The sequence below is a fragment of the Xyrauchen texanus genome, chromosome 26 (genome assembly GCF_025860055.1).
Source record: "Xyrauchen texanus isolate HMW12.3.18 chromosome 26, RBS_HiC_50CHRs, whole genome shotgun sequence".
NCBI lineage: Eukaryota > Metazoa > Chordata > Actinopteri > Cypriniformes > Catostomidae > Xyrauchen > Xyrauchen texanus.
Genome location: NC_068301.1, coordinates 38,853,120 through 38,925,208, shown reverse-complemented (window position 1 = coordinate 38,925,208; position 72,089 = coordinate 38,853,120).

Genomic DNA, 72,089 nt, shown 5'->3' with positions numbered 1-72,089 from the left:
ATTTGTGACATAATGTTGTTTACCACATAAAATCACTTTGACTCTTCCCTCAATTGTTAAAAAGGTGTTAAAATATAGCCCAGGATGTAAACATTAGACATGTTAAAATGGTTCATGGCAACAAAGTTGGATTATTGGATATAACTTTACACAGATAAGGTTAGTAAGCCATTTTACCACACTAAATTCATTTGAACATATACAATGTTTACCTTGTGAGTAGGCCTGTCACCTTTTCCAGTGTTATTGCATTATGTGAGCAATAACACTAATCTGCACCACAGACCGCACCCAGAGCGGCTCTTGAAGAGTGCATGAAGATTAACCACTTTTTGACAGGACGTTCCTGTCAAACTCCTGTGAAAATATAAGCAAGTGTTTTGATATTGAAAGCAATTTGCTGACGTTTTAAATCTCAGAACAATTATTTTCTCTAGCTGCCGTTCAGTCTCTGTCGCGCACAAGCTCGGTCTCTGTCGTGCAGTTTCTTTTTGACACTGGTTCAGATGACCATGAGTGAGAGTTTTTGAGCGATGCGAAGAGAAATAGCAGCTTGCCCATATATTCATATCTCTCCCACACCTAGCTCACCACTTGTGGTTGAAGTCTCCGTTCTCAGTTCTGTAAACCACTCCCATGTTTATTATGCTCAGGACATGCATCGTGCATGATGAATAAAGGTGCGGTCACATATACCTTTGCACTGCGAAATTTTGCAAAATGCAGTCATCACTATTGGAATCCACGAGATCATGGAAAAGTATGAAGTGCAGCATTAAAATGAGGCTGCTTGGCAGTTATTTTTTGTGGTGATTTAACACACGCTCAGCATCCACCTATGCGATTTTTACATGTGGAACTGTGTCATGCATAGCTACGTATGACCCCACCTTAAACATGCATTGCTCCACACAATCAGTTAATGTGCTACGATTTGCATATACCCTACTAGAAATGTATACATGGCAATTTTAGCCACAGGAAGTAGAGAAAAACACAAGTGAATTTTCAGGAAGTAAAAACAACAACAAAAACAGATATTGCATTAATTTCATAAATATTTGTACGCATGAAACCATCAACAAGTTATCACAGAAATTAATGCATTAAATTTCCCAGCTCTCAATATAATATATAATATAATTTAAATCTAATATAATATAAATATACTATAATATATAATAAATACAATATAATCTAAAATATAATAAATACAATATAATATCATATATAATAAATACAATATAATATAATATTATTATAATATAGTATAAATATAATCTAAAATAAAACATAATAAATACAATATAATCTAATATATAATAAATACAATAAAATAAAATAAAATATAATATAGTGTAATATAATATAAATATAATATAATATAATATAATAAATATAATATAATAAAATATAATATAATATAAAAAATATAATATAATATAATAGCTATTCAGGTTAGCTGGGTTCCAAAACAATGTAAATGTAATTTGGACCAAGACCAAAGTTGACCAAAAAGAGAGACATATTTATAAATCATTTTTGATATTCAAAATATTATTTTTCATGCCATTATATAAAGTTTTTAAAGCCATAAAGGAAATAATATATCCCTATTTTATTATATGACTCCCAAGTTAAATATGAATAAATTACTTCCTCAGGGGTAAAAAGCACACATACACCTTCAGAAGTATGATAATTAATCATCATTATCGTGAAAGCAATAAAACAGACAATTAATTGTTATAATCGCAATCATTTGTCAACAAACACTTTAAGGTCGATTGGGCCTGACGGTGGGGTCCATAAGATAGCCCCCCATGATGCAGACTCAATGATGCAGACTCATGATCGATGAAGACTCATGATGCAGAATCATGATGTAGATTCAACGATGCAGACTCAACGATGCAGACTCAATGATGCAGACTCAATGATGCAGAATCATGATGCAGACTCAACGATGCAGACTCAATGATGCAGACTCATGATGCAGACTCAATGATGCAGACTCAACGATGCAGACTCAATGATGCAGACTCAATGATGCAGACTCAATGATACAGAATCATGATGCAGACTCAATGATGCAGACTCAATGATGCAGAATCATGATGCAGACTCAACGATGTAGACTCAATGATGCAGACTCATGATGCAGAATCACGATGCCGACTCAATGATGCAGACTCATGATGCAGAATCACGATGCAGACTCAATGACGCAGAATCATGATGCAGACTCAATGATGCAGACTCATGATGCAGAATCACGATGCAGACTCAATGATGTAGAATCATGATGCACACTCAACGATGCAGACTCAATGACGCAGACTCAATGATGCAGACTCAATGATGCAGAATCATGATGCAGACTCAACGATGTAGAATCAATGATGCAGACTCATGATGCAGAATCACGATGCCGATTCAGTGATGCAGAATCATGATGCAGACTCAATAATGCAGAATCATGATGCAGACTCAATGATGCAGACTCACGATGCAGAATCACGATGCCGAATCAATGATGCAGAATTATGATGCAAACTCAACGATGCAGACTCAATGATGCAGACTCATGATGCAGACTCAATGATGCAGACACATGATGCAGACTCAGTGATGCAGACTCAATGATGCAGAATCATGATGCAGACTCAATGATGCAGAATAATGATGCAGACTCAATGATGCAGACTCAATGATGCAGAATCATGATGCAGACTCAACGATGCAGACTCAATGATGCAGACTCATGATGCAGAATCACGATGCAGACTCATGATGCAGACTCAATGATGCAGACTCTACGATGCAGACTGATGATGCAGAATCACGATGCCGACTCAATGATGCAGAATCATGATGCAGACTCAACGATGCAGACTCAATGATGCAGAATCACGATGCAGACTCAATGATGCAGAAACATGATGCAGACTCAACGATGCAGACTCTACGATGCAGACTCATGATGCAGACTCAATGATGCAGAATCATGATGCAGACTCAACGATGCAGAATCATGATGCAGAATCACGATGCAGAATCATGATGCTGACTCAATGATGCTGACTCAATGACGCAGAATCATGATGCAGACTCAATGATGCAGACTCAATGATGCAGAATCATGATGCTGACTCAATGACGCAGAATCATGATGCAGACTCAACGATGCAGACTCAATGCTGCAGAATCACGATGCAGACTCAATGATGCAGACTCTACGATGCAGACTCAACGATGCAGAATCATGATGCCGACTCAACGATGCAGACTCATGATGCAGACTCTACGATGCAGACTCATGATGCAGACTCAATGATGCAGACTCATGATGCAGATTCAACGATGCAGAATCATGATGGAGACTCAACGATGCAGACTCTACGATGCAGATTCATGATGCAGACTCAACGATGCAGACTCATGATGCAGACTCAACGATGCAGACTCAACGATGCAGACTCAATGATGCAGACTCATGATGCAGACTCAACGATGCAGACTCAATGATGCAAACTCAACGATGCAGACTCATGATGCAGACTAAACGATGCAGACTCAACGATGCAGACTCAATGATGCAGAATCATGATGCAGACTCAACGATGCAGAATCGTGATGCAGACTCAATGATGCAGACTCAACGATGGAGACTCATGATGCAGACTCAACAATGCAGACTCAATGATGCAGACTCATGATGCAGACTCAATGATGCAGACTCAACGATGCAGACTCAATGATGCAGACTCAATGATGCAGACTCAATGATGCAGAATCATGATGCAGACTCAATGATGCAGAATCATGATGCAGACTCAACGATGTAGACTCAATGATGCAGACTCATGATTCAGAATCACGATGCCGACTCAATGATGCAGACTCATGATGCAGAATCACGATGCAGACTCAATGACGCAGAATCATGATGCAGACTCAATGATGCAGACTCATGATGCAGAATCACGATGCAGACTCAATGATGCAGACTCATGATGCAGACTCAACGATGCAGACTCATGATGCAGACTCAATGATGCAGACTCAATGATGCAGAATCATGATGCAGACTCAACGATGTAGAATCAATGATGCAGACTCATGATGCAGACTCAACGATGCAGACTCATGATGCAGATTCAACGATGCAGAATCATGATGGAGACTCAACGATGCAGACTCTACGATGCAGACTCATGATGCAGACTCAACGATGCAGACTCATGATGCAGACTCAACGATGCAGACTCAACGATGCAGACTCAATGATGCAGACTCATGATGCAGACTCAACGATGCAGACTCAATGATGCAAACTCAACGATGCAGACTCATGATGCAGACTAAGCGATGCAGACTCAACGATGCAGACTCAGCGATGCAGAATCATGATGCAGACTCAGCGATGCAGAATCATGATGCAGACTCAATGATGCAGACTCAACGATGGAGACTCATGATGCAGACTCAACGATGCAGACTCAATGATGCAGACTCATGATGCAGACTCAATGATGCAGACTCAACGATGCAGACTCAATGATGCAGACTCAATGATGCAGACTCAATGATGCAGACTCAATGATACAGAATCATGATGCAGACTCAATGATGCAGACTCAATGATGCAGAATCATGATGCAGACTCAACGATGTAGACTCAATGATGCAGACTCATGATGCAGAATCACGATGCCGACTCAATGATGCAGACTCATGATGCAGAATCACGATGCAGACTCAATGGCCGAGAATCATGATGCAGACTCAATGATGCAGACTCATGATGCAGAATCACGATGCAGACTCAATGATGCAGAATCATGATGCACACTCAACGATGCAGACTCAATGGCGCAGACTCAATGATGCAGACTCAATGATCCAGAATCATGATGCAGGCTCAACGATGTAGAATCAATGATGCAGAATTATGATGCAAACTCAACGATGCAGACTCAATGATGCAGACTCATGATGCAGACTCAATGATGCAGACACAGTGATGCAGACTCAATGATGCAGAATCATGATGCAGACTCAATGATGCAGAATCATGATGCAGACTCAATGATGCAGACTCAATGATGCAGAATCATGATGCAGACTCAACGATGCAGACTCAATGATGCAGACTCATGATGCAGAATCACGATGCAGACTCATGATGCAGACTCAATGATGCAGACTCTACGATGCAGACTCATGATGCAGAATCACAATGCCGACTCAATGATGCAGAATCATGATGCAGACTCAACGATGCAGACTCAATGATGCAGAATCACGATGCAGACTCAATGATGCAGAAACATGATGCAGACTCAACGATGCAGACTCTACGATGCAGACTAATGATGCAGACTCAATGATGCAGAATCATGATGCAGAATCACGATGCAGAATCATGATGCTGACTCAATGATGCTGACTCAATGGCCGTAGAATCATGATGCAGACTCAACGATGCAGACTCAATGATGCAGAATCATGATGCTGACTCAATGGCGCTTAGAATCATGATGCAGACTCAACGATGCAGACTCAATGATGCAGAATCACGATGCAGACTCAATGATGCAGACTCTACGATGCAGACTCAACGATGCAGAATCATGATGGAGACTCTACGATGCAGACTCATGATGCAGACTCAGCGATGCAGACTCATGATGCAGACTCATGATGCAGACTCTACGATGCAGACTCATGATGCCGACTCAGCGATGCAGACTCATGATGCAGACTCTACGATGCAGACTCATGATGCAGACTCAGCGATGCAGACTCATGATGCAGATTCAACGATGCAGAATCATGATGGAGACTCAACGATGCAGATTCTACGATGCAGACTCATGATGCAGACTCAGCGATGCAGACTCATGATGCAGACTCAGCGATGCAGACTCAGCGATGCAGACTCAATGATGCAGACTCATGATGCAGACTCAGCGATGCAGACTCAATGATGCAAACTCAGCGATGCAGACTCATGATGCAGACTAAGCGATGCAGACTCAGCGATGCAGACTCAACGATGCAGAATCATGATGCAGACTCAGCGATGCAGAATCGTGATGCAGACTCAATGATGCAGACTCAGCGATGGAGACTCATGATGCAGACTCAGCGATGCAGACTGAATGATGCAGACTCATGATGCAGACTCAATGATGCAGACTCAGCGATGCAGACTCAATGATGCAGACTCAATGATGCAGACTCAATGATACAGAATCATGATGCAGACTCAATGATGCAGACTCAATGATGCAGAATCATGATGCAGACTCAACGATGTAGACTCAATGATGCAGACTCATGATGCAGAATCACGATGCCGACTCAATGATGCAGACTCATGATGCAGAATCACGATGCAGACTCAATGGCCTTAGAATCATGATGCAGACTCAATGATGCAGACTCATGATGCAGAATCACGATGCAGACTCAATGATGCAGACTCATGATGCAGACTCAACGATGCAGACTCATGATGCAGACTCAATGATGCAGACTCAATGATGCAGAATCATGATGCAGACTCAACGATGTAGAATCAATGATGCAGACTCATGATGCAGACTCAACGATGCAGACTCATGATGCAGATTCAACGATGCAGAATCATGATGGAGACTCAACGATGCAGACTCTACGATGCAGACTCATGATGCAGACTCAACGATGCAGACTCATGATGCAGACTCAGCGATGCAGACTCAGCGATGCAGACTCAATGATGCAGACTCATGATGCAGACTCAATGATGCAAACTCAACGATGCAGACTCATGATGCAGACTAAACAATGCAGACTCAATGATGCAGAATCATGATGCAGACTCAACGATGCAGAATCATGATGCAGACTCAATGATGCAGACTCAACGATGGAGACTCATGATGCAGACTCAGCGATGCAGACTCAATGATGCAGACTCATGATGCAGACTCAATGATGCAGACTCAGCGATGCAGACTCAATGATGCAGACTCAATGATGCAGACTCAATGATGCAGACTCAATGATACAGAATCATGATGCAGACTCTATGATGCAGACTCAATGATGCAGAATCATGATGCAGACTCAACGATGTAGACTCAATGATGCAGACTCATGATGCAGAATCACGATGCCGACTCAATGATGCAGACTCATGATGCAGAATCACGATGCAGACTCAATGGCGCTTAGAATCATGATGCAGACTCAATGATGCAGACTCATGATGCAGAATCACGATGCAGACTCAATGATGCAGAATCATGATGCACACTCAGCGATGCAGACTCAATGGCCTAGACTCAATGATGCAGACTCAATGATCCAGAATCATGATGCAGGCTCAACGATGTAGAATCAATGATGCAGACTCATGATGCAGAATCACGATGCCGACTCAGTGATGCAGAATCATGATGCAGACTCAATGATGCAGAATCATGATGCAGACTCAATGATGCAGACTCACGATGCAGAATCACGATGCCGACTCAACGATGCAGAATTATGATGCAAACTCAACGATGCAGACTCAATGATGCAGACTCATGATGCAGACTCAATGATGCAGACACATGATGCAGACTCAATGATGCAGACTCAATGATGGAGAATCATGATGCAGACTCAATGATGCAGAATCATGATGCAGACTCAATGATGCAGACTCAATGATGCAGAATCATGATACAGACTCAACGATGCAGACTCAATGATGCAGACTCATGATGCAGAATCACGATGCAGACTCATGCTGCAGACTCAATGATGTAGACTCTACGATGCAGACTCATGATGCAGAATCACGATGCCGACTCAATGATGCAGAATCATGATGCAGACTCAACGATGCAGACTCAATGATGCAGAATCACGATGCAGACTCAATGATGCAGAATCATGATGCAGACTCAATGATGCAGACTCTACGATGCAGACTCAACGATGCAGAATCATGATGCAGACTCAACGATGCAGACTCAATGATGCAGACTCAACGATGCAGACTCTATGATGCAGACTCTACGATGCAGAATCACGATGCAGAATCATGATGCAGAATCACGATGCAGAATCATGATGCTGACTCAATGATGCTGACTCAATGACGCAGAATCATGATGCAGACTCAACGATGCAGACTCAGTAATTTAGAATTGATGCTGACTCAATGACGCAGAATCATGATGCACACTCAACGATGCAGACTCAATGATGCAGAATCATGATGCAGACTCAATGATGCAGACTCTACGATGCAGACTCAACGATGCAGAATCATGATGGAGACTCTACGATGCAGACTCATGATGCAGACTCAACGATGCAGATTCTACGATGCAGACTCATGATGCAGACTCTACGATGCAGACTCATGATGCAGACTCAACGATGCAGACTCATGATGCAGACTCTACGATGCAGACTCATGATGCAGACTCAATGATTCAGACTCATGATGCAGACTCAACGATGCAGAATCATGATGGAGACTCAACGATGCAGACTCATGATGCAGACTCAACGATGCAGACTCAATGATGCAGACTCAATGATGCAGACTCATGATGCAGACTCAACGATGCAGACTCGATGCAAACTCAACGATGCAGACTCATGATGCAGACACAACGATGCAGACTCAACGATGCAGAATCATGATGCAGACTCAACGATGCAGACTCAATGATGGAGACTCATGATGCAGACTCAACGATGCAGACTCAATGATGCAGAATCATGATGCTGACTCAAATGCAGAATCATGATGCAGACTCAACGATGCAGACTCAATGATGCAGAATCACGATGCAGAATCACGATGCAGACTCAATGATGCAGACTCAATGATACAGAATCATGATGCAGACTCAATGATGCAGACTCAACGATGCAGACTCAATGATGCAGAATCATGGTTCAGACTCAACGATGCAGACTCAATGATGCAGACTCATGATGCAGACTCAACGATGCAGACTCAAAGATGCAGAATCAACGATGCAGACTCTACGATGCAGAATCATGATGCAGACTCAACGATGCAGAATCATGATGCAGACTCAGTGATGCAGAATCATGATGCTGACTCAAATGCAGAATCATGATGCAGACTCAACGATGCAGACTCAATGATGCAGAATCACGATGCAGACTCAATGATGCAGACTCAACGATACAGAATCATGATGGAGACTCTACGATGCAGACTCATGATGCAGACTCAACGATGCAGGCTCATGATGCAGACTCTACGATGCAGAATCATGATGCAGACTCTATGATGCAGACTCAATGATGCAGAATCATGATGCAGACTCAACGATGTAGACTCAATGATGCAGACTCATGATGCAGAAACACGATGCCGACTCAATGATGCAGACTCATGATGCAGAATCACGATGCAGACTCAATGACGCAGAATCATGATGCAGACTCAATGATGCAGACTCATGATGCAGAATCACGATGCAGACTCAATGATGCAGAATCATGATGCACACTCAACGATGCAGACTCAATGACGCAGACTCAATGATGCAGACTCAATGATCCAGAATCATGATGCAGGCTCAACGATGTAGAATCAATGATGCAGACTCATGATGCAGAATCACGATGCCGACTCAGTGATGCAGAATCATGATGCAGACTCAATGATGCAGAATCATGATGCAGACTCAATGATGCAGACTCACGATGCAGAATCACGATGCCGACTCAATGATGCAGAATTATGATGCAAACTCAACGATGCAGACTCAATGATGCAGACTCATGATGCAGACTCAATGATGCAGACACATGATGCAGACTCAATGATGCAGACTCAATGATGGAGAATCATGATGCAGACTCAATGATGCAGAATCATGATGCAGACTCAATGATGCAGACTCAATGATGCAGAATCATGATACAGACTCAACGATGCAGACTCAATGATGCAGACTCATGATGCAGAATCACGATGCAGACTCATGCTGCAGACTCAATGATGTAGACTCTACGATGCAGACTCAAAGATGCAGAATCAACGATGCAGACTCTACGATGCAGAATCATGATGCAGACTCAACGATGCAGAATCATGATGCAGACTCAGTGATGCAGAATCATGATGCTGACTCAAATGCAGAATCATGATGCAGACTCAACGATGCAGACTCAATGATGCAGAATCACGATGCAGACTCAATGATGCAGACTCAACTGATGCAGACTCAATGATGCAGACTCAACGATGCAGACTCATGATGCAGACTCTACGATGCAGAATCATGATGCAGACTCTATGATGCAGACTCAATGATGCAGAATCATGATGCAGACTCAACGATGTAGACTCAATGATGCAGACTCATGATGCAGAATCACGATGCCGACTCAATGATGCAGACTCATGATGCAGAATCATGATGCAGACTCAATGACGCAGAATCATGATGCAGACTCAATGATGCAGACTCATGATGCAGAATCACGATGCAGACTCAATGATGCAGAATCATGATGCAGACTCAACGATGCAGACTCAATGACGCAGACTCAATGATGCAGACTCAATGATCCAGAATCATGATGCAGGCTCAACGATGTAGAATCAATGATGCAGACTCATGATGCAGAATCACGATGCCGACTCAGTGATGCAGAATCATGATGCAGACTCAATGATGCAGAATCATGATGCAGACTCAATGATGCAGACTCACGATGCAGAATCACGATGCCGACTCAATGATGCAGAATTATGATGCAAACTCAACGATGCAGACTCAATGATGCAGACTCATGATGCAGACTCAATGATGCAGACTCATGATGCAGACTCAATGATGCAGACTCAATGATGGAGAATCATGATGCAGACTCAATGATGCAGAATCATGATGCAGACTCAATGATGCAGACTCAATGATGCAGAATCATGATACAGACTCAACGATGCAGACTCAATGATGCAGACTCATGATGCAGAATCACGATGCAGACTCATGCTGCAGACTCAATGATGTAGACTCTACGATGCAGACTCATGATGCAGAATCACGATGCCGACTCAATGATGCAGAATCATGATGCAGACTCAACGATGCAGACTCATGATGCAGACTAAACGATGCAGACTCAACGATGCAGACTCAATGATGCAGAATCATGATGCAGACTCAACGATGCAGAATCGTGATGCAGACTCAATGATGCAGACTCAACGATGGAGACTCATGATGCAGACTCAACAATGCAGACTCAATGATGCAGACTCATGATGCAGACTCAATGATGCAGACTCAACGATGCAGACTCAATGATGCAGACTCAATGATGCAGACTCAATGATGCAGAATCATGATGCAGACTCAATGATGCAGAATCATGATGCAGACTCAACGATGTAGACTCAATGATGCAGACTCATGATTCAGAATCACGATGCCGACTCAATGATGCAGACTCATGATGCAGAATCACGATGCAGACTCAATGACGCAGAATCATGATGCAGACTCAATGATGCAGACTCATGATGCAGAATCACGATGCAGACTCAATGATGCAGACTCATGATGCAGACTCAACGATGCAGACTCATGATGCAGACTCAATGATGCAGACTCAATGATGCAGACTCATGATGCAGATTCAACGATGCAGAATCATGATGGAGACTCAACGATGCAGACTCTACGATGCAGACTCATGATGCAGACTCAACGATGCAGACTCATGATGCAGACTCAACGATGCAGACTCAACGATGCAGACTCAATGATGCAGACTCATGATGCAGACTCAACGATGCAGACTCAATGATGCAAACTCAACGATGCAGACTCATGATGCAGACTAAACGATGCAGACTCAACGATGCAGACTCAACGATGCAGAATCATGATGCAGACTCAACGATGCAGAATCATGATGCAGACTCAATGATGCAGACTCAACGATGGAGACTCATGATGCAGACTCAACGATGCAGACTCAATGATGCAGACTCATGATGCAGACTCAATGATGCAGACTCAACGATGCAGACTCAATGATGCAGACTCAATGATGCAGACTCAATGATACAGAATCATGATGCAGACTCAATGATGCAGACTCAATGATGCAGAATCATGATGCAGACTCAACGATGTAGACTCAATGATGCAGACTCATGATGCAGAATCACGATGCCGACTCAATGATGCAGACTCATGATGCAGAATCACGATGCAGACTCAATGACGCAGAATCATGATGCAGACTCAATGATGCAGACTCATGATGCAGAATCACGATGCAGACTCAATGATGCAGAATCATGATGCACACTCAACGATGCAGACTCAATGACGCAGACTCAATGATGCAGACTCAATGATCCAGAATCATGATGCAGGCTCAACGATGTAGAATCAATGATGCAGAATTATGATGCAAACTCAACGATGCAGACTCAATGATGCAGACTCATGATGCAGACTCAATGATGCAGACTCAGTGATGCAGACTCAATGATGCAGAATCATGATGCAGACTCAATGATGCAGAATCATGATGCAGACTCAATGATGCAGACTCAATGATGCAGAATCATGATGCAGACTCAACGATGCAGACTCAATGATGCAGACTCATGATGCAGAATCACGATGCAGACTCATGATGCAGACTCAATGATGCAGACTCTACGATGCAGACTCATGATGCAGAATCACGATGCAGACTCAATGATGCAGAATCATGATGCAGACTCAACGATGCAGACTCAATGATGCAGAATCACGATGCAGACTCAATGATGCAGAAACATGATGCAGACTCAACGATGCAGACTCAATGATGCAGACTCAATGATGCAGAATCATGATGCAGAATCACGATGCAGAATCATGATGCTGACTCAATGATGCTGACTCAATGACGCAGAATCATGATGCAGACTCAACGATGCAGACTCAATGATGCAGAATCATGATGCTGACTCAATGACGCAGAATCATGATGCAGACTCAACGATGCAGACTCAATGATGCAGAATCACGATGCAGACTCAATGATGCAGACTCTACGATGCAGACTCAACGATGCAGAATCATGATGGAGACTCTACGATGCAGACTCATGATGCAGACTCAACGATGCAGACTCATGATGCAGACTCATGATGCAGACTCTACGATGCAGACTCATGATGCCGACTCAACGATGCAGACTCATGATGCAGACTCTACGATGCAGACTCATGATGCAGACTCAACGATGCAGACTCATGATGCAGATTCAACGATGCAGAATCATGATGGAGACTCAACGATGCAGATTCTACGATGCAGACTCATGATGCAGACTCAACGATGCAGACTCATGATGCAGACTCAACGATGCAGACTCAACGATGCAGACTCAATGATGCAGACTCATGATGCAGACTCAACGATGCAGACTCAATGATGCAAATTCAACGATGCAGACTCATGATGTAGACTAAACGATGCAGACGTAACGATGCAGACTCAACGATGCAGAATCATGATGCAGACTCAACGATGCAGAATCGTGATGCAGACACAATGATGCAGACTCAACGATGGAGACTCATGATGCAGACTCAACGATGCAGACTCAATGATGCAGACTCATGATGTAGACTCAATGATGCAGACTCAACGATGCAGACTCAATGATGCAGACTCAATGATGCAGACTCAATGATACAGAATTATGATGCAGACTCAATGATGCAGACTCAATGATGCAGAATCATGATGCAGACTCAACGATGTAGACTCAATGATGCAGACTCATGATGCAGAATCACGATGCCGACTCAATGATGCAGACTCATGATGCAGAATCACGATGCAGACTCAATGACGCAGAATCATGATGCAGACTCAATGATGCAGACTCATGATGCAGAATCACGATGCAGACTCAATGATGCAGACTCATGATGCAGACTCAACGATGCAGACTCATGATGCAGACTCAATGATGCAGACTCAATGATGCAGAATCATGATGCAGACTCAACGATGTAGAATCAATGATGCAGACTCATGATGCAGACTCAACGATGCAGACTCATGATGCAGATTCAACGATGCAGAATCATGATGGAGACTCAACGATGCAGACTCTACGATGCAGACTCATGATGCAGACTCAACGATGCAGACTCAACGATGCAGACTCAATGATGCAGACTCATGATGCAGACTCAATGATGCAAACTCAACGATGCAGACTCATGATGCAGACTAAACAATGCAGACTCAACGATGCAGAATCATGATGCAGACTCAACGATGCAGAATCATGATGCAGACTCAATGATGCAGACTCAACGATGGAGACTCATGATGCAGACTCAACAATGCAGACTCAATGATGCAGACTCATGATGCAGACTCAATGATGCAGACTCAACGATGCAGACTCAATGATGCAGACTCAATGATGCAGACTCAATGATGCAGAATCATGATGCAGGCTCAATGATGCAGAATCATGATGCAGACTCAACGATGTAGACTCAATGATGCAGACTCATGATTCAGAATCACGATGCCGACTCAATGATGCAGACTCATGATGCAGAATCACGATGCAGACTCAATGACGCAGAATCAAGATGCAGACTCAATGATGCAGACTCATGATGCAGAATCACGATGCAGACTCAATGATGCAGACTCATGATGCAGACTCAACGATGCAGACTCATGATGCAGACTCAATGATGCAGACTCAATGATGCAGAATCATGATGCAGACTCAACGATGTAGAATCAATGATGCAGACTCATGATGCAGACTCAACGATGCAGACTCATGATGCAGATTCAACGATGCAGAATCATGATGGAGACTCAACGATGCAGACTCTACGATGCAGACTCATGATGCAGACTCAACGATGCAGACTCATGATGCAGACTCAACGATGCAGACTCAACGATGCAGACTCAATGATGCAGACTCATGATGCAGACTCAACGATGCAGACTCAATGATGCAAACTCAACGATGCAGACTCATGATGCAGACTAAACGATGCAGACTCAACGATGCAGACTCAACGATGCAGAATCATGATGCAGACTCAACGATGCAGAATCATGATGCAGACTCAATGATGCAGACTCAACGATGGAGACTCATGATGCAGACTCAACGATGCAGACTCAATGATGCAGACTCATGATGCAGACTCAATGATGCAGACTCAACGATGCAGACTCAATGATGCAGACTCAATGATGCAGACTCAATGATACAGAATCATGATGCAGACTCAATGATGCAGACTCAATGATGCAGAATCATGATGCAGACTCAACGATGTAGACTCAATGATGCAGACTCATGATGCAGAATCACGATGCCGACTCAATGATGCAGACTCATGATGCAGAATCACGATGCAGACTCAATGGCGCAGAATCATGATGCAGACTCAATGATGCAGACTCATGATGCAGAATCACGATGCAGACTCAATGATGCAGAATCATGATGCACACTCAACGATGCAGACTCAATGATGCAGACTCAATGATGCAGACTCAATGATCCAGAATCATGATGCAGGCTCAACGATGTAGAATCAATGATGCAGAATTATGATGCAAACTCAACGATGCAGACTCAATGATGCAGACTCATGATGCAGACTCAATGATGCAGACACAGTGATGCAGACTCAATGATGCAGAATCATGATGCAGACTCAATGATGCAGAATCATGATGCAGACTCAATGATGCAGACTCAATGATGCAGAATCATGATGCAGACTCAACGATGCAGACTCAATGATGCAGACTCATGATGCAGAATCACGATGCAGACTCATGATGCAGACTCAATGATGCAGACTCTACGATGCAGACTCATGATGCAGAATCACGATGCCGACTCAATGATGCAGAATCATGATGCAGACTCAACGATGCAGACTCAATGATGCAGAATCACGATGCAGACTCAATGATGCAGAAACATGATGCAGACTCAACGATGCAGACTCGACGATGCAGACTAATGATGCAGACTCAATGATGCAGAATCATGATGCAGAATCACGATGCAGAATCATGATGCTGACTCAATGATGCTGACTCAATGACGCAGAATCATGATGCAGACTCAACGATGCAGACTCAATGATGCAGAATCATGATGCTGACTCAATGACGCAGAATCATGATGCAGACTCAACGATGCAGACTCAATGATGCAGAATCACGATGCAGACTCAATGATGCAGACTCTACGATGCAGACTCAACGATGCAGAATCATGATGGAGACTCTACGATGCAGACTCATGATGCAGACTCAACGATGCAGACTCATGATGCAGACTCATGATGCAGACTCTATGATGCAGACTCATGATGCCGACTCAACGATGCAGACTCATGATGCAGACTCTACGATGCAGACTCATGATGCAGACTCAACGATGCAGACTCATGATGCAGATTCAACGATGCAGAATCATGATGGAGACTCAACGATGCAGATTCTACGATGCAGACTCATGATGCAGACTCAACGATGCAGACTCATGATGCAGACTCAACGATGCAGACTCAACGATGCAGACTCAATGATGCAGACTCATGATGCAGACTCAACGATGCAGACTCAATGATGCAAACTCAACGATGCAGACTCATGATGCAGACTAAACGATGCAGACTCAACGATGCAGACTCAACGATGCAGAATCATGATGCAGACTCAACGATGCAGAATCGTGATGCAGACTCAATGATGCAGACTCAACGATGGAGACTCATGATGCAGACTCAACGATGCAGACTCGAATGATGCAGACTCATGATGCAGACTCAATGATGCAGACTCAACGATGCAGACTCAATGATGCAGACTCAATGATGCAGACTCAATGATACAGAATCATGATGCAGACTCAATGATGCAGACTCAATGATGCAGAATCATGATGCAGACTCAACGATGTAGACTCAATGATGCAGACTCATGATGCAGAATCACGATGCCGACTCAATGATGCAGACTCATGATGCAGAATCACGATGCAGACTCAATGACGCAGAATCATGATGCAGACTCAATGATGCAGACTCATGATGCAGAATCACGATGCAGACTCAATGATGCAGACTCATGATGCAGACTCAACGATGCAGACTCATGATGCAGACTCAATGATGCAGACTCAATGATGCAGAATCATGATGCAGACTCAACGATGTAGAATCAATGATGCAGACTCATGATGCAGACTCAACGATGCAGACTCATGATGCAGATTCAACGATGCAGAATCATGATGGAGACTCAACGATGCAGACTCTACGATGCAGACTCATGATGCAGACTCAACGATGCAGACTCAACGATGCAGACTCAATGATGCAGACTCATGATGCAGACTCAATGATGCAAACTCAACGATGCAGACTCATGATGCAGACTAAACAATGCAGACTCAACGATGCAGAATCATGATGCAGACTCAACGATGCAGAATCATGATGCAGACTCAATGATGCAGACTCAACGATGGAGACTCATGATGCAGACTCAACGATGCAGACTCAATGATGCAGACTCATGATGCAGACTCAATGATGCAGACTCAACGATGCAGACTCAATGATGCAGACTCAATGATGCAGACTCAATGATGCAGACTCAATGATACAGAATCATGATGCAGACTCTATGATGCAGACTCAATGATGCAGAATCATGATGCAGACTCAACGATGTAGACTCAATGATGCAGACTCATGATGCAGAATCACGATGCCGACTCAATGATGCAGACTCATGATGCAGAATCACGATGCAGACTCAATGACGCAGAATCATGATGCAGACTCAATGATGCAGACTCATGATGCAGAATCACGATGCAGACTCAATGATGCAGAATCATGATGCACACTCAACGATGCAGACTCAATGACGCAGACTCAATGATGCAGACTCAATGATCCAGAATCATGATGCAGGCTCAACGATGTAGAATCAATGATGCAGACTCATGATGCAGAATCACGATGCCGACTCAGTGATGCAGAATCATGATGCAGACTCAATGATGCAGAATCATGATGCAGACTCAATGATGCAGACTCACGATGCAGAATCACGATGCCGACTCAACGATGCAGAATTATGATGCAAACTCAACGATGCAGACTCAATGATGCAGACTCATGATGCAGACTCAATGATGCAGACACATGATGCAGACTCAATGATGCAGACTCAATGATGGAGAATCATGATGCAGACTCAATGATGCAGAATCATGATGCAGACTCAACGATGCAGACTCAATGATGCAGACTCATGATGCAGAATCACGATGCAGACTCATGATGCAGACTCAATGATGCAGACTCTACGATGCAGACTCATGATGCAGAATCACGATGCCGACTCAATGATGCAGAATCATGATGCAGACTCAACGATGCAGACTCAATGATGCAGAATTACGATGCAGACTCAATGATGCAGAAACATGATGCAGACTCAACGATGCAGACTCTACGATGCAGACTAATGATGCAGACTCAATGATGCAGAATCATGATGCAGAATCACGATGCAGAATCATGATGCTGACTCAATGATGCTGACTCAATGACGCAGAATCATGATGCAGACTCAACGATGCAGACTCAATGATGCAGAATCATGATGCTGACTCAATGACGCAGAATCATGATGCAGACTCAACGATGCAGACTCAATGATGCAGAATCACGATGCAGACTCAATGATGCAGACTCTACGATGCAGACTCAACGATGCAGAATCATGATGGAGACTCTACGATGCAGACTCATGATGCAGACTCAACGATGCAGACTCATGATGCAGACTCATGATGCAGACTCTACGATGCAGACTCATGATGCCGACTCAACGATGCAGACTCATGATGCAGACTCTACGATGCAGACTCATGATGCAGACTCAACGATGCAGACTCATGATGCAGATTCAACGATGCAGAATCATGATGGAGACTCAACGATGCAGATTCTACGATGCAGACTCATGATGCAGACTCAACGATGCAGACTCATGATGCAGACTCAACGATGCAGACTCAACGATGCAGACTCAATGATGCAGACTCATGATGCAGACTCAACGATGCAGACTCAATGATGCAAACTCAACGATGCAGACTCATGATGCAGACTAAACGATGCAGACTCAACGATGCAGACTCAACGATGCAGAATCATGATGCAGACTCAACGATGCAGAATCGTGATGCAGACTCAATGATGCAGACTCAACGATGGAGACTCATGATGCAGACTCAACGATGCAGACTGAATGATGCAGACTCATGATGCAGACTCAATGATGCAGACTCAACGATGCAGACTCAATGATGCAGACTCAATGATGCAGACTCAATGATACAGAATCATGATGCAGACTCAATGATGCAGACTCAATGATGCAGAATCATGATGCAGACTCAACGATGTAGACTCAATGATGCAGACTCATGATGCAGAATCACGATGCCGACTCAATGATGCAGACTCATGATGCAGAATCACGATGCAGACTCAATGACGAGAATCATGATGCAGACTCAATGATGCAGACTCATGATGCAGAATCACGATGCAGACTCAATGATGCAGACTCATGATGCAGACTCAACGATGCAGACTCATGATGCAGACTCAATGATGCAGACTCAATGATGCAGAATCATGATGCAGACTCAACGATGTAGAATCAATGATGCAGACTCATGATGCAGACTCAACGATGCAGACTCATGATGCAGATTCAACGATGCAGAATCATGATGGAGACTCAACGATGCAGACTCTACGATGCAGACTCATGATGCAGACTCAACGATGCAGACTCATGATGCAGACTCAACGATGCAGACTCAACGATGCAGACTCAATGATGCAGACTCATGATGCAGACTCAATGATGCAAACTCAACGATGCAGACTCATGATGCAGACTAAACAATGCAGACTCAACGATGCAGAATCATGATGCAGACTCAACGATGCAGAATCATGATGCAGACTCAATGATGCAGACTCAACGATGGAGACTCATGATGCAGACTCAACGATGCAGACTCAATGATGCAGACTCATGATGCAGACTCAATGATGCAGACTCAACGATGCAGACTCAACGATGCAGACTCAATGATGCAGACTCAATGATGCAGACTCAATGATACAGAATCATGATGCAGACTCTATGATGCAGACTCAATGATGCAGAATCATGATGCAGACTCAACGATGTAGACTCAATGATGCAGACTCAATGATGCAGAATCACGATGCCGACTCAATGATGCAGACTCATGATGCAGAATCACGATGCAGACTCAATGACGCAGAATCATGATGCAGACTCAATGATGCAGACTCATGATGCAGAATCACGATGCAGACTCAATGATGCAGAATCATGATGCACACTCAACGATGCAGACTCAATGACGCAGACTCAATGATGCAGACTCAATGATCCAGAATCATGATGCAGGCTCAACGATGTAGAATCAATGATGCAGACTCATGATGCAGAATCACGATGCCGACTCAGTGATGCAGAATCATGATGCAGACTCAATGATGCAGAATCATGATGCAGACTCAATGATGCAGACTCACGATGCAGAATCACGATGCCGACTCAACGATGCAGAATTATGATGCAAACTCAACGATGCAGACTCAATGATGCAGACTCATGATGCAGACTCAATGATGCAGACACATGATGCAGACTCAATGATGCAGACTCAATGATGGAGAATCATGATGCAGACTCAATGATGCAGAATCATGATGCAGACTCAATGATGCAGACTCAATGATGCAGAATCATGATACAGACTCAACGATGCAGACTCAATGATGCAGACTCATGATGCAGAATCACGATGCAGACTCATGCTGCAGACTCAATGATGTAGACTCTACGATGCAGACTCATGATGCAGAATCACGATGCCGACTCAATGATGCAGAATCATGATGCAGACTCAACGATGCAGACTCAATGATGCAGAATCACGATGCAGACTCAATGATGCAGAATCATGATGCAGACTCAATGATGCAGACTCTACGATGCAGACTCAACGATGCAGAATCATGATGCAGACTCAACGATGCAGACTCAATGATGCAGACTCAACGATGCAGACTCTATGATGCAGACTCTACGATGCAGAATCACGATGCAGAATCATGATGCAGAATCACGATGCAGAATCATGATGCTGACTCAATGATGCTGACTCAATGACGCAGAATCATGATGTAGACTCAACGATGCAGACTCAGTAATTTAGAATTGATGCTGACTCAATGACGTAGAATCATGATGCACACTCAACGATGCAGACTCAATGATGCAGAATCATGATGCAGACTCAATGATGCAGACTCTACGATGCAGACTCAACGATGCAGAATCATGATGGAGACTCTACGATGCAGACTCATGATGCAGACTCAACGATGCAGATTCTATGATGCAGACTCATGATGCAGACTCTACGATGCAGACTCATGATGCAGACTCAACGATGCAGACTCATGATGCAGACTCTACGATGCAGACTCATGATGCAGACTCAATGATTCAGACTCATGATGCAGACTCAACGATGCAGAATCATGATGGAGACTCAACGATGCAGACTCATGATGCAGATTCAACGATGCAGACTCAATGATGCAGACTCAATGATGCAGACTCATGATGCAGACTCAACGATGCAGACTCGATGCAAACTCAACGATGCAGACTCATGATGCAGACACAACGATGCAGACTCAACGATGCAGAATCATGATGCAGACTCAACGATGCAGACTCAATGATGGAGACTCATGATGCAGACTCAACGATGCAGACTCAATGATGCAGAATCATGATGCTGACTCAAATGCAGAATCATGATGCAGACTCAACGATGCATACTCAATGATGCAGAATCACGATGCAGAATCACGATGCAGACTCAATGATGCAGACTCAATGATACAGAATCATGATGCAGACTCAATGATGCAGACTCAACGGTGCAGACTCAACGATGCAGAATCATGGTGCAGACTCAACGATGCAGACTCAATGATGCAGACTCATGATGCAGACTCAACGATGCAGACTCAAAGATGCAGAATCAACGATGCAGACTCTACGATGCAGAATCATGATGCAGACTCAACGATGCAGAATCATGATGCAGACTCAGTGATGCAGAATCATGATGCTGACTCAAATGCAGAATCATGATGCAGACTCAACGATGCAGACTCAATGATGCAGAATCACGATGCAGACTCAATGATGCAGACTCAACAATACAGAATCATGATGGAGACTCTACGATGCAGACTCATGATGCAGACTCAACGATGCAGGCTCATGATGCAGACTCTACGATGCAGAATCATGATGCAGACTCTATGATGCAGACTCAATGATGCAGAATCATGATGCAGACTCAACGATGTAGACTCAATGATGCAGACTCATGATGCAGAATCACGATGCCGACTCAATGATGCAGACTCATGATGCAGAATCACGATGCAGACTCAATGACGCAGAATCATGATGCAGACTCAATGATGCAGACTCATGATGCAGAATCACGATGCAGACTCAATGATGCAGAATCATGATGCACACTCAACGATGCAGACTCAATGACGCAGACTCAATGATGCAGACTCAATGATCCAGAATCATGATGCAGGCTCAACGATGTAGAATCAATGATGCAGACTCATGATGCAGAATCACGATGCCGACTCAGTGATGCAGAATCATGATGCAGACTCAATGATGCAGAATCATGATGCAGACTCAATGATGCAGACTCACGATGCAGAATCACGATGCCGACTCAATGATGCAGAATTATGATGCAAACTCAACGATGCAGACTCAATGATGCAGACTCATGATGCAGACTCAATGATGCAGACACATGATGCAGACTCAATGATGCAGACTCAATGATGGAGAATCATGATGCAGACTCAATGATGCAGAATCATGATGCAGACTCAATGATGCAGACTCAATGATGCAGAATCATGATACAGACTCAACGATGCAGACTCAATGATGCAGACTCATGATGCAGAATCACGATGCAGACTCATGCTGCAGACTCAATGATGTAGACTCTACGATGCAGACTCATGATGCAGAATCACGATGCCGACTCAATGATGCAGAATCATGATGCAGACTCAACGATGCAGACTCAATGATGCAGAATCACGATGCAGACTCAATGATGCAGAATCATGATGCAGACTCAACGATGCAGACTCTACGATGCAGACTCAACGATGCAGAATCATGATGCAGACTCAACGATGCAGACTCAATGATGCAGACTCAACAATGCAGACTCTATGATGCAGACTCTACGATGCAGAATCACGATGCAGAATCATGATGCAGAATCACGATGCAGAATCATGATGCTGACTCAATGATGCTGACTCAATGATGCAGAATCATGATGCAGACTCAACGATGCAGACTCAGTAATTTAGAATTGATGCTGACTCAATGACGCAGAATCATGATGCACACTCAACGATGCAGACTCAATGATGCAGAATCATGATGCAGACTCAATGATGCAGACTCTACGATGCAGACTCAACGATGCAGAATCATGATGGAGACTCTACGATGCAGACTCATGATGCAGACTCGACGATGCAGACTCTACGATGCAGACTCATGATGCAGACTCTACGATGCAGACTCATGATGCAGACTCAACGATGCAGACTCATGATGCAGACTCTACGATGCAGACTCATGATGCAGACTCAATGATTCAGACTCATGATGCAGACTCAACGATGCAGAATCATGATGGAGACTCAACGATGCAGACTCATGATGCAGACTCAACGATGCAGACTCAATGATGCAGACTCAATGATGCAGACTCATGATGCAGACTCAACGATGCAGACTCGATGCAAACTCAACGATGCAGACTCATGATGCAGACACAACGATGCAGACTCAACGATGCAGAATCATGATGCAGACTCAACGATGCAGACTCAATGATGGAGACTCATGATGCAGACTCAACGATGCAGACTCAATGATGCAGAATCATGATGCTGACTCAAATGCAGAATCATGATGCAGACTCAACGATGCATACTCAATGATGCAGAATCACGATGCAGAATCAAGATGCAGACTCAATGATGCAGACTCAATGATACAGAATCATGATGCAGACTCAATGATGCAGACTCAACGGTGCAGACTCAACGATGCAGAATCATGGTGCAGACTCAACGATGCAGACTCAACGATGCAGACTCATGATGCAGACTCAACGATGCAGACTCAAAGATGCAGAATCAACGATGCAGACTCTACGATGCAGAATCATGATGCAGACTCAACGATGCAGAATCTTGATGCAGACTCAGTGATGCAGAATCATGATGCTGACTCAAATGCAGAATCATGATGCAGACTCAACGATGCAGACTCAATGATGCAGAATCACGATGCAGACTCAATGATGCAGACTCAACGATACAGAATCATGATGGAGACTCTACGATGCAGACTCATGATGCAGACTCAACGATGCAGGCTCATGATGCAGACTCTACGATGCAGAATCATGATGCAGACTCAATGATGCAGAATCATGATGCAGACTCAATGATGCTGACTCAATGATGCAGACTCAACGATGGAGACTCATGATGCAGACTCAACGATGCAGACTCAACGATGCAGAATCATGATGCAGACTCAACGATGCTGACTCAATGATGCAGACTCAACGATGCTGACTAAATGATGCAGACTCAACGATGCAGACTCTACAATACAGAATCATGATGCAGACTCTACAATGCAGAATCATGATGCAGAATCACGATGCAGACTCATGATGCAGAATCATGATGCTGACTCAATGACGCAGAATCATGATGCAGACTCAAAGATGCAGACTCAGTGATGCAGAATCATGATGCTGACTCAATGATGCAGAATCATGATGCAGACTCAACGATGCAGACTCAATGATGCAGAATCACGATGCAGACTCAATGATGCAGACTCTACGATGCAGACTCAACAATGCAGAATCATGATGGAGACTCAACGATGCAGACTCAATGATGCAGAATCACGATGCAGACTCAATGATGCAGACTCTACGATGCAGACTCTACGATGCAGACTCATGATGCAGACTCAACGATGTAGACTCATGATGCAGACTCTACGATGCAGACTCATGATGCAGACGCAACGATGCAGACTCATGATGCAGACTCAACGATGCAGAATCATTATGGAGACTCAACGATGCAGACTCTACGATGCAGACTCATGATGCAGACTCAACGATGCAGACTCAATGATGCAGACTCAACGATGCAGACTCATGATGCAGACTCAACAATGCAGACTCAATGATGCAAACTCAACAATGCAGACTCATGATGCAGACTCAACGATGCAGAATCATGATGCAGACTCAACGATGCAGAATCATGATGCAGACTCAATGATGCAGACTCAATGATGCAGACTCAACGATGGCGACTCATGATGCAGACTCAACGATGCAGACTCAACGATGCAGACTCAACGATGCAGAATCATGGTGCAGACTCAATGATGCAGACTCAACGATGCAGACTCATAATACAGACTCAACGATGCAGACTCAATGATGCAGAATCAACGATGCAGACTCTACGATGCTTAATCATGATGCAGACTCTACGATGCAGAATCATGATGCAGAATCACGATGCAGACTCAATGATGCAGAATCATGATGCAGACTCAACGATGCAGACTCAAAGATGCAGAATCACGATACAGAATCACGATGCAGACTGAATGATGCAGACTCAACGATGCAGAATCATGATGGAGACTTTACGATGCAGACTGATGATGCAGACTCAACGATGCAGACTCATGATGCAGACTCTACGATGCAGACTCATGATGCAGACTCAATGATGCAGACTCAACGATGCAGACTCAATGATGCAGACTCGATGCTGCAAACTCATGATGCAGAATCACGATGCAGACTCAATGATGCAGACTCATGATGCAGACTCAACGATGCAGACTCATGCTGCAGAATCACGATGCCGACTCAATGATGCACAATCATGATGCAGACTCAATGATGCAGAATCATGATGCAGACTCAACGATGCAGACTGTACGATGCAGACTCATGATGCAGACTCAACGATGCAGACTCATGATGCAGACTCTACGATGCAGACTCATGATGCAGACTCAACAATGCAGAATCATGATGCAGACTCAATGATGCAGAATCATGATGCAGACTCAACGATGCAGACTCTACGATGCAGAATCTTGATGCAGACTCAACGATGCAGACTATATGATGCAGACTCATGATGCAGACTCAATGATGCAGACTCATGATGCAGACTCAATGATGCAGACTCAATGATGCAGAATCATGATGCAGACTCAATGATGCAGAATCATGATGCAGACTCAATGATGCAGAATCATGATGCAGACTCAATGATGCAGACTCAATGATGCAGAATCATGATGCAGACTCAACGATGCAGACTCAATGATGCAGACTCATGATGCAGAATCACGATGCAGACTCAATGATGCAGACTCATGATGCAGAATCATGATGCAGACTCAACGATGCAGACTCAATGATGCAGAATCAAGATGCAGACTCAATGATGCAGAATCATGATGCAGACTCAACGATGCAGACTCTACGATGCAGACTCATGATGCAGACTCAACGATGCAGAATCATGATGCAGACTCATGATGCAGAATCACGATGCAGACTCAATGATGCAGACTCATGATGCAGACTCAATGATGCAGACTCAACGATGAAGAGTCATGATGCAGAATCACGATGCCGACTCAATGTTGCAGAATCATGATGCAGACTCAACGATGCAGACTCAATGATGCAGAATCAAGATGCAGACTCAATGATGCAGAATCATGATGCAGACTCAACGATGCAGACTCTACGATGCAGACTCATGATGCAGACTCAACGATGCAGAATCATGATGCAGACTCAACGATGCAGACTCAACGATGCAGAATCATGATGCAGACTCAACGATGCAGAATCATGATGCAGACTCAATGATGCAGACTCAACGATGGAGACTCATGATGCAGACTCAACGATGCAGACTCAACGATGCAGACTCAATGATGCAGAATCATGATGCAGACTCAACGATGCAGACTCAATGATGCAGACTCAATGATGCAGACTCTACAATGTAGAATCATGATGCAGACTCTATGATGCAGAATCATGATGCAGAATCACGATGCAGACTCAATGATGCAGAATCATGATGCTGACTCAATGACGCAGAATCATGATGCAGACTCAACGATGCAGACTCAATGATGCAGAATCATGATGCTGACTCAATGACGCAGAATCATGATGCAGACTCAACGATGCAGACTCAATGATGCAGAATCACGAAGCAGACTCGATGCAGACTCTACGATGCAGACTCAACGATGCAGAATCATGATGGAGACTCTACGATGCAGACTCATGATGCAGACTCAACGATGCAGACTCATGATGCAGACTCTATGATGCAGACTCATGATGCAGACTCAACGATGCAGACTCATGATGCAGACTCTACGATGCAGACTCATGATGCAGACTCAACGATGCAGACTCATGATGCAGACTCAACGATGCAGAATCATGATGGAGACTCAACGATGCAGACTCTACGATGCAGACTCATGATGCAGACTCAACGATGCAGACTCATGATGCAGACTCAACGATGCAGACTCAATGATGCAGACTCATGATGCAGACTCAACAATGCAGACTCAATGATGCAAACTCAACGATGCAGACTCATGATGCAGAATCAACGAAGCAGACTCAACGATGCAGAATCATGATGCAGACTCAACGATGGAGACTCATGATGCAGACTCAATGATGCAGACTCAACGATGCAGACTCATGATGCAGACTCAACGATGCAGACTCAATGATGCAGACTCATGATGCAGACTCAACAATGCAGACTCAATGATGCAAACTCAACGATGCAGACTCATGATGCAGAATCAACGAAGCAGACTCAACGATGCAGAATCATGATGCAGACTCAACGATGGAGACTCATGATGCAGACCCAATGATGCAGACTCAACGATGCAGACTCATGATGCAAAAACACGATGCCGACTCAATGATGCAGAATCATGATGCAGACTCAACGATGCAGACTCAATGATGCAGAATCATGATGCAGACTCAATGATGCAGAATCATGATGCAGACTCAACGATGCAGACTCTACGATGCAGACTCATGATGCAGACTCAACGATGCAGAATCATGATGCAGACTCAATGATGCAGACTCAACGATGCAGAATCATGATGCAGACTCAACGATGCAGAATCATGATGCAGACTCAATGATGCAGACTCAATGATGCAGACTCAACAATGGAGACTCATGATGCAGACTCAACGATGCAGACTCAACGATGCAGACTCAACGATGCAGAATCATGATGCAGACTCAACGATGCAGACTCAATGATGCAGACTCAACGATGCAGACTCTACGATGCAGAATCATGATGCAGACTCTACGATGCAGAATCATGATGCAGAATCACGATGCAGACTCAATGATGCAGAATCATGATGCTGACTCAATGACGCAGAATCATGATGCAGACTCAACGATGCAGACTCAATGATGCAGAATCATGATGCTGACTCAATGACGCAGAATCATGATGCAGACTCAACGATGCAGACTCAATGATGCAGAATCACCATGTAGACTCAATGATGCAGACTCTACGATGCAGACTCAACGATGCAGAATCATGATGGAGACTCTACGATGCAGACTCATGATGCAGACTCAACGATGCAGACCCATGATGGAGACTCAACGATGCAGACTCTACGATGCAGACTCATGATGCAGACTCAACGATGCAGACTCATGATGCAGACTCAATGATGCAGACTCATGATGCAGACTCAACAATGCAGACTCAATGATGCAAACTCAACGATGCAGACTCATGATGCAGACTTAACGAAGCAGACTCAACGATGCAGAATCATGATGCAGACTCAACGATGCAGAATCATGATGCAGACTCAATGATGCAGACTCAATGATGCAGACTCAACGATGCAGACTCTACAATGCAGAATCATGATGCAGACTCTACGATGCAGAATCATGATGCAGAATCATGATGCTGACTCAATGACGCAGAATCATGATGCAGACTCAACGATGCAGACTCAATGATGCAGAATCATGATGCTGACTCAATGACGCAGAATCATGATGCAGACTCAACGATGCATACTCAATGATGCAGAATCACGATGCAGACTCAATGATGCAGACTCAACGATTCAGAATCATGATGGAGACTCTACGATGCAGACTCATGATGCAGACTCAACGATGCAGACTCATGATGCAGACTCTACGATGCAGACTCATGATGCAGACTCAACGATGCAGACTCATGATGCAGACTCAACGATGCAGAATCATGATGGAGACTCAACGATGCAGACTCTACGATGCAGACTCATGATGCAGACTCAACGATGCAGACTCATGATGCAGACTCAACGATGCAGACTCAATGATGCAGACTCATGATGCAGACTCAACAATGCAGACTCAATGATGCAAACTCAACGATGCAGACTCATGATGCAGAATCAACGAAGCAGACTCAACGATGCAGAATCATGATGCAGACACAACGATGCAGAATCATGATGCAGACTCAACGATGGAGACTCATGATGCAGACTCAATGATGCAGACTCAACGATGCAGACTCATGATGCAAAAACACGATGCCGACTCAATGATGCAGAATCATGATGCAGACTCAACGATGCAGATCAATGATGCAGAATCATGATGCAGACTCAATGATGCAGAATCATGATGCAGACTCAACGATGCAGACTGTACGATGCAGACTCATGATGCAGACTCAACGATGCAGAATCATGATGCAGACTCAACGATGCAGACTCAACGATGCAGAATCATGATGCAGACTCAACGATGCAGAATCATGATGCAGACTCAATGATGCAGACTCAATGATGCAGACTCAACAATGGAGACTCATGATGCAAAAACACGATGCCGACTCAATGATGCAGAATCATGATGCAGACTCAACGATGCAGACTCAATGATGCAGAATCATGATGCAGACTCAATGATGCAGAATCATGATGCAGACTCAACGATGCAGACTCTACGATGCAGACTCATGATGCAGAATCATGATGCAGACTCAATGATGCAGACTCAACGATGCAGAATCATGATGCAGACTCACGATGCAGAATCATGATGCAGACTCAATGATGCAGACTCAATGATGCAGACTCAACAATGGAGACTCATGATGCAGACTCAACGATGCAGACTCAACGATGCAGACTCAATGATGCAGAATCATGATGCAGACTCAACGATGCAGACTCAATGATGCAGAATCATGATGCAGACTCAACGATGCAGACTCATGATGCAGACTCAACGATGCAGACTCAATGATGCAGAATCATGATGCAGACTCAACGATGCAGACTCAATGATGCAGACTCACGATGCAGACTCAATGATGCAGACTCTACGATGCAGACTCAACGATGCAGAATCATGATGGAGACTCGATGCAGACTCATGATGCAGACTCAGATCGATGCAGACTCAACGATGCAGACTCATGATGCAGACTCAACGATGCACACTCATGATGCAGACTCAATGATGCAGACTCATGATGCATACTCAACAATGCAGACTCAATGATGCAAACTCAACGATGCAGACTCATGATGCAGACTTAACGAAGCAGACTCAACGATGCAGAATCATGATGCAGACTCAACGATGCAGAATCATGATGCAGACTCAATGATGCAGACTCAATGATGCAGACTCAACGATGCAGACTCTACAATGCAGAATCATGATGCAGACTCATGATGCTGACTCAATGACGCAGAATCATGATGCAGACTCAACGATGCAGACTCAATGATGCAGAATCATGATGCTGACTCAATGACGCAGAATCATGATGCAGACTCAACGATGCATACTCAATGATGCAGAATCACGATGCAGACTCAATGATGCAGACTCAACGATTCAGAATCATGATGGAGACTCTACGATGCAGACTCATGATGCAGACTCAACGATGCAGACTCATGATGCAGACTCTACGATGCAGACTCATGATGCAGACTCAACGATGCAGACTCATGATGCAGACTCAACGATGCAGAATCATGATGGAGACTCAACGATGCAGACTCTACGATGCAGACTCATGATGCAGACTCAACGATGCAGACTCATGATGCAGACTCAACGATGCAGACTCAATGATGCAGACTCATGATGCAGACTCAACAATGCAGACTCAATGATGCAAACTCAACGATGCAGACTCATGATGCAGAATCAACGAAGCAGACTCAACGATGCAGAATCATGATGCAGACTCAACGATGCAGAATCATGATGCAGACTCAACGATGGAGACTCATGATGCAGACTCAATGATGCAGACTCAACGATGCAGACTCATGATGCAAAAACACGATGCCGACTCAATGATGCAGAATCATGATGCAGACTCAACGATGCAGACTCAATGATGCAGAATCATGATGCAGACTCAATGATGCAGACATCAATGATGCAGACTCAATGATGCAGACTCAACGATGCAGAATCATGATGCAGACTCAACGATGCAGAATCATGATGCAGACTCAATGATGCAGACTCAATGATGCAGACTCAACAATGGAGACTCATGATGCAAAAACACGATGCCGACTCAATGATGCAGAATCATGATGCAGACTCAACGATGCAGACTCAATGATGCAGAATCATGATGCAGACTCAATGATGCAGAATCATGATGCAGACTCAACGATGCAGACTCTACGATGCAGACTCATGATGCAGAATCATGATGCAGACTCAATGATGCAGACTCAACGATGCAGAATCATGATGCAGACTCAACGATGCAGAATCATGATGCAGACTCAATGATGCAGACTCAATGATGCAGACTCAACAATGGAGACTCATGATGCAGACTCAACGATGCAGACTCAACGATGCAGACTCAACGATGCAGAATCATGATGCAGACTCAACGATGCAGACTCAATGATGCAGACTCAACGATGCAGACTCTACGATGCAGAATCATGATGCAGACTCTACGATGCAGAATCATGATGCAGAATCACGATGCAGACTCAATGATGCAGAATCATGATGCTGACTCAATGACGCAGAATCATGATGCAGACTCAACGATGCAGACTCAATGATGCAGAATCATGATGCTGACTCAATGACGCAGAATCATGATGCAGACTCAACGATGCAGACTCAATGATGCAGAATCACCATGTAGACTCAATGATGCAGACTCTACGATGCAGACTCAACGATGCAGAATCATGATGGAGACTCTACGATGCAGACTCATGATGCAGACTCAACGATGCAGACCCATGATGGAGACTCAACGATGCAGACTCTACGATGCAGACTCATGATGCAGACTCAACGATGCAGACTCATGATGCAGACTCAATGATGCAGACTCATGATGCAGACTCAACAATGCAGACTCAATGATGCAAACTCAACGATGCAGACTCATGATGCAGACTTAACGAAGCAGACTCAACGATGCAGAATCATGATGCAGACTCAACGATGCAGAATCATGATGCAGACTCAATGATGCAGACTCAATGATGCAGACTCAACGATGCAGACTCTACAATGCAGAATCATGATGCAGACTCTACGATGCAGAATCATGATGCAGAATCACGATGCAGACTCAATGATGCAGAATCATGATGCTGACTCAATGACGCAGAATCATGATGCAGACTCAACGATGCAGACTCAATGATGCAGAATCATGATGCTGACTCAATGACGCAGAATCATGATGCAGACTCAACGATGCAGACTCAATGATGCAGAATCACGATGCAGACTCAATGATGCAGACTCAACGATGCAGAATCATGATGGAGACTCTACGATGCAGACTCATGATGCAGACTCAACGATGCAGACTCATGATGCAGACTCTACGATGCAGACTCATGATGCAGACTCAACGATGCAGACTCATGATGCAGACTCAACGATGCAGAATCATGATGGAGACTCAACGATGCAGACTCTACGATGCAGACTCATGATGCAGACTCAACGATGCAGACTCATGATGCAGACTCAACGATGCAGACTCAATGATGCAGACTCATGATGCAGACTCAACAATGCAGACTCAATGATGCAAACTCAACGATGCAGACTCATGATGCAGAATCAACGAAGCAGACTCAACGATGCAGAATCATGATGCAGACTCAACGATGCAGAATCATGATGCAGACTCAACGATGGAGACTCATGATGCAGACTCAATGATGCAGACTCAACGATGCAGACTCATGATGCAAAAACACGATGCCGACTCAATGATGCAGAATCATGATGCAGACTCAACGATGCAGACTCAATGATGCAGAATCATGATGCAGACTCAATGATGCAGAATCATGATGCAGACTCAACGATGCAGACTGTACGATGCAGACTCATGATGCAGACTCAACGATGCAGAATCATGATGCAGACTCAACGATGCAGACTCAACGATGCAGAATCATGATGCAGACTCAACGATGCAGAATCATGATGCAGACTCAATGATGCAGACTCAATGATGCAGACTCAACAATGGAGACTCATGATGCAGACTCAACGATGCAGACTCAACGATGCAGAATCATGATGCAGAATCACGATGCAGACTCAATGATGCAGAATCATGATGCTGACTCAATGACGCAGAATCATGATGCAGACTCAACGATGCAGACTCAATGATGCAGAATCATGATGCAGACTCAATGATGCAGAATCATGATGCAGACTCAACGATGCAGACTCAATGATGCAGAATCACGATGCAGACTCAATGATGCAGACTCATGATGCAGACTCAACGATGCAGAATCATGATGCAGACTCAACGATGCAGACTCATGATGCAGACTCAACGATGCAGACTCAATGATGCAGACTCTACGATGCAGACTCATGATGCAGACTCAATGATGCAGACTCAATGATGCAGACTCATGATGCAGACTCAACGATGCAGACTCATGATGCAGACTCAATGCAGAATCATGATGCAGACTCAACGATGCAGACTCAATGATGCAGACTCATGATGCAGACTCAATGATGCAGAATCATGATGCAGACTCAATGATGCAGACTCAATGATGCAGAATCATGATGCAGACTCAATGATGCAGACTCAATGATGCAGACTCATGATGCAGACTCATGATGCAGACTCAATGATGCAGACTCATGATGCAGACTCAACGATGCAGACTCATGATGCAGACTCAACGATGCAGACTCATGATGCAGACTCAACGATGCAGAATCATGATGCAGACTCAACGATGCAGACTCTACGATGCAGACTCATGATGCAGACTCAACGATGCAGACTCATGATGCAGACTCAACGATGCAGACTCAATGATGCAGACTCATGATGCAGACTCAACGATGCAGACTCAATGATGCAGACTCAACGATGCAGACTCATGATGCAGACTCAACGATGCAGACTCAACGATGCAGACTCATGATGCAGACTCAACGATGCAGAATCATGATGCAGACTCAACGATGCAGACTCATGATGCAGACTCAATGATGCAGAATCATGATGCAGACTCAACGATGCAGACTGTACGATGCAGACTCATGATGCAGACTCAACGATGCAGACTCAACGATGCAGAATCATGATGCAGACTCAGCGATGCAGAATCATGATGCAGACTCAATGATGCAGACTCAATGATGCAGACTCAACAATGGAGACTCACGATGCAGACTCAATGATGCAGACTCAACGATGCAGAATCATGATGCAGACTCAGCGATGCAGACTCAATGATGCAGAATCATGATGCTGACTCAATGATGCAGAATCATGATGCAGACTCAACGATGCAGACTCAATGATGCAGAATCATGATGCTGACTCAATGACGCAGAATCATGATGCAGACTCAACGATGCAGACTCAATGATGCAGAATCATGATGCAGACTCAATGATGCAGACTCAACGATGCAGAATCATGATGCAGACTCACGATGCAGACTCATGATGCAGACTCAACGATGCAGACTCATGATGCAGACTCTACGATGCAGACTCATGATGCAGACTCAACGATGCAGACTCATGATGCAGACTCAACGATGCAGACTCATGATGCAGACTCAACGATGCAGAATCATGATGGAGACTCAACGATGCAGACTCATGATGCAGACTCAACGATGCAGACTCATGATGCAGACTCAACGATGCAGACTCAATGATGCAGACTCATGATGCAGACTCAACGATGCAGACTCAATGATGCAAACTCAACGATGCAGACTCATGATGCAGAATCAACGAAGCAGACTCAACGATGCAGAATCATGATGCAGACTCAACGATACAGAATCATGATGCAGACTCAACGATGGAGACTCATGATGCAGACTCAATGATGCAGACTCAACGATGCAGACTCATGATGCAAAACACGATGCCGACTCAATGATGCAGAATCATGATGCAGACTCAACGATGCAGACTCAATGATGCAGAATCATGATGCAGACTCAACGATGCAGACTCAATGATGCAGACTCATGATGCAGACTCAACGATGCAGAATCATGATGCAGACTCAACGATGCAGACTCAACGATGCAGAATCATGATGCAGACTCAACGATGCAGAATCATGATGCAGACTCAATGATGCAGACTCAATGATGCAGACTCAACGATGGAGACTCATGATGCAGACTCAACGATGCAGACTCAACGATGCAGACTCAATGATGCAGAATCATGATGCAGACTCACGATGCAGACTCAATGATGCAGAATCATGATGCAGACTCAATGATGCAGAATCATGATGCAGACTCAACGATGCAGACTCAATGATGCAGAATCATGATGCTGACTCAATGACGCAGAATCATGATGCAGACTCAACGATGCAGACTCAATGATGCAGAATCACGATGCAGACTCAATGATGCAGACTCAACGATGCAGACTCAATGATGCAGAATCATGATGGAGACTCTACGATGCAGACTCATGATGCAGACTCAACGATGCAGACCCATGATGGAGACTCAACGATGCAGACTCTACGATGCAGACTCATGATGCAGACTCAACGATGCAGACTCATGATGCAGACTCAACGATGCAGACTCAATGATGCAGACTCAATGATGCAGACTCATGATGCAGACTCAACAATGCAGACTCAATGATGAAAACTCAACGATGCAGACTCATGATGCAGACTCAACGAAGCAGACTCAACGATGCAGAATCATGATGCAGACTCAACGATGCAGAATCATGATGCAGACTCAATGATGCAGACTCAATGATGCAGACTCAACGATGGAGACCCATGATGCAGACTCAATGATGCAGACTCAACGATGCAGACTCATGATGCAAAAACACGATGCCGACTCAATGATGCAGAATCATGATGCAGACTCAACGATGCAGACTCAATGATGCAGAATCATGATGCAGACTCAACGATGCAGACTCAACGATGCAGACTCATGATGCAGACTCAACGATGCAGAATCATGATGCAGACTCAACGATGCAGACTCAACGATGCAGAATCATGATGCAGACTCAACGATGCAGACTCTACGATGCAGACTCATGATGCAGACTCAACGATGCAGACTCATGATGCAGACTCAACGATGCAGACTCAATGATGCAGACTCAATGATGCAGACTCATGATGCAGACTCAACGATGCAGAATCATGATGCAGACTCAACGATGCAGAATCATGATGCAGACTCAATGATGCAGACTCAATGATGGAGACTCATGATGCAGACTCAACGATGCAGACTCAACGATGCAGACTCAACGATGCAGAATCATGATGCAGACTCAACGATGCAGACTCAATGATGCAGAATCAACGATGCAGACTCTACGATGCAGAATCATGATGCAGAATCACGATGCAGACTCAATGATGCAGAATCATGATGCAGACTCAACGATGCAGACTCAATGATGCAGAATCACGATGCAGAATCACGATGCAGACTCAATGATGCAGACTCTACGATGCAGAATCATGATGCAGACTCTACGATGCAGAATCATGATGCAGAATCACGATGCAGACTCAATGATGCAGAATCATGATGCTGACTCAATGACGCAGAATCATGATGCAGACTCAACGATGCAGACTCAATGATGCAGAATCATGATGCTGACTCAATGACGCAGAATCATGATGCAGACTCAACGATGCAGACTCAATGATGCAGAATCACGATGCAGACTCAATGATGCAGACTCAACGATGCAGACTCAACGATGCAGAATCATGATGGAGACTCTACGATGCAGACTCATGATGCAGACTCAACGATGCAGACCCATGATGGAGACTCAACGATGCAGACTCTACGATGCAGACTCATGATGCAGACTCAACGATGCAGACTCATGATGCAGACTCAACGATGCAGACTCAATGATGCAGACTCAATGATGCAGACTCATGATGCAGACTCAACAATGCAGACTCAATGATGCAAACTCAACGATGCAGACTCATGATGCAGACTCAACGAAGCAGACTCAACGATGCAGAATCATGATGCAGACTCAACGATGCAGAATCATGATGCAGACTCAATGATGCAGACTCAATGATGCAGACTCAACGATGGAGACTCATGATGCAGACTCAATGATGCAGACTCAACGATGCAGACTCATGATGCAAAAACACGATGCCGACTCAATGATGCAGAATCATGATGCAGACTCAACGATGCAGACTCAATGATGCAGAATCATGATGCAGACTCAACGATGCAGACTCAACGATGCAGACTCATGATGCAGACTCAACGATGCAGAATCATGATGCAGACTCAACGATGCAGACTCAACGATGCAGAATCATGATGCAGACTCAACGATGCAGACTCTACGATGCAGACTCATGATGCAGACTCAACGATGCAGACTCATGATGCAGACTCAACGATGCAGACTCAATGATGCAGACTCAATGATGCAGACTCATGATGCAGACTCAACGATGCAGAATCATGATGCAGACTCAACGATGCAGAATCATGATGCAGACTCAATGATGCAGACTCAATGATGCAGACTCAACGATGGAGACTCATGATGCAGACTCAACGATGCAGACTCAACGATGCAGACTCAACGATGCAGAATCATGATGCAGACTCAACGATGCAGACTCAATGATGCAGAATCAACGATGCAGACTCTACGATGCAGAATCATGATGCAGAATCATGATGCAGACTCAACGATGCAGACTCAATGATGCAGAATCACGATGCAGACTCAATGATGCAGACTCAACGATGCAGAATCATGATGGAGACTCTACGATGCAGACTCATGATGCAGACTCAACGATGCAGACTCATGATGCAGACTCTACGATGCAGACTCATGATGCAGACTCTACGATGCAGACTCATGATGCAGCCTCAACGATGCAGAATCATGATGTAGACTCAACGATGCAGACTCTACGATGCAGACTCAACGATGCAGAATCATGATGGAGACTCAACGATTCAGACTCTACTGATGCAGACTCATGATGCAGACTCAACGATGCAGACTCATGATGCAGACTCTACGATGCAGACTCATGATGCAGACTCTACGATGCAGACTCATGATGCAGACTCAACGATGCAGACTCATGATGCAGACTCAACGATGCAGAATCATGATGCAGACTCAACGATGCAGACTCTACGATGCAGACTCATGATGCAGACTCAACGATGCAGACTCAATGATGCAGACTCAACGATGCAGACTCAATGATGCAGAATCATGATGCAGACTCAACGATGCAGAATCATGATGCAGACTCAACGATGCAGACACTACAATGCAGACTCATGATGCAGACTCTATGATGCAGACTCATGATGCAGACTCAACGATGCAGACTCAACGATGCAGACTCAATGATGCAAACTCATGATGTAGAATCACAATGCAGACTCAATGATGCAGACTCATGATGAAGACTCAATGATGCAGAATCATGATGCAGACTCAACGACGCAGACTCATGATGCAGAATCATGATGCCGACTCAATGATGCAGAATCATGATGCAGACTCAACGATGCAGACTCAATCATGCAGAATCACGATGCAGACTCAATGATGCAGAATCATGATGCAGACTCAACGATGCAGACTCTACGATGCAGACTCATGATGCAGACTCAACGATGCAGACTCATGATGCAGACTCTACGATGCAGACTCCTGATGCAGACTCAACGATGCAGAATCATGATGCAGACTCAACGATGCAGAATCATGATGCAGACTCAACGATGCAGACTCTACGATGCAGAATCTTGATGCAGACTCAACGATGCAGAATCACGATGCAGACTCATGATGCAGACTCAACGATGCAGAATCATGATGCAGACTCAACGATGCAGACTCAACGATGCAGAATCATGATGCAGACTCAACGATGCAGACTCTACGATGCAGACTCATGATGCAGACTCAACGATGCAGACTCATGATGCAGACTCAACGATGCAGACTCAATGATGCAGACTCAATGATGCAGACTCATGATGCAGACTCAACGATGCAGAATCATGATGCAGACTCAACGATGCAGAATCATGATGCAGACTCAATGATGCAGACTCAATGATGCAGACTCAACGATGGAGACTCATGATGCAGACTCAACGATGCAGACTCAACGATGCAGACTCAACGATGCAGAATCATGATGCAGACTCAACGATGCAGACTCAATGATGCAGAATCAACGATGCAGACTCTACGATGCAGAATCATGATGCAGAATCATGATGCAGACTCAACGATGCAGACTCAATGATGCAGAATCACGATGCAGACTCAATGATGCAGACTCAACGATGCAGAATCATGATGGAGACTCTACGATGCAGACTCATGATGCAGACTCAACGATGCAGACTCATGATGCAGACTCTACGATGCAGACTCATGATGCAGACTCTACGATGCAGACTCATGATGCAGCCTCAACGATGCAGAATCATGATGTAGACTCAACGATGCAGACTCTACGATGCAGACTCAACGATGCAGAATCATGATGGAGACTCAACGATTCAGACTCTACGATGCAGACTCATGATGCAGACTCAACGATGCAGACTCATGATGCAGACTCTACGATGCAGACTCATGATGCAGACTCTACGATGCAGACTCATGATGCAGACTCAACGATGCAGACTCATGATGCAGACTCAACGATGCAGAATCATGATGCAGACTCAACGATGCAGACTCTACGATGCAGACTCATGATGCAGACTCAACGATGCAGACTCAATGATGCAGACTCAACGATGCAGACTCAATGATGCAAAATCATGATGCAGACTCAACGATGCAGAATCATGATGCAGACTCAACGATGCAGACACTACAATGCAGACTCATGATGCAGACTCTACGATGCAGACTCATGATGCAGACTCAACGATGCAGACTCAACGATGCAGACTCAATGATGCAAACTCATGATGCAGAATCACAATGCAGACTCAATGATGCAGACTCATGATGAAGACTCAATGATGCAGAATCATGATGCAGACTCAACGATGCAGACTCATGATGCAGAATCATGATGCCGACTCAATGATGCAGAATCATGATGCAGACTCAACGATGCAGACTCAATCATGCAGAATCACGATGCAGACTCAATGATGCAGAATCATGATGCAGACTCAACGATGCAGACTCTACGATGCAGACTCATGATGCAGACTCAACGATGCAGACTCATGATGCAGACTCTACGATGCAGACTCCTGATGCAGACTCAACGATGCAGAATCATGATGCAGACTCAACGATGCAGAATCATGATGCAGACTCAACGATGCAGACTCTACGATGCAGAATCTTGATGCAGACTCAACGATGCAGAATCACGATGCAGACTCAACGATGCAGACTCTACGATGCAGACTCATGATGCAGACTCAACGATGCAGACTCAATGATGCAGACTCAATGATGGAGACTCATGATGCAGAGTCAACGATGCAGAATCATGATGCAAACTCAACGATGCAGACTCAATGATGCTGACTCAATGATGCAGACTCATGATGCAGACTCAACGATGCAGAATCATGATGGAGACTCAACGATGCAGACTCAATGATGCAGACTCTACGATGCAGACTCATGATGCAGACTCAACGATGCAGACTCATGATGCAGAATCTACGATGCAGACTCATGATGCAGACTCTACGATGCAGACTCATGATGCAGACTCAACGATGCAGACTCATGATGCAGACTCAACGATGCAGACTCTACGATGCAGACTCATGATGCAGACTCAACGATGCAGACTCATGATGCAGACTCAACGATGCAGACTCAATGATGCAGACTCAACAATGCAGACTCAATGATGCAGACTCAATGATGCAGAATCAATGATGCAGAATCACGATGCAGACTCAATGATGCAGACTCAACGACACAGACTCAACAACACAGACTTAAAGACACAGACTCAACGACGCAGACTCAATGATGCAGACTCAACGACACAGACTCAACGATACAGACTCAATGACGCAGACTCAATGACGTAGACTCAACGACGCAGACTCAACGACGCAGACTCAACGACGCAGACTCAGCGACGTAGACTCAACGACACAGACTCATCGACGCGGACTCAACGACACAGACGCAACGACGCAGACTCAACGACACAGACTCAATGACGCAGACTCAACGATGCAGAATCAACGACGCAGACTCAACGACACAGACTCAACGGCACAGACTTAAAGACACAGACTCAACGACACAGACTCAATGAGTGAAAATTTATCATTCTGTGAAATGTCATTACTAAAATCATGTTATGTCTGCATGCTATGCAAACCTCTAGTCACTGTTATTAGTTCTTCAAGTATTATGTTTTATTTGTTTGGAGAGTCTTTTGGAGACTATGATAATTTTTGTGATGTTATAACTTTTGATTGCTTTGTCTTATCATTACAACATTGTTCTCAGATACAGTTGACATGATTGGGAACAAAACAAAAGCAGTTCGTCCAAAAGCCACCTTATTTACACTCAGATATATATATATATATATATATATATATATATATATATATATATATATATATATATATATATATATATGTAATGTCAAATTAGAGGCTCTTTTTTTATAGTATTTATCATAATCTATATCATTAAAAAATGTAAACGTTTTCTTTACAATGATACCAAACACTTATTTTGTTATAAGCCTTTAATTTTGGGTATGCCTCTGGAAATCTTTAACAACACCTTCAGAGCTTAAAGGGTTAATAGTCAGACAAATGTAATAATCAATACAGTTCTAATCTTGAGGCTATACTTATAAAACATTGTGTATTTTTGTATTTATAGATTGGTCCATTTCACTTCCATTGTAAGTGCCTCACAGTAACCATAATTTTTCCTTTTTTTCTTTCTTTTTTTTTTAAGGGTCAAGTCCATTTCTTTTGTAATCAACATATGCTGTCAACTGAGCTTAACTTGCATTGAACCCATTCGTTTTAGCCACGCTTAAAATGTCATTTTCAGAGTTTCGTTGTATTACAAAACTATCAAAGTAAGTTTCATTTATTGAAGAAATATAGCACAAACACACTTTTAAAGTGAAACACTTCACAAAAATAAGTCTTGTTAGATTTGAAACGATAAAACAATAAAGTGTTCGAAATGGAGACATAAAGTGTTCTGATTGATGGTGGTACATGTCCATAGTTAACCGGTGGTTCTCTGTCAGGACACTGAGCAATAATCCAAATAATGACTTCAATAATCCACTAAAAATCACTATGACATCAGTTGATTAAAAGTCATTGCAAAAATGGCTCAGAAAAGAGAATTTAGTTGTAAGTAAAACTTTAGGATCATTTATGTGCAGATGACACTTTTTTTATATTTTGCAATGACATTTATACATTGTGAATTATGTGCCCATATATTTTTGGGCTGCTGTACATACCTGTATTTCTTTTTCATTTTAAACGAAAGGTTATGTGTCTAGCATTTCTTTCAGTAGACAACGCCAGGCAAATAAGTCCTTTCTGCTTCTTCAGCATATCATTTGGTGCTGTATGATATGAAATAACATACTGATGCAAGACGACGTGTGCTTGGCTAATCGAAACAGTGATAAACCTCAACAAACATGCACTGATCTAAAGTAAAAACATTTCAATTCACATGCACACAATTAGCACACATCTAGTTGTATGCATGTTGTCACACTGTATGGGGTAAGTTGTCACAGTGCTACAATCAAAGCTTAATTTGAAAAGTGAAATTATGAAACATGGAACAATCCATCTTAACATGAATTGGTAGTGATCCTTTTGTCTTCACTTGTTTACTAAACATCTATAAAACAATAGATATTCAATTAAGAAACAAAAATATCAGCACATTATTTTGGCAAATATTATCATTTTGTAAATATGTATACAATATGAATGGTAGTGATTATTTTGTCTTCACTTGTTTACTCAACATCTATAAAACAATATCATAGAATATGATAAAAAAAAAAAACTATTCTAATCTAAGACAGTTTTTAACTAGGTGTATAAAGCCAACATACAAAACGTCTCGGGTTATGACTATAACCCTTGTTCCCTGAGAAGGGAACGAGACACTGCGTCGTTGAAAACGACTCTTTGGGGAACGCTCCTTAGCGTGCGCCTCTGAATTATGAATGAAACTATTCCAATCTTGATTGGTGTTGCGTCATGACGTAACATGTGACGGCATAACCGGATGCATAAAAGTGACGCCGGCACACAAACACATTAGCCTAGCGATGAAGCAAGCCGCTCTCAGGCATTGAGGGGTGTGGCAGGACGACGCAGTGTCTTGTTCCCTTCTCAGGGAACAAGGGTTATAGTCATAACCTGAGACGTTCCCTTCCGAGGGAACTCGCACTGCGTCGTTGAAAACGACTCTTTGGGGAACGAATACCCACTAGGCCACGCACTGAAAAAAGGCCTGCCCTAGAGTGAAACTGAACTCAGGCACTCAGCTAGGACGAGAGCACACGTGCGCCAGGCGTACTAGGGAGGTGCAGACTATAGAACCTGATGAAAGTGTGCGGGGTAGCCCAACCGGCTGCCTCACAGATCTCCTGGAGGGGTACTCCCGATAAGAGAGCCCTAGAGGACGCTCTAGTTGAATGAGCCCTTATGGCCAAAGGGCAAATTGCGCACCTTGTAGGCCGAGATAATAGCCTGAACAATCCAATTACTAATGGTTTGTTTCGAGGCAGGGAGCCCCTTCTTAGGTGACCCAAAACACACTAACAGTTGGTCCGACCTCCTCCAAGAAGAGGACCTCTCGAGGTAAACGCTCAAAGCTCTGACAGGGCAGAGCAAATGGAGCCTCTCTTCTTCTGCCGACACATGAGGTGGAGGATGAAAAGCCTGCAGGACCATAGACCGTGCCGTGTTAGAAGGCACCTTAGGCACATAGCCAGGTCTCGGGTGCGAAATGGCTTTAACTCCGCCAGGGGCGAACTCCAAGCAAGCTGGTGTTACTGCCAGGGCTTGAAGATCTCCCACCCTCTTTAGAGAGGTAATAGCTAAGAGAAAAGCCATCTTGAAAGTCAGGTACTTGGGCGAAGCCGACTGAAGGGGTTCGAAGGGGGCCAGGGATAACCCTTCGAGAACCACCGGCAGGTCCCAGGCAGGAACCCTGGACCTGGTTGTCGGTCTCATCCTCCATGTACCACGGAGAAGACGAATGACCAGCTGGTGCCTCCCCAGAGGCCCATCACTCAGTGGTGCATGGAAAGCCGAAATGGCCGCCACGTACACCTTAAGTGTGGAAGGGGAGAGACCCGCAGAGAAACGATCTTGAAGAAACTGCAGAACTGAAGCCACCGGGCAGTTGACTGGATCTACTTCATGTTCTCTACACCAAGTGGAGAACACATTCCACTTGAGGCCATATAATCTCCTAGTAGACGGAGCCCTAGAGTTAAGTATGGTTTCAACCACCCCCGCTGATAGACCAGCATTTAGGTTCTGAACCCCCACAGGGGCCAGACCCACAGTTTCCACAGCTCTGGACGAGGGTGGAAAACTGTGCCCCCTGCTTGAGACAACAAATACCTCCTCAGAGGAATCCGCCATGGCGGAGCTATCAGGAGTGAAATTATGTCTGAGAACCATACTCGGGCCGGCCACATCGGGGCAACCAGAAGTAGACTGATGCCCTCTTGGCGGACCCTTTCCAGGACTCCCGGGAGCAGAGCGAAATGCGTACAGGCGAAGCCTCGGCCAAGCATGTACCATGGCGTCCAACCCCAGTGGGGCTGGATGTGAGAGGGAGAACCAAAGTGGAGAGTGGGACGTCTCTCGAGACGCGAATAGATCCACTTCCGATGGTCCAAATTTTTCCCAAATCAACTTCACCACCTCTGGATGAAGTCTCCATTCCCCGGGTCTCAGCCCCTGCCTCGACAGGATGTCTGCTCCCTGATTCTGAACCCCCGGAATATACATTGCTCTGATAGACAGTATTTTCCCTTGGGACCAAAGAATTATTTGATGCGCCAGTCTGCACAGAGGGCGCGATCTGAGTCCCCCTTGTCGGTTCAGATAAGCTACCACTGATGTATTGTCCGAACGTACTAGGACATGGTAACCTTTGATGTCTGGAAGGAAGCTCCTCAGAGCCCTGAACACAGCCAACATCTCTAGACAGTTTATGTGCCAAGAATGATGATGGTCCTGCCACAGACCCCTGGCAAAGCGGCCGTCCATGACCGCGCCCCAGCCAGTGAGGGAGGCGTCTGTCGAAACGGTTTTCCAGCGACATGACGCTCCCAACACTGGTCCTTGGGACAGGAACCAAGGTTTCTTCCATATTAGCAGAGAACGAAGGCATCTGCGCATTACTGTGATTATACGTAATGGATTCCCCTTGGGGGAAAACCCCTTGGCTTTCAGCCACCACTGGAGGGGCCTCATGTGTAGAAGGCCCAAAGGTATAATGTTGGATGCCGCTGCCATGAGGCCCAGCAGTCTTTGAAATCGCTTTACAGTGATGGCCTGGCCTAGCTTTAACCCGGACACCATCGCCATAAGGGACTCGATGCGTGCAGGAGACATGCGTGCCTGCATCGTAACCGAGTTCCACACAACACCCAGAAACATTGTGCACTGGGATGGTTGTAACACACTCTTTTCTGTGTTGAGTCTCAACCCCAAATTTCGAATGTGGCAAAGGACGACATTTCGATGCCGAACCGCCATTTCTCGAGACTGGGCCAGAATGAGCCAGTCGTCGATATAATTGAGTATGCGGATGCCCTGAAGTCTCAGTGGAGCAAGAGCTGCATCCATACATTTGGTGAACGTGCGGGGAGATAGTGCTAGGCCGAACGGAAGAACCCGATATTGGTAAGCTTCGCCCCCGAAAGCGAACCTCAGGAACCTCCTGTGACATGGAAGGATGGATACATGAAAATAGGTGTCTTTTAGAGCTATCGTGACAAACCAGTCCTCGGATCTGATCTGACTCACGATGACAGGAATAGTAAGCATTTTGAACCTGAACCTCCTCAGTGACCGGTTCAAAACTCTGAGATCTAAAATCGGCCTCAACCCCCCATCCTTTTTTGGAACTATAAAGTACCGGCTGTAAAGACCGGACTCCCTGTCTGAATGAGGAACACGTTCTATGGCCCCCTTCAGCAGCAGAGATTGCACTTCTTGTTCCATCACCTGAGCCCGCTCCGGAACCACTGTAGTCTGCACCACCCCAGAGAATTTGGGGGGGCGGTGCTCGAACTGCAGTCTGTACCCTGATTTTATTATATGCAGGACCCATGCAGATATGTTGGGAAGATGATTCCATGCCTCTACAAAATCTACTAAGGGAACCAGCCTCTCGAGGCTGGTCTCGGGTGTTTTCCGAGCACTGTTCTCGACTTCCTGAAGCGGGACACCGGCAGGATTTAGTCGACACAGTTCTCGTGACCGCAATTGATGTGTGTTTTTTATTTTTTCACACGAACGGCACGGTGTGCGTTCGCTGGAAATTGATGTGGCCCGAAGCGTCAGAGACGGCGGGAAACCAACACCGATTCCCTGAGGACTCCACTGTGAGAACAACCTCGGTTGCTCTGCAGCGGGGGGGACAGCCCTCCGAGGTTCTACCACCCTGGTTAGGACCTCTTTCCCGAAGCCCTCCTAGCCTTAAGGACGTCCCTCAGGTCGCCCCTTTGGCTGGAGGGCTTCCGCTGGGAGCGTTTCCTCTGTTGCCAAGCTCCTGGAGGAGGGGCTCTAGAGGAAACGCTCTCCTTTTGCTCTGCGTGGTGTGAGGAGCTGACTGAAGGCTGGGGCTGATCTGCTTGCCCCACCCTACTTGATTTAGACTTTGTCCTACGGGGGAGGAACTGCTTGAATGCCGCAGATTGTTTCCTCGCCTCCTGAAACCTGTCGACAACCGATGTAATGGCGTCGCCGAACAGGCCAGAGGGGGAGAGCGGAGCATCAAGCAGAAAAGCTTTATCTTTTTCTTTTATGCCCGACAAATTTAGCCACAGATGCCTCTCCGTGGCCAACATAGCTGCCATAGAGCGGCCAATAGCGCGGGCCGTCTCTTTAGTGGCCCGGAGAGACAGATCTGTGGCTCTGCGGAACTCTGCGATATCTTCGGGAGTTGGCCCCTCCCCCTCCCCCCGAGGTCGGCCTGGTACGCTTGCAAAATCGCCATTGAGTGCAGGCATGAACCAGCCCGACCTGCCGCCATGTAAGCCCTGCTTATTAATGCAGATGTATCTCTGCAGGGCTTACTAGGCAGCGCCGGGGTTTTAAGGGAAGATGCCGACTCAGGAGAGAGGTAACCGTCTAAAGCCTCCTCCACACCAGGCATCTTCCCATAGCCCATATCCCGTGCCCCAAAAACATCGCTGTAATCAACCACACTGGGGCTGGAGACACGGGACGAATGTGGTTTATCCCATGATCTTGAGATCTCTTTGTGGAGATCGGGGAAAAACGGCAAACCCCAGCGCTGGGGTTGTGATGTGTGCCGCAGGAAACGCTTGTCTAATTTGCTTCCGACCAGCATTCCCTGCTCATTTTGTGGCCAGCTAATGTTAAGTCTGGCCACGGCACGCGTCACAACCTCAACCAGCTCCTCATAAGTGTGGCCGAGAACAGGCGTGCTTGACTCACGGTCATCCGCATCAATGCTGAGCATATCCACTTCCTCGGAAGCAGAGAGCTCAAGCATTGGGACCTGATCGTGGGCAGAAGAAGCCGCGACGCAGGCTTCTGCACCACTCACATTAAGCTCGGGATCCTCAAACGAAGAATGAGAAAGTGCCGTAGCAGTCTCATTCTCATCTGCAAGATCCCGCTGCGAACCCCATGATCTCAACCGCCGCGCTGCCTCAACAGACGCGGGACCAGATCCGTGGGGAATGCGAGCCTGACCGTGCTCATCAAAGCACGCCAACCGGGAGCGCAGCACTCTCATGGGTAGTGCTTCACAACTTTTACAGGCAGATCCCTCGAGAGCTGCCTGTGCGTGCTGCGCTCCCAAACAGTTCACACATAAAGCGTGCGTGTCCCTACCCGTAATGAAACGAGGGCAGGGGTGCACGCACTTCTTGAACTGCTCGGTGGCCATAAAATTTTTAAATCAGACAAACAACACCAAATAAGACAAACAATAGACATAGAGCGCTTGCTGAAGAGCGAAAGCTAATGTGTTTGTGTGCCGGCGTCACTTTTATGCATCCGGTTATGCCGTCACGTTACGTCATGACGCAACACCAATCAAGATTGGAATAGTTTCATTCATAATTCAGAGGCGCACGCTATGGAGCGTTCCCCAAAGAGTCGTTTTCAACGACGCAGTGCGAGTTCCCTCGGAAGGGAACCACTGCTACTATGTATCTACTGAGATTTGGTGTGTCAACTAGCCCCAGTCTCCACAATTCTTTTCCCATTTCAATATTGCAACACTTCCTGCTGCTCCCTATCTTGTTTTCTCTTCCGCTTGTCCTTTATTCCGTCTCCTGACCTCATTCTGCCTGTTGTCTTGACCTCTCTGCTGCTTTAACTGCCCTCACTGTAACATTTGCCAACGGCTCGCTCTTATTCTGCATATATGTCACTTCACTGATGTACGTTTGCTGATTTATTCGTAAAATGACACTTAATATTATTCACCATGAGAGGAGTCTGCATGCTTGAGTATGCTTTGGGCTGTGTGTGAGTGTGTGTGTGTGTGTGTGTGTGTGTGTGTGTGCATGTATCAGTGTATGTGTGTGTGTGTGTGTGTGTGTGTGTGTACAAGCATCAGGTTGTTTGGGGTTTTGCATAACAGAAAATAATCAGAAATGCATTAAAAAATCTAAAGACATAAAATATGATGACATTGAAATGAAGAATTTTTCAATTGAGGCAAAAAGTCACAACATGTCTTACAATATATTGGTAGCACTCTACATGAATGTTTCCTTTTTAAGGGTTTATACAATGGAACATTATTGACAATATTAATTTACAAATGCATTATAAATCATTGAAATGCAGTCATAACGACATGCATAAAAAGGATGACTTTCATTCTATACCTGCCAAATAGTGAGCAATTTTATATAGGTTAAAAAAGGCTTAACACTTATTCAACATTAGTAGCCTATAAATATGTACCTTTATGTGAAGCGGACTTGAATAAGAATGTATTATGGAGCTGCCTATTTTTGCTGCATTGTGACAAAGCATTAATTGAGGCATTTCATATTTTTGATTAATACTATTATGAATTAATATATAATGAATTAGTTACAAAAACATTATGAAGACTTGTAGGTGAAGTGAATAACGTTGATCACCTCCAGCAAGGTCACGTGTCAAGGTTTGGGTTGATTAGATGGCAAGCAAACAATCAGTTATCGTAGTCAATGTGTTGAATGTTGGAGAAATGGGCAGTTGTAAAGACCTGAGAGACTTTCACAAGGGCCAAATTGTTATGGCCAGATGATTGGGTCAGAGCATCTCTGAAATGACAAGGCTTGTGGGATGCTCCCAGTCAACAGTGGTGAGTTCCTACAGACAGTGGTCCGAGGAGGGACAAACCACAAACTGGCAACAGGGTGTTGGGAGCCCAAGGCATATCGATGTGAGTGGGCAACAAAGGCTATCCTGTCTGGTCTGAACTGACAGAAGGTCTACTGTGGCACAACTCACAAAAAACATTAATGATGGTTATGAGAGGAATGTGTCACAACACACAATGTGTGTACATGTGACTGTGTAGCCACAGACCGGTCAGTGTGCCCAAGATGACTCATTTCCACCGTCGAATGCACCTACAATGGGCATGTGAGCATTGGAACTGGACCTTGGAGCAGTGGAAGAATGTCACCTGGTCCGATGAGCCCCATTTTCATTAACATCACATTTACTTTACATTTATGCGTTTGGCAGAGGCTTTTATCCAAAGCGACATACAGTGCACTTATTACAGGGACAATCCCCCCGGAGCAACCTGGAGTTAAGTGCCTTGCTCAAGGACACAATGGTGGTGGCTGTGGGGATCGAACCAGCGACCTTCTGATTACCAGTTATGTGCTTTAGCCCACTATGCCACCACCACACCAACATGTCCATGTACGTGTGCAGCGTTTACCTGGGAAAGTGATGGCACCAGGACGACAAGCCGGTGGAGGGAGAGTGATGCTCTGGGCAATGTTCTGCTGGGAAACTCTGGATCGAGGGTTTTTCCTTTGTGTTTGTTTTGTATATATTGTTTGTTTAATAAAGAAGCCTGCAGTTAGATCCGCATCTCCTCGTCTCCTCGCTGCCTCATTTTTAACAGAAAACAATATATACAAAACAAACACAAAGGAAAAACCCTCGATGGGGAAACAAACATAAACTAAGAACTCAACAAACACAAACTAAGAACTCGGGCAAGGAACACACACCAGGCTTGAACAACATTCAACGATCGACCAGGAGTGAACAAAAAGCAGGGCTTAAATACACAGGGAACAAACAGAAATCAAAAGCAAACTAACGAGGGACAGGTGAAAACAATGAACACGAAGCTGACAAGGAGAGTATGGAGTGAAACAAGGGACAAAAGTGAAACCTAAGGAGTAAACAAGGGACAAAATGGTAAACAAAGGGGCAAAGGTAAAACAAGACAAGGTAACCCAGGGCAGACAACAAGGGAATCGTGACAACAACAGTGCACTTTCACACAAAAATCAAAAGTACAACGGCTGATTGTGACTTTGTATACACTTATTTTCCGCTCTGTTACTCACACACTGCCATGTTACGATATTGATACACTTTTACTTAACACATCATTTAAAAAAACGAAACACTTTAACATTTGTATTACAGGCCCACCTACAATAACATACTTATTCCAACGTGATTAGCTACGTGATAGAGTGTTAGACTTTGGACTCAGAAGACAGAGGCTCGAGTCAAGCACATAAGCTGACACGTGAGCCGATGTCAAGTGACTGGAAAGGACGTGGTTGCTTCAGAATTTTTTTTATCAATTATTCTCCAAAGCGACTTACAAAAGAGGAAGACATAAGCGAATCATCTTAAGGAGACATTTGTATGAAAAGTGCCATATTACAAAGTTTTACTAGCATCGGAATAGCATTCAAAACAGTGACTGGTTAAGTGCTCTTGGAAAAGAAGTGTTTTTAGCCGTTTTTTTGAAGACAGAGAGTGAGTTCGCTTCCCGGATTGAGTTGGGAAGGTCATTCCACCAACGTGGTATGATGAAACTGAAAGTCCAGGGAAGTGTTTTGGTGCCTCTTTGTCTTGATACAACAAGGCGACGTTCCTTAGCCGACCGCAGGCTTCTGGTGGGAACGTAGCTCTGCATAAATGTTTTTAGGTATGCTGGAGCAGACGGGAGTTCGGTCTTGGCTGGGTTGAGTTGAAGGTGGTGTTCTTTCATCCGAGATGTCTGCCAGACAGGCAGCCATTCGAGCAGTCACTGTGGTGTCGTTGGGCTGAAAAGACAAGTAGATTCAAGTTTTAGTTTAAGGAGGTAAGTTTTACTCATTAAAACCCCCATTTAACCTCATCTGATAACAACAACATTGCACTCGCGTTTGGTGTCCCATGCCGGGCATTTCACTGCATTAAAACGTACTACAAAGCACGTAATTTCGTTTTGCAAAATGTTGCCACGGTCACGTAATTAATCAGGCTGTTCAGTTCAGACTGCAAGCTGTAGATTCAGTATCAACTTGCTTCTTTAATAACTAATATTGGGGTACAACAAAATGGAAGAACAGGCAATTTATAAATTCAATTTACCAGAGGCCTTTAAATTACAAATATATTTAAAAAAAGTAATTAGTTAATATTAATGAAACCACAATATTGAGTGTTCTTGGCTGGACAAGCTGAAAGCATTGAAACATTGCTTATATGTTAGTTTACAAAGCTATACTAACATTTTGCCACTTCTCTTGGGTATAAGGGGCAATTATGTATTTGGAATTGTAGCACAGTGGTTAATAGTAATGACACATAATGAGCTATTGTGCTCATGGAACCCCACTCTCCTCTCTCAAAATGAATTGTATATAACAAATACCAAAAAAAAAAAAAAAAAAAAAAAAGGAAACAAACAATACCTTACAGCATTTCATAAAAGCTCATGGATCAATTTTCTCCATAGTACTGACTACACAAAAACATTATAGTTGTGTCAAATCTGTCTTAAGCAAGTTTGTGGCAATAAATGCATGTTAGTAGCCTTTCAAGAGAAGGAGTAACAGTATATACAATGCACATATGAACAATAATGAATGAACTATGTATCAGCATCAGTTATGAGTGTTAGAATGTGTTTTGTTTGTGTTGACGGTGATGTATGTGTGTGTCATTGCATGTATATGCACACACGTGAAAGTGTAAAGTCGGTAAAAATGGCTAGATTTTTTGGTTTGGAGCAACATACTGTGTGTGTCTGTTTGTAAGACAACCTGTGTGGGTGGATGAGTGCTGTTCTGAAGTGTTTTTTTATGTTTAATTGGGTGGGCATTAAATGCAACATTGATGTGCACGTGACTGTGATTGTGAGTTTGCATGCGTGTATGCTGTACAGTACATAACAGACTGTGTGGGAGAAACAGAGTTAGTGTGACCCCATATACCCATTATGAGGTCACGCTACCACATCGCACTGACCAATCAGAGACCTTCTCGTTTGATACCTCATGTCTTTCTTCATTAATGTTTCATGGCTCCAATGATCATGACCATTAAAAAATTGTCTTTATGTACGTTTCTTATGTTGCCAACACCTTAATAAATGCTTCATAAAGTGTCCGCTTTACATTGAGGTGCATTTTCATAGATTATTAATGTTGAATAAGTGTTATTAAACATTTGTAACATGAGGTAAACTGGTTCAATATTTGGCAGATGTTGCATGAAAGTCGCCCTTTATTCATGTTATTATAACTGCAAATCATTGCTTTTATAATGCATTTGTAAATGAGTTAATAAACCCTTAACAAAAGGAACATTAATGTTAATAGCTACCAAAACTTTCAAGGAATAGTTGACCCAAAAATCTATCTTTTTTTATCATTTACTCACTGTCATGTTGTTCCAAACCTATGTGACTTTCTTTTTTCTATGGAATACAAAAGCTAGTTTTGAAGAATGTTGATGTTCCTATTTTTCATTCATACCACATAAGCATACAGTGATCAGGGGCTGTCAAGTTCAAAATGAACCAAAAATAGCATTAAAGTAGTCAAAACGACTCATGTGCTATGTTTCAAAGTCTTCTGAAGACATATGATAGCTTTCTGTGAGGAACAGACAGAAATGTATGTAAAAAAAAATGTCTCTACGGCTTTCTCAACTGATTGCATGTTGTAATCAGTTACGAGACAAGCAAGAAACAATGGTGTTTGGCATCATTGATGCAACCCAGGTCAAAAGAATCAAGTTGTCTTTTCTGGAGACATTCTTCAAAAATTCTCCTTTTATGTTCCCTGGCCTTGGCAGGTGGGGGCCTGGGTGGATACGTGGACGGGCTGCCGATTTCTAACGGGGGATGGGGAATGTGGTGATGCCGAGTTGGGGTGGTAAAGCTCATTTTTAGGGTGGCAGCTGCCAACCCGTGCCACCCTTGTGGCCATGCCCCCGCTGTGAACACTGTGCTCACAGTCAGCAGAACGGACGTTCAGATTCATCTGAACATTTTGCAGAGATTGTTTTTGTTTGTTTTTTAGCAAAGTAAGAAAGATCATGCATTATTGGTTGAAAAAACTGTCATGCTTTGATCATCAATCATTTCATCGAACTGTCACGTGTTAACAATTTAAATGTTCCCTAAAGTCTTTGATGAATTTTGATGAACAAGCAGACAATTACACATTCAGAATCTCGTTGCTGCAGTCAAAATAACAGTACTGGAAGAAATGGAGTAACTGAGGAGACAACAGAAGAAGACAAGACGCCCTCCCCAGGAGGAAGTGGAAGACCGTCGGCGTAGGGGTAGTTAAGGCCAGAGACTGTGTGTGCATGTGATCAAGACTAGGTTGAGAAGAACTGAGAGTGTGTGAGCAAGTTGGTGTGATGAGAACGCAAGGCTTCACGCTCTGTGTATGTGTTTTGATGTTGAGCATGCACACAGAGAGAGAGAGAGAGAGAGAGAGAAAACGCTTGCCTTTTAATGTTATGCAACTTTGAAGACTGGGTGTTTGAAGTTATGCATGAGTTGGACTCATTTCCAGCCCTTCCTGATTTTTTCCTCTTTTTTGTTTTGTTTCTTGTTCCTTCGATTTCTTTTGGGGTCCTTTTGCCGAGCATCACAAGTATGATGTTTGAAGTGTAGCGGTTTTTCAAGTATATCTGCCTGTGTGCCTGTCTGGTAATGGTCTGATTCACGTTCATAACTTAATTTTGTCTCAGAACAATTGTTTTTTTTCTTCTCCTTTTTAACACATCCAGCAATTTACGGCTTACTTTAACTTGATTTCTCCATGTCCTGTGGATTTTAAACTAATATGTTTATAGTCTTTAATATCAGACATTTATGAGTTAAGACCATAGTAAAAAACGAAATGGCAAATTACATATTTGGGAAGCTTATACATTAAAGTTCTCTTTGTTAAGGTTTTATAAAGGGGTTTATTAATGACTAATAACACATTTACAAATGCATTCTAAATTGTTGATATGCACTCAGCAACTTTCATGCAATACCTGCCAAATAGTGAGACATTTTACCTTGTGATATGAAAGCTTAACAAATATTCAACATTAGTAACCTATAAAAATCTATCTTAATGTAAAGTGTTGAAAACATTGTAAATCTATGTACATTACATAAAGTTGAGTATGGTTTAATGGTTTTCAGGCTTTAATAAAGCAATGTCACATGATCAAAAAGTGTGTGTCCAGCTATCAGCCCTTATAGATGGACAATACAGCATGATTGAGAGTGTGATACTGCTTTTACACAGCATTTAATCAAATAAGTAAATAAATAAGCATATGGTGCCGGCGTTTTGTGGTCCGTTTTGTATAACGCGGTGGCTCATTTTAGCTTATCGCTACCGACCCACCAGCCCGCTCGGTTCTCCCAATGGCCAGTCCGCCCATGATCGGCCCCAAAGTATGTCGGCCCATCGGGAAAATGCCCGGTATTCCAGATTACCAGTCCAGCCCTGCTAATAACACAGCACTTATGACTAGAGATGCTGAAATGTAGTGAGACGTGACATAACCAAAGTGAGATGCACCAAAAGCGTCTGTCTTACACACAAGAACATAGACCAAAAATTGGAAAATAGAGCAGAAGGCTAATAATAGGGTGATGTCCAATGACATGGAAATAAAACAAACAATACTTTTGACTTTTAAAGATTTTTTTTTATTGTCTAAATGCTTTACTTACTGTAAATGTTGCCACAGTATTATGTAATGTATTTGAATTGATATTATATCATATATTTATTATTATATTAATTATTATATTTTAAAGTAACTTTATTTGGGGACATTTCTCACTAAATATTAGCATGAAATTAATTCAATTCATTTATTTAGAACATTATGTAATTAATATAATCGATTTAATCGATTGACTGCTCTAATTAAAAAAAGACATGAATTGTAATTTTTCAATATATTTAGGAAATCATGAGCACTCATGATTTTATTTAGATTTTATTCATGTTGCTATAACTGCATATAAATGATTTATAATGTATTTATAAATGAGTAATTAGTCATTAACAGTGTTGGGTTTAATCAGATTACAAAATAAACCAATTACTTTTGTAGTCAAAAGTCCCTTCACACATTTCAATACTTGTAATCAGATTACAGTTACTGACTCAAGAAGTAAATTTGAAGTACATTTCTTGGGTTACACATATTTCTAAAATAATATTATTTATGTAAAACACATTTAGTTCATGAATTATGTTCACATGTACATCTGTTTGTGTTTCTGTCACAGCTGAAGGGACAACAACAATAAACAACAAGGACATTTTGCATTCGTTGATTGAAAAAACAATGTGTTTGATGTGAACACTGTGAAAATTGTTTTACAAATTAACTTTAAAGTAATTAGTAAAGTGATTATTTTTCTATTAATTAATCAATGAAGTAATCTGATTACAATTTCAGCAAAGGAATTTGTAATTTGCATTGATTACAATTTTTGAGTAATTTATTATTTTGACTAACGGACCCCCATTAAAGGTGCACTCAGTCATTTTTTTGTCATTAATAAAGTTGTACTCCTAAAGACATGAATTGTAATTTTGTAATCATGACTGACTGTGAAAACTACATTTCTACAATGACATCTGAAACTGAAAACTAGTGAATTTAAATGATGCTAGGTGTCAGTGTAAGTCCAAGAGAACAAGACAAAAGTTACTGAGTGAACCTTTAAGTACAAAGTCTTGTGCCTTAAGGCAGGTGTATGATTTTGGCCACGATTCTGCCGTCTGAGACAAATTTCGGGAATCCTAAAGGATTTCTGTCATCGCAGTGCAAAATGGGCAATTTTACAACGTTCAGTGTGACGTTCACAGACAGCCGATTAATAGCCTTTGCAATGTATGAAATTTAGCATCATAGCCGTATAGTGTGACTTCTATTATGACGCCAGATGAGATATTCCGACCTCTCTCGCACCCTAATTCACTTGAAAAGACACATGCTTATCGTCTGCACCACCATAGCAACATTTATACCCAGTTATCACACTACTCAAACACTTTCAATATTTTTCTTCTTTTAATTTTATATAAAAAGTTTTAATAAATAAATAAGCAGAAAATACTTGGAGAAAAGTGTAACACGTCTAGTTTTACACGAGAGCTTAGGCTACAAAACGAAAATAAATGATTAAATTTTCTAATTTTTTCTTTACATTTATCATCAATTTTCTTTACAACATTATTTTAATTACTATTTTATTTTTAATAAATGTACTTCAAACGTCTGTAAACTTCTTTAGTAAAGATTCATGGTGATATCAATGTGTTCTTATCGTACAGTCTGACTAGCAACAATCTTAAAGGACTATTATAAATCTTAGAGTGTGCACCCGCCTTTAGTCTTTTTGAAAGATTTCAAAAACTCTTTTGCTTCAAATCAAAGTTTTCCCTCTGAGCTGGTTTGTCTGGTTCATGGCTTACAACTCTTTTATGAAGGATTTTATTAAATCTCAATGGGAAAAAATGCATGTGAAAAATACTTCCAGAACCAAGATGGTGAAAAAGTGGGTGGGCACTCTTGCATGTTCTATACACATTAATTTGATAACTCTATACTCTTGCATGATGTCCACATTTCTCTCAATTATGTCTATTTATATTTTAAATTTTTTTTAAAAATATATATATATAAGAAAAACATCTCAGACAAAGTTAATACTTAAATGAAAAATATGTAAGAAGCTATGTGTGGCAGGGCGGTGGGCAGGGCCGGGTAGTGATTCTGCCCACCCGGCCCCTAATCAGGATAATCAAGCCATAGAGAGGGATAAAGGCCGACTGGAAGCTGCAGTGCGACAGAAAGAGAGAGAGAGAGATTTATGGACAGCTGTCTGATACCTTTGTGTGTTTGTCTTTTTGTTTCAGTTTTATATTAAACTATTATTTATATTGTCAAGTCGGTTCTCGCCTCCTCCTTTCCATTAATCCCTTTACACTGGTGCCGAAATACGGGAAGGAGGAGGGACGCTCCGTAGTAGATTCCTCGCATTATCATCCACCCCATCCCCCAGAGGACAGAGGAGCCCGGCCACCTGAAAGCAGAGGAATGGTTGCCGACCATGAGGGGAGGAGGGGCTCCCAACCAACCACCTGGAGCGGTTACCGCTGCCAGGGACGGGGGAGACCCCTACCATCCACAAGAAACACGGCGGGCATTCCGTCTGCCAGGGGTCGGTGGTCTGCCTCCGATCCATCCAGGGAGGCATGTCTGTTGTCCATTAGAGTGTGGAGGAGTGGTCGTGGACCAAGCTATGGCATATTGGAGAACCGGCGAGTAAGTGTTTTTTTCCTCTCTCCTCTCTCTCTCCCACTGCCGCTCCATGTTGGCATTACACTCTCTTTTTAAAATGTTTTGTTAATTTGGCATGATCGCCGTTACAGCGTGTAAGTGCCACACATTTTGTTTTTGTTTCCCTCCCCTTGTCCCCTCCCTCATCCAGGTAGACGGGGATGACCTGCCGGCAGATGGGGCAGAAAGCACGCCCTTCCCCAGGGAAAGGGGGAGTATGTACATCATGCCGGGGGCTCCCAGGCCTGAGAGAACGAGAGAGGAATGTGGCAGGGCGGAGGGCGGGGCCTGGTCGTGATTCAGGCTAATCAAGCAGAAAGGGAAAAAGGCCTACTGGAAGCTGCAGTGCGAGATTTACAGACAGCTGTCCAACATCTTTGTGTGTTTGTCTTTTTGTTTCAGTTTTATATAAAACTATTATTTATATTGTCAAGCCGGTTCTCGCCTCCTCCTTTCCATTAATCTCTTTACACTGTGAAAGAGCAATGTCTGAGTAATAAAATGTTCCTCTTGGGATCTGCTCAAATGTAAATTTATAATGTTCACATGGCAGCATCATCTCTACAGACGTTTTCAGATTTTTTCTTATTATGTGCATATGCATATGTGTGTGTACGTGTCAAGCTGGAAGAGGCTTTATATGTGATATGCACTTTTAATGAGCCCTATTAAATAAAGTGGCAGTTCCCCACAAGAAAAAAAAAAGTATTTAATGCTCAGTATTTAATAGTTCCACCACAAGCTTACATAAGCCTTTTAATTCCACCATGCTCCTGCACTCATTTTTCCGGGCAGCAACAGGAGAGAAGTTTCCATCGTTTCAAAGGAGAGGCACGCAACAGCAATTAGCGGCTCTCTGGAGTCTTAATTAGTCGACCCAAAGACACGGGCAATCGAGGACCACGCTCACGTTGGTCAACAGCCAAACAAAAATAGATAAAGAAAAGAGTAGCAGCCCCAATTAATGGGCAACTTCAAATGATCTGTGGGAGAATACATGAAGGACTTCACGTGCAGATCTGATGGTGGTATCAGTGTAGCCGTCGTATGAGAGACAGACAGTGACTGCAGTGTAGTGACAGAGATTATGCCACTGATTGTTATGGTGATGACAATAGCTGTACAAACAGTTGCTCTAATGACAATACGTCGTCATGGAAACAGTAATGTTAATGACTGATTGTGAGGATGCTGGTGGCAAAGATGGGCATAATTTGGGTACAGAAGAGTCTCTCAAACCTTGCAATATGAGTAACCTTAACTTTGGGCCTAATTACACATTCTGGAAATTAGTGTCCAGGATGCGCTGTTTGCGCTGGTTTAGCGCCCGATTCAGTAAAGGAATTACGCCGATCAGGCAACAGAGCAAACACGGTCACAAAATTTGTGCTGAACACAACTGCACAACACAATTCCAATCTTGTGGGCTGGTTCTGAGCTCTATTGAGTTTTCACTTACACACTACAAGGTTTCGGGAGTGACAACTGCATTTAAATGTGGGAGTGAATCCCCAACATTTTGATTCCATGTGTGTACAGAATTACTCACACAATTGTGATGATTGACAAGTGGTAAACACAGCAACGCTGCAGCTTTTTGCCCCTGTGAAGAAGAAACATGAATGCCACCAGTGTTTACTATTTTTGAGCAAAGAGATTATCCACTAGAGATTTATTATCATCAGGCAATGTTCAGTTAGCTTCTATCGAAAAAATCTCTGTGTGTTGTTTATGCGTGTCTAAGCGAATGTAGTTAAACAGTGTGCACATTCTCTCATGACAGTAATGTACAGGTCACTCGAAACTGCAGGGCTGATGAGAGAAACTATAGTGGAATAAATAAAGACAGATACCTCTCTTTGAGTGATTTGCACTAGGAGAAAATGGGCATCTCACAGTAAAATTGGAATAAGTAGGTTGACTTTTCTTTAGCCAAAATTGGTTTGTGCTTACAGAAAACCACATCACTGCTCCCATTGGCCAAAGCAGGAAGTGTGTTCGTGTATGGGTGTACATGGAGGGGTGCCAAAACCGAATTGTTAAGCTAGTTGCTTTCAGCAGTACAGGAACTAATTAAGTGAAGAGGACAGGATGTTTTATAAACGTGCCCCCAAACCTAAACCTAACCGTCAGTGGAGTAAAAATGTTCAATGGGAAAATGCAACCTTCGAATCGCACTCGTCACTGAATACTTCCTGGTTTTAATGCGAGATCCGAACCCAGGTCTCCCAAGCTGTTGACTTATACGCTTCCAGTCATGCCACAGGGTAAAGAAAAACACACTGGAGCCAAAAATATCTGATACTGCAGGAGATGTGCTTGTCGTGTGTCAGTATTATGTTGCCGAATCTCGGGTAACGGAACTCTCAGAGGCAACGTGCTGACTTCCCGTCTGATTATGTAGCTTTTGATTATATTACTAACAACTAGTTGGATTCTGTACACACTATGTGGAATCTATTAACACGGTTCTCACTCCCGTAAATGTGTGTGCACTCAAAGGGGAACTGACAACCATATTCAGTGTGTACATAGCCTGAATAAAGCAAAATCTATAGTGAGAATTACTGCATAGAATGGAGGCGTGTTTGCGTGAAAAAGAATGACAATTATTTAATGTAAATACTCATAGGACTGTGCTATTTCTATGCAGATTGCGCCTAAAACTAGATTGCAGATGGTCAGTGAATAAGATGCAGGTTTTAGTGCTGAAATGCCAAGTGCAAAAGTGGGGGACTTTTTACTGAATTTGCCTCTTAGTCACTCATACATCTTGTTCATTTGGATTGCTATACAATTGGGTATTGTCATTCTATTTACACTTGGACACATAAATGTGTCTCTGCAAAACGGATATAAATGCAGTCTATATTCCTGCACATTATTCAAATATAACAGAGCTCACTTCTGTGATGATGGTAATGCTGCGCAATAAAATTTTGCTGCACTTGATGTGGCTCATTAAAACTATAAACAGGTGGCAGCATAAAATTTCCCCATATGGCAACTCGTTTTTGAGTTTCATCATTGCTCAATCCGTGTGCCTAATTCATGATTGCTCACTCAGGTGTGGATTCTGGGGCTCCCAAACTTCCGTATTCAGACGTAGTTCCATTTAGGAGGAGTACATTTTGTGTATGTGGCCTGAAACACCAGGTGCATTTACACCTGGCCAAGTCATTTCCTGTATGGGCCTCAAACATATCCAGAGGCTTGAGTGATTGGATTGCTATGTGTCTCAAATTCATCTTGGGGGGCATTTACACTTCATGATCAGATATATATACAATCGGTAAAAATTAGGGCTGTCTATTTAACATGTTAATTCAGTGTGATTAATTATATAAAAATAACACGTAAAAAATTTTTTAGGCAATTAATCATGTCCCCGCACCGAAATAAGGAATATTCATTGCATTTTTCTTAATGCATTTTAATATTATATATTTGTAAAGCAGTTCAATGGAAAGGAGGAGGCAAGAACTGGCCTGGCGATATAAACACTATTTTAATGATTAACTTAAACAAAAGACAAACACACACATATGACGGACATAAACTATCCGTATTTACTATCCGTAAACTATCTCTCTCTCATCGTACCACCGTCTGCAATCTGCCTTTATCCCTCTTGGAGGCTTAATTAGCCTGATAAGGGACTGGGTGTGTATAATCACGACCTGGCCCCGCCCTCCGCCCTGTCACATTCCTCCCTCGCCCCTGGCGGACGGAATGCCCCACTGCGTTCTCGGGGAACAGAAGGGATCTCTCCCGCCCCTGGCAGCGGTTCTCCCGTTCCAGGTGGTCGGCAGCAAGCCCCTTCTCCCCTCGCGGTCGGCGGCTGCTCCGTTGAGGTGGATGGTAGTGGCGAGAACTCTTCTACGGCGTATCCCTCCTCCTTCCTGGGTTTCGGCACCAGTGTAAAGGAGTTCAATGAGAACCGGCCTGGTGATATAAACAATATTTTAATGATTAACTTAAACAAAGGATGAAAAGATTAAACACACAAACATGGCGGATATGTCCGTAAACGATCTCTCTCTTCGCACCACCATCTGCAGTCGGCCTTTATCCCTCTCGGAGGCTTAATTAGCCTTATAAGGGACCGGGTGTGTATAAACACAACCCGGCCCCGCCCTCCGCCCTGTCACAATATTTTATTTATATTTATTTAAATATAACTATGTATAATTACTTAATCATTATATATTAAATAATTGTTATATGAGGGGCTTTCTCAGAAAATATTTGTCCATGTGATTAATTAATTGGCATACCATGTAATTAATTTGATTAAAGCCTATCCCTAGTAAAAATAAATTAGGTAAACAAGTGTAAATACCCCCTTTTATAAGAGAGATGACACTTCAATTTTAAATAAATAAAAAAATTATATTAATAATAATAATAATAATAATAATATTAATAATAATGGATTTTATATTAGTTCCAAACTCAAAGTTATACTTGAAAAACTCACCCAAACCTGACTCATAACTACATGGTTATATGGTCTCGGCGAGCTCAGGTCGGGTAGCAGACCTTGACATCCTACCCTTAAGGCTCTTGTTGCAGTTTTTGTGTTAAAAAGATAAACAGGATTTCTGTTTTTTTTTCTATATCACGGTCAGTTTTCGTGATTATTAATTTTTTCCCTTTTATGACTGTGTTTGTGTATGTATTTATTTTACTTGTGTGTAAATGGATAGTCCTTGATTTCCTAGACCTTGGCAGACACAATTAGTGAGTGCGAGTGTTTGTCAGTTTTGTATTGTGTGTGTGTGTGTGTGTGCACGCGTGTGTGTGTGTGTGTGTGTGTGTGTAAACTGTGCACAGTGCTCATCTCTGTGACAGTACCCTCCCTTGTTGGTGCATCTCTGTCTCAAAGACTAATGGCATGAGGAGAATCAATTACCACCCCACACTGGTGCAATGCAATTGGGGGGTGGGGAGGGGTGAGCGGGCTGTGACGGGTACAACATACTATACACTGTCCTCACTGCCTGCACACACACCATCAATTCTTCTGTTAAAGTCATACTGGCCTAGAAGTCCCATCTCACTTAAAGTTTGGCAATTAAGAGCCAGAGAAATGTCTGGCACTTCCACCGAGGTGTATTCGATGGGGTATTTGTGGAGTGTTGAGAGCAAGAAAGACTAAAACACTTATAAAATACATTTACACACATACACCTCAAACACAAATTTGTCCCTCCTTGTTCCACTACAGTTCCATCACTGTGTCTTGTGGGACACTGTTCAGCTCAAAAGGCATTCGATATAAATCAGACACTCCACAGTGACACTGGAGACACACCCTTACAACAGAGACTGAGAGAGTGTGTCTTTGATTTTTAAGGTTTTCTTACATTTATTTATGCATTTTGGCAGACGCTTTTATCCAAAGCGACTTACAGTGCAATTATTCAATTATTACAGGGACAATCACCCCGGAACAACCTGGAGTTAAGTGCCTTGCTCAAGGGCACAATGGTGGTGGCCGTGGGGTTCGAACCAATGACCTTATGATTAACAGCCCTGATTAACAGCCCTGTGCTTTAGCCACTACACCACCACACACTTATGTTTTATTTAACGATAAAACATAAGAAACCATATAAATATATAAATTCATAAAAAATATATTTTTAAGTCAGTTTTGATTATAAAAATTGTTCAAAAGCAACTTTAGAAAGAATAGTGCTTCACAATCCCCAAAGACCAAGCCATATGTTGAAGTTTGGATACTCTCTAGCATGGGATTTCACCTAGAACCAGGCTTCTACCTAGCTTAACTAGCAGGCCTCGATTGGTCAACCAGCTTCATCAGAAAGATCATGCTGGTTAAAGGGATGTTCCGGGTTAAGCTCAGCTAACAGCATTTGTGGCACAATGTGTATTATCACAACAAATAATTTAAACTCGTCCCTCGCTTATTTAAAACAGTAAAGCACTTAAAATGAAAGTGAACAGGGCCAGTAAATAAACGTTAACATTATTGCATTTGGCTGACGCTTTTATCCAAAGCGACTTACAGTACATTTATTACAGGGACAATTCCACCAAGCAACCTGGAGTCAATTGTGTTGCTCAAGGACACAATGGTGGTGGCAGTGAGGATAGAACAAACAACATTCTGCTTACCACTTCTGTACTTTAAACCACTACGCCACCACCCCATATACACTGTTTCAAAAGTAAAGACACATGACACAAAACTAATGTGTGTTAACATGATTAGACTGTAATATAATTAGGGGTTTACTGGCATTACAACATTTTACCATGTTACAGGATTTTCCAGCATTAGGTCGTCATGACAACAAATTTATAATATTGGATATAACTTTACACAGATAATATTTGTAAGCATTTGTATCATAGTAAAATCATGATAACATTTATGATATTAACATCTTGTGGCTATATTTAGTAAACAATATGTACAGTATTTAATATTTTAAAGACTGTTCCCATTCACTTCTATTGTAAGTGCCTTATTGTAACATTTTTTAAATAAATGAGGGACAAACCAAAATAATTTTTGTGGTAATCAACATTATGGCACAACTGTTGTCAATTGAGCGTAACTTGTAGTGAAACCAGAACATTCCTTTAATCAGCATTTTTTGTTGGTGGACAACATGACTATGACAGTCCATCATCTAGACCAGCAACAAACCAGCACTAACCGGTATAAAGCAACTTGAACCAGCATGGAAATCCATGGTCTTGGCTGGTCTTATCAACAGGGAATGTAAACTGTAGCAAGTAAAGATGTTTAGATATTTATTTGAATTAAGAAAGAAAGAAACACTATAATGAACAAAGCATGCATGCACACGCATCCGAATGCTAGTGGATGTCATTGAGCTCCCGCAGCAGGGTGATTGGGTGACATTTCGGTGGCATACCTACACAGCAAAGCAATACCACTCTCCCATTTGTGATTGGATTTCCAACAGATCTCCACTCAGTGACACACCCACTGAGAAGCCTGTTGAAAGTGCCCTGGTTACAGGAGATTCTATTTTTAGAAACATGGCAAAGGATACTCTTGTCACTATAGTCAAATGTGTCCCGGGGGCTAGGGCACCTGACATCAGATAAAATTTACAAGTGCTGGCTAATGCTAAACTTAGATTTTCTAAGATCATTATTCACGTCAGCACTAACAATGTCTAGCTTTGCCAGATGGAGGTCACTAAAGATAATTTTTAAGAGGTGTGGGAAATTGGAAAAAAAGATTTTAGACACGGTAATATGATCTGGCCCGTCCCTGCTCATCGTGGTGAAGAGGTTTATAGTAGATTCGTGTTACTGAATGGATTGATGTCTGAGTAGTGTCCGGAGAATAGTATAGGATTTATAGACAATTGAACAGGTTTTTGGGGGTAGACCTGACCTGCTAAAGAGAAAAGGACTCCATCACTCCAGGGAAGGTGCCACTCCACTCTTTAGAAATTTGGCTCATATTCTTAATAGTGTTAGTTCTTGACTCACCAGGCCCAAGTCAAGATTTACTGGCTAAATCCGACTGTCTGCTAGCTAACTTTAGACATCACACAGGTCACATAAACTACAACACATAGACACTGTCTCACCTAGAGGTCATTGTGGCAGGGCAGAGGGCGGGCCCGGGTCGTGATTCTACACACCTGGTCCCTTATCAGGCTAATCAAGCCTCCGAGAGGGATAAAGGCTGACTGCGGAGGATTGTGTGGGAGAGAGAGATCGTTTACGGACAGCAAGCGGGGAGGGGCTCACTGCCGACCGCATGGAGCGGGAGAACCGCTGCCAGGGGCGGGGGAGAACCCTTCTGTTCCCCAAGAACGCGGCGAGGTGTTCCGTCCACCAAGGGCTGGAGGACTGCCTCCGATCCCCCCGGAGAGGCGCGGCTGTCATCCGTTAGTGGGTGGAGGAGTGGCCGAGGAACAAGCTACGGCGTATCGGAGAACTGGCGAGTAAGTGTTTTTTTTTTCTCAACCCTCCTCTCTCTCTCTCTCACTGCCGATCCACCTTGGCTTTTTCCCTCTCGTGATTCTACACACCCGGTCCCTTATTAGGATAATCAAGCCTCCGAGAGGGATAAAGGCCGACTGCAGAGGATTGTGCGGGAGAGAGAGATCGTTTACGGACATGTCCGTCATGTGTGTGTTTGTGTCTTTTAAGTTTAAAATTAAAATATTATTTATATTGTCAAGCCGGTTCTCGCCTCCTCCTTTCCATTGAACTATGTTACAGTCATATAGAGTTTTTTCGCCAAACTACCACACATAAAATCCTCATTAAGTCATTTAGAAAAATATTATTGATGTCAAACTAGAAAAAGACAAAACAATTTTTTTTAAGAAAACATCTTATAAAGGATGGACTATTAAACATTGTATTGTTCTCATTCAAAGCACTTATTGTAAAATAAATTATTACAGATTTGGATGCGATATGTTTGACTGAAACCTGACTTAAATCAGATGACTGTATAAGTTTTAATGCAGTCTACTACGCCAAGTTATTGGCCATAAACATGAGCCTCCCCTGAAGGGTTGAGAAGGAGGTGTTGCTACAATATAAAGTGATGTTATTGTTGTTACTCAGAAGTCAGGATATAAGTTAAATTCAGACAAAATGTGATTTTTGACTGAATTTAAAAATCTGACTTTTGCTCTTGCTACAGTATATAGTATACCCACGGCTCATATTCAGACTTCCTTATAGAATTTGCTGGTTTCCTGTCAGATCTAGGAGTTACTTTGGATAGAGCTTTAATTGTTGATGACTTCAACATTCACATAGAAAATGAAAATGAAACACTGGAATAAGCATTTGGCAACATTTTTATCTCTGTTGGGGTCAGACAAAATGTTACAGGAACAACTCATCGCCATAATCATACGCTAGACTTAATCCTGTCATATGGAGTTGATGTTGATAATATAGAAATTCTGCTGCAGAGCGATGACATCTCAGATCATTACCTCGTCCTCCTGCATGTTGCTCTAAGGTCACTCAATCAACACATATTGATCATGTAGAACTATTCTATTGACCACTAAAGATAGCTTCCTTAATAATATTCCAGATCTGTCTCAAAAACTCAATATGCCAAAAAGTTCAGAAGAACTTTATGTAGTCACAGAAAATATGGATATAGTCTTATTTAGCACTTTTTAATTAAAGAAAGTTAAAGAGAAAATCTCCATACTGTGGTACAATGATGATACTCGTGCTCTTAAGACCCAATCTCATGAGAAGTCATACAATTTCATATGAGATGGCCAATTAGTATGAAATCTAAATGTTCTTTTGTATAAATTCTTACGAATTGTAGACATGCAAATAGGAAGTTCTGCACGTCAGACTTTGCCGTCATACTTCTTAAGTTTATAACCGTACCCAAACCCCATATCTTAGTCTAACCATAGAGAACTAAAGGATGATTTGAAGAGAAAATATTATGTTATGTATGACTGAAGAAAGTAATGTTCACGTTTTAGAAGGTGATGAGGGAGAATCAACTAATTGGATGTTGTAAAACCCAGCTTGTATGATTTCATTCGATTTAGCTAATATGAATGAATCTGTAAAATTTCTCAGTGAGAGTATGTTGTACACTCTCATAAAATGGAATAGATAGACAATAAATGAATGCCAACTAAAGCCTTCACCAGCCAAATGACAAAGGACACTGCATCTGTGTGCACTTCCGCAGTTAGTACAGGATTGTGGCAGGTTGTCACGTGTTTAAAATGACATAATCTTATACAATTGATCAATTACAATATTTGCAAGCCAAAACAATGATTTGGCATTTTTGTATGTTACTGTAATTCATTTATTTTTTGCTGCTTCATTAATCGTTTTGTAATTCATAATTGCTTTTCTTTGATTAAAAAATATAATTTATTATATGTTTATTATAAGTATTTTGCTTTTTGATACACCCGTGTCTCAGAACAGGACTTGCACTGAGACGTCATTGGTAATGTTTCTGGAAGTGATGATAACTGTGTTCTGACTGTTGTGATTCTGAGGTCAGGGTTTGAGACACTGGTTTAAACCGCAGCGCTTCACAAGAGTCCAACTATGTGAGACGCTGTATATGCTCATCTCTGGGGAAGACACCACAGTCCGGGTGGGACACTTCTCTTACTCACTCACTCACTCACTCACTCTCACACTCTCACACTCACACACACACACACACACACACACACACACACACACACACACACACACACACACACACACACACACACACACACACATTGGTGCAGCTATCATTATGAGGACTCTTCATAGAAATAATATTTTTATTCTGCACAAACTATAGATGCTACACACACACACACACACACACACACACACACACACACATTGGTGCAGCTATCATTATGAGGACTCTTCATAGACATAATATTTTTATTCTGCACAAACTATAGATGCTACACACACACAAACTCTCCATCTAAATGGGGACAGTTTAATTTACCATGTACATGTTATGGTTGAGCAGTCTCCAGTCCACCAGAGGGAGCCCTCACCTGAATTCTGAACAATGTCACTTCCTGTTTCCTGCCATGTCACTTCCTTTTTGTAATATATATAAGCAGTGCTTTCACACACCCCTATTGCAAAGTATTGCCAGTTCTTCTGCCTTACCAAGCGTTTTCCATTGCCCTTTGTTTATGTCTCCTGTTATGACCTTTTTGCCTGTTTATCTGGATTACGTCTTTTGGATCATTGTTTTGCTTTGTCGCCTGTTTGGACTGGCTGCCGGTTATTGATTTACTCCCTGTTATTTCGACTTTGTCTCTCTGCTCAGTACTTTGGATTGTTTGACTGTTTATTGTCGTTGACAATAAAGAACCTCTGCAACATGGATTCTAACCAGCCTCCAGTAATGGGATCGTTACGGAATACTTTGTCTAACCAGAATCCAGCGGAGGTTACACAGCTCAGAGCCACGATCGCTTATCAAAATGATGTACTACAGGGATTTCAAGAATAACTTGTGAATCTCCGAGCCGCTAACGAACATTTGACATGATATATCCAGTCGATGCCTTCCCCATGCCCTAACACGGGAAGACTGGCACTGCCAGAAAAGTTTGATGGATCAGCTGACAAATGCAAGGGATTTCTGAGGCAATGTTCAGTTTATTTCACTCACCAACCTGACTCCTTTAATCAGGATACAGCTAAATGTGCTTTAATGATGACTTTGCTTACTGGAAAAGCTTTGGAGTGGGCTTCAGTTGTTTGGGATTGTGATGAACAAATTCGCAGTTCTTTCACATATTTCTCACAACAAATTATGGACGTTTTTGAATACCCTGCAGGGGGAAGAGACATTTCTGAGCAGTTATTGCATCTACGCCAGTGGAAATTATGTACAGCTGATTTTCAGTGCAATTTCGTACCTTAGCAGCGCATGGAATGATATTGCTCTGAAATCTGTATTCCGAGAAGGTTTAAACCCCACACTGCATGCTGAGCTAGCATGCAAGGATGTTTCATTGATGTCTCCCCCGCCCTCACTACCCTCGATGGTGGGTCGGCCAGGGGCTACTCACCGATGCCCCAGTGGATAAGGCACTCGTGGTGCACCTATGCCTGCGTGACAAAGGTTACAGCACGATGTCCACTTTGTTGGCTCAACCTGGTCGAGATGAGAGAGGCCAACAAGGCACGGTTCCTTAAAGCCCCCATTTCCCAGGCTGGCCTATTTGCCCAGCAGTTCTCGGCAGTGAAACAGCAGGCGACTGCATCGGCTCTGCCGCGGTCTGCCCACACGGCACCGGCCGGGCGTTGAGCCCCCCGCAGGAAGCAAACGCCACCCGTCTCATGGCAGGTCACCAAGAAGAAGACTTCGAATCGCCCCTAAGACGGGCGACCCAGGGACGAGGAGACCTGCTGTTCCGGAGCTGATGAACAGACCACTCCATCCCCTGGTGGAGGGCCGGGAGGAGAATCTTTTGTTTCTTTTTCATTTAATTTTACTTCCCGACCGATCCTCTAGTGGGTATCAGGAGTCGGGTAAGTGCTTCAATGTCCCTCTACTCAGCACAGACACAGAGATCAAGCCCCTTCAATGTGGCGCCTCAGTCTCTGCCCCGCCTTGAGGCCCCACCCACCGGTACATCCGACAAGATTTTCCCCTTGGTCCCCCTCGCCCAGAGCTTGGACGCGTGGCTTGCACTCTACAACCCGTTGCGATGGCTGGCCCAGACCGTCCGACTTGGCTACGTGATTCAGTTCGCCAGGCTTCACTTCAGTAATGGGCGAGAACGCCGCTACCTTGCAAGCAGAAATCGCTACCCTCCTACAGAAGGGTGCGATAGAGCCTGTCCCTCTGACTGAGATGAAGAAGGGGTTTACTTCACTGTACCGAAGAAAGGCTGTGGGTTGCAGCAAATCATGGACCTGCGAGTTATGAACCAGGCTTTACCCAGACTCCCGCAAAAATGTATTTTAGCAAGCGTCCGGCATCAAAATTGGTTTGCGGCGGTAGACCTGAAGCATGAAGTTCCACGTCTTGATTCTACTTCGCCACAGGCCCTTCCTATGGTTTTCTGTGAGGGTCAGGCATACCAGTACAAGGTACTCCCTTTCGGCCTGTCCCTGTCCCCTCGCATCTTCAACAAGGTCACAGAGGCAGCCCTTGTTCCGTTAAGGGAAGCTCACTCTCAGGATTTGTTGTTTGTGCACAGGGACCTGGTACTCACGCACCTCAGCCGGCTAGGGCTTCGGGTCAAATGGGAAAAGAGCAAGCTCCTCCCAGTTCAGGCTCCTGGGGCATATGGCATCATCAGCGATGGCCACAGCGAGACAGCTTCAGCACTGGCTCCAGACTCAAGTCCCAAGAGGGGCATGGTGCCACGAGATACATCGCGTAGCCATCATGGCGGTCTTTGGTACGCCCTGACTGATGCACCCCTCGGTATAGAC